At 39.7% G+C, this 54,836-nt stretch overlaps 1 protein-coding gene across 1 annotated transcript; it reads left to right on the forward strand.

The window, feature by feature from the left end:
• Positions 1-29,802: 29,802 nt before the first annotated feature.
• Positions 29,803-32,232, forward strand: LOC122800416 (protocadherin gamma-C5-like). Its single transcript, XM_044069863.1, has one exon. It carries the CDS (start codon positions 29,803-29,805, stop codon positions 32,230-32,232), a length of 2,430 nt encoding a protein of 809 aa, XP_043925798.1.
• Positions 32,233-54,836: the final 22,604 nt, after the last annotated feature.

Genomic DNA, 54,836 nt, shown 5'->3' on the forward strand with positions numbered 1-54,836 from the left:
TGCTTGATATTTGTTTTATAACATTCATTTCTGTTCAGATTTCCAAAAAGCCTCACAGTGCAGGTAGTTTCATTGGCTGAAGCTGTGTGGCGCCATCTACCAATAAAAAGCTAAAATCTTTGTTGCGATCCACTTCCCTTTTTACAGGCGGAAAACGTTGCAGTTCTTCTTGGAGGAGCACATTTAGCTAATTTCAGTGAAAAAGCAAGTCAAAATCTCACCCGTTGTTTTATTTTCAGTATTTAGACGGAATCAATCAAATTTAGGTCACGCCATGGACTATAATGGGCTGCGACTGTCGGTTAAACAACAAATATTCTCTTTGTTGTTCATGTTTTGCATCTGGAAAAGAATTTATGGACAAATGCATTATGTCATTTCTGAGGAACTGAAAACGGGTTCTGCAGTTGGAAACATAGCTAAAGATCTGGGATTACAACTACAAAGTATTTCTAGTCGAAACATACGGATTATTTCTCAATCCAGTAAGCAGTACTTCAAATTAAATTCCAAGGACGGGATTTTAGTTGTGGATGGCAAATTGGACAGAGAGCAGCTCTGTGGTCACAGCTTGTCTTGTTTTCTGCATCTCCAGCTTATAATGGACAATCCATTGGATAGCCGCACCTTGAGTGTGGAGATACTGGATATAAATGACAACTCACCGCAATTCTCTAGCGAAAATATCACTCTGGAAATAACAGAAGCAGCTATTGTGGGTACAAGCTTTAGATTAGATGTGGCACAGGATCCCGACATTGGGCCGAATTCTTTATCGACCTACAGGCTTACTAAAAATGAACATTTTGAACTAAGGGTAAAAACCCATGATGATGGGCTTAAAGAACCAGAAATTGTGCTGTTGAAGGGTCTGGACCGAGAACAACAAGCAGAACATCATTTGATATTAATAGCTGTTGACGGGGGAGATCCTGCCTTATCAGGTACGGTAAATGTGTTAGTTAAAGTCCTTGATGCGAACGATAATGCTCCAAGATTTAATAAATCATTATATAACGTGAGACTTCAAGAAAATATAACTGTAGGGACTGTTGTAATCCAAATGAAGGCTACTGACCCAGATGAAGGTGCCAGCGGGGAAATAGAATACTCATTAAAAAGGGATAAAACGTCTAGCAATGTAAATCAGGTATTTAGCATAGACTCACAGACGGGGGAGATCAGGACAAACAGTGCTTTGGACTTTGAGGAAACTAGACAATATACTATCCACGTAATAGCTAGAGACAGGGGGTCCCCAGCTGCTGAAGAATACTGTAGAGTCACTGTAGATCTCATCGATGTAAACGATAACGCCCCCGAAGTAATTATAAACTCTTTAACCAACCCCATCCAAGAAGATGCCACACCTGAAACTGTTGTGGCTTTATTACGTGTTACAGATAGAGATTTTGGAGAAAATGGGCGCGTCCGCCTTCATCTAGGGCCTAATATTCCGTTCAAACTCGTATCCTCATTTCAAGATCAATATTCGCTGGTGACAAAAGGTCCACTGGATCGTGAGGTCACACCACAGTATAATATCACAATAAGGGCCACTGATTCGGGGTCTCCCTCATTATCTACCCAAAGACTGATTTTTATTGAAATTTCTGATGTGAATGACAACCCTCCACATTTTCCGCAGAGCTCATATACCATCCAGATAAAAGAAAACAATCATCCAGGATTATTTCTTTGTTCTTTGATGGCTTATGATCGCGATAAAGATAAGAACGCAAAGCTTTCTTATTCACTTCGAGACAATACATATCAAAATATGCATATGTCTTCCTATTTTTATATAAATTCCGAAAACGGAACACTCTACAGTGCTCGGTCTTTTGACTACGAGGACATACAGGTTTTCCAAGTACAGATAGAGGTTGAGGACGGTGGTACTCCGCCACTGAGAGCCAATACAACAGTCCACGTATTCATTCTTGATGAAAACGACAATGCACCGAAAGTTATTTATCCAAAATCAGCACACGGTTCCTTGATCCAGCAAACGATCCCGCGCTCAGCACCAGTAGGTTACTTGGTGACCAAGGTTGTGGGAGTGGACGAGGACAGTGGTCATAATGCGTGGTTGTCATACAGTCTTCATCCACCACAAGACACAGACTTTATTGTATCATTATATTCTGGTGAAATCCGCACAGCTAAGAGCCTTCAAGACCTAGTGGAAACTATTAGAAAAGTTGTAGTTGAGGTGAAAGACAATGGAAAACCAGCCCTTTCTACAAATGTTACACTTATTTTATCTCTGGAAGAAAAAAGTTCCGAAGGATTGTCAAGCTCCAGGGAAATTCCATTTACAACTTCTGGTGCTTCAGATTTAACATTGTATCTAATAATCGCATTGATAGCAATTTCATTTATTTCATTTGTAACCTTCGCAGCTCTTACAGTTAACTGTTTGAGAAACAGAAAAGGTGGCACGTTCTGCTCTGCCGCTGTGTGCTGTTACAGGGATCCGGGTTTGGATCCAAAGTACACATATGACTACTCAGCAGGAAGTCTAAGGGTACAGCTGAACTCTGATGGCCCTCTTAAATATGTAGATGTGTGTCCAAGCGGGCTAATCTCTCGTCCACCAAACACAAGGTCAGGTTTTTATCCAGTGTCAGTTGAGGATGACTTTCTCTATATGGGATCTAGCAGTGCTACAGTTCCTAGGACCCATGGTGATCCTATTTCTTTAACTACAGAACATCATATGGATCCAACTAGCATGGTAAGGCATCTCAGTAATTTCTTCAACCTTTCTTTACAAGTAGCATGGCTATTTTTTAACAAGAAACATCTGTATTAAATTATCATGTATGACAAAGGCAATGTTACATAGCTGAGAAAAGTAGAAGTTGCACCTTAAAGTGAAAAGGTACTCTGCACTACATGAGTCAGGTGTAATCTGTAAGTAGGAAGGACATGCTGTAGATGTACTAATAAACATACTCTTAAAACTGTTTGGCACATTTTGATATATGGATTACAGTGCATATTTCCCTAATCTGTGCAGATAAGACATTCCTGTTACTCTAGGAGTAAACTCACTGAATCTAGGTTTATATTTTAAAATGTGCATCTTCCTACAGGTATTTAAACTTGCTTTCTGCTATACCTTTCTTACACAAAGGTACTGTGAGTGTTGGAACAAGGTGATGACTGAATGGGTAATTCAGCTACTGGACTTTGTTTTAACTAAATGTAGATTTGGAAAGATGTACTGCATATAACAGATGATATACATCACAATACTTGTTGGTAAAGTAAGAAGTGACTGTAGAAAGTATTACTCTAATGCCAACACTGTGTGGCAGAAGTTCATTATTAGGGTTACATTTTACTTTTGTGTTACATTTAGTAATATGCATTGTTTTTAAAGTTTTTTGTAAATATAAATGTATTCATTTTGAAAATGTGAATTCTTTGATGTTGTAGGGCGAATCAGATTACACCTATAAAGCATGCCTCTCAACTGTCCAGATTTTCACAGAATGTTGAGATTTTTACCTTATATTTTTTATTTGCTTCTCATAATTTCTTTTCTGGCAAATACCTGAGGATTGAAGTCACTAAATACTGACATACACTTTGAGTTTCAGACATCATAACCTTCAGAGAGTGCATGCTAACAGAAATCCTATTATTCTAACAACTTTCTAAGTTTGTAAAATCGATGTTTAAAATCTGTCCCTATTTATGGGCCTTTGACCCCAATTATTTTAGGTTTCATCCAAATTTCCTGCTCTAAGCAGTTGAGAAAAATGCCTCAAAACTTAAAATATCATGGGATGTACTCAAACTAAATATGTTTAGTATTACAATGCTTCTCTTCTTTCTGTCTGGACTATGTTAAATCTGTACAATGAATTTAGTTGGATGATATCTGAAAATCATGCCTGTTAGTGTTGAGTTAAAATTCTCCATAACACAAATACAGTGAAGTACCAGAACTCATACTGTATGTCATAAGGTCTTGAGAATGTTAACAGTATTTAGACCAATTGGCTAACAAAGAACACTAATTCCATAATATAAGGCTCAGATTCAGTATCTCCTGCCTAAGCATCAGTATTTTTCTTATAAATAACTATTCAAAGAAGTTGACTGACAGATTTGTTTACTAATGCAGGGAGCTTCACATGTTCAGTACCTGTTTTGCATAATCTCATTCATAAGGTTACCCACCAATGAAATTGCACTTGCTGCACACCCAGAAACACCCAAGAGAAATGTTGCCTTCCACCAGGCAGAGTCTGAAGTTGTTATGGCTTTCAGTTTACATTCATAACATTTTGCTTAGCTGCTGGTTGTCATTGTGTTTGTGTACTCTAGTACAGATGTGTTTATTCATAACATTTCAATGTGTAACTGATGAGGTAAGGAGAAGACTGCTCTAGTAATTGATTCTATTATAAAACTAAAATGATGCTCCTGTTTCACTTGGCGGTTGACATCTTGTTCATCTCCCTTGTTAAAACACAAAATCCATCCCCACACATAGTTCATATAAGACACTGACATACCTGCAAATTGCAGTAGTAGTACAATACATTATACTCTACAGGGTTTTCCATTCTTTCCTATCAGGTTCAATCATTACAGGAAAAATTATTTTATTTTCAAGTTTATCATTTACTGCCACAATTACCACCAACATTTGCCATGTTGTTCAAAATATGTGTTTCCACATAAGAAACTGCATACCCACAACTACACAGCTATATGAAATAGTATTGCCAGGCATACTCTTTGTAATCAAGTGAGTACATCTTTGTTTCTAAACATCTCTCAGAAACCGTATGAATTACACAAGCAACAAGAATCCACAAATGTCTAAAAAATGCCTACAATATAAGGTTCTAAACAACTTGCTTAGACATATGAATAATCTCATGAACATTTCTTGAATTTTGTAGAAAGCATATGTGAGATTGATGCATACATTTCTTGTGTGTAGGAGGTGGTGTTTAGAGAAACGTGCATTTTAAACATGGGGTAGAGCAGCTGGGGCATCACTATGAGACTCTGGCTACAAAACAGAAATCTCCAGTTACACTCCTAGCTGTGTGACTACAAAATGGAAATCTCATGTTACAATACTAGCTGTGTTACTACAAAATGGACATTTCTGGTAACACTCCTAGATGTGTGACTACAGAATGGAAATCTCTAGTTACACTCCTAGCTGGTTACACTCCTAGCTGTGTATATGTTTTTGAAATACATTTAGATAAAGTTTAACCATAAATGTAGCATTAGGACTATTGTTTTCAAATATAAATTGCATTTTAAAGTGGCTTCATACTTGCTTATAATGGAGCCTGTCTATCTGTAAATGGATAAATTGCATCTTAAAGTGTCTGCTTATTTATTTATAGTGGTGCCTGTCTATCTGTAAATGGATAAATTGCATTTTAAAGTGTCCTCTTACTTGGTTATAATTGTGCTGGTCTATCCATAAATGGATAAATTGCATTTTGAAATGTCTTCTTATTTGGTTGCACTTGTGCCTGTCCATCCATAAATGGATAAACTGACTTTTAAAGTGTCTTCTTACATGGTTATAATTGTGCCTGTCTAAACATAAATGGATAAATTACATTTTAAAGTGTTTTTTACTTGGTTATAATTGTGCCTGTCTATCCATACATGGATAATTTGCATTTTAAATTGTCTTCTTACTTGGTTGTAATTGTGCCTGTCTAAACATAAATGGATAAGTTGCATTTTAAAGTGTCTTCTTACTTGGGTATAATTGTGCTTGTCTATCCATAAATGGAAAAGCAGACATTTTTTGCATAGTGCAGAGGACAATTTGTGGAGCACCCAATATAGCCAAGAGACAGCAAAAGAAGTCAGACACTTAGTAACTCTGTCTAAAAATATCTACTTATTGCATTAAAAAGAAATAGGGCCTGAAATGAGATGTAGTAATAGTAATGAATAACAGCAACAAGTCATTATAAATTAAAGATAATTACAGTGGGGTACAAAGATTTATAACGCACAAAATATAAGTAAATCAGCATCAAAATGAAGCACTAACAATCGTAATGTATTGTGTCAGATTGTTATGCATCTGATTGTTTATGGCATAGACTAAATCCAGAGGTTACACTACATGTGCTAATTCATGTAGGAGAGATATATTTGGAAAGAAATTATCTGTATTGCACTTTGTGTCCCAAATGTTGTAGAATGTATACATATACCAAAATGCATATCTGAAATGTAAACATCTTTGCTGTAACTGGCATCTAGGACTCTTTAGACAAATTGTTCATTTTTTTCTAATTAGCAAGTGCAGAAAACAAAAGTGATCTTATAACTACATCTATATGGTGTACACTAAGAGGTGCACAATACAAGGTTTGAAAGGCATCATGGAGAACTTTTACAGTAATAGAATACTGTCCATATTAAAAAGTTTCATTAAAATGAAATGAAAAACAGAATCAAAAATTACAGAAGCCAAAGATGCAAGCCAGGTTTTTATATCTAACTTTTTTCTTGCAAAGAAATGGCAAAGGCTGCATACATCAAAGATTTATCCAACACGAATTCTAATCACTACAACAAAAAATAATAGTTCAGCATATCTCAGAAAAGTTAAATGGCATTTCTTTAAATAAATCTTGCTTACATGTGTGTCAGGGCACATGACATTTGGCTGTTGTGCATGTAGCCACAGCACAGATACAGAATAATGATAATACTTTCAGAAGATTTTTGGCCTTTTGCCTCCATTTGCTGACAGCAAGTAATACAGCAGGAGACAAATAACTGGCTAACAAGTAAAATGGCTGTGACTAACTGATTGCTAGTTTGTAAAGTTATGTTCTGTTTTGATCGCTTAGAGCAATGATCAATAGGTGACTGTCTTTGTTTTTGTCTTAGTAGGAAGGTGTTTTTGTCACTCAGATGTTCAGCTAAGCAGTTAACCAATTTTTTCTTAGTTTTGAAGCAACAAAGAATATTAGACTGAGTCATATTATTTATAGAAGGATATAGTAATGGCAGGCTCAATAAAAGGTAAGTGACCTAAAACAAGTGACGAGGTATTGTGTTTCATAAACAGGATGCTTAAATTGTGTGTTCTTATCTAATTACTTGGATGGCAGATTATTGAGGAACTGCATAAATGCAATAGAAAAAAAATCTTGTAGGTAAACTTAACATTTGTACAAAATTTGTGTTGAGTTTCCTCTATTCTATAAGGAGAGCACTAGCCTTTGTACTGCTTATACCTGAGATTATGCTGTGACAATTTTAAGTGTTTTTTAGTATACCTCTGAACCATGTCTCATTAGCACAGAGTTTATTAGCCAGTCCAGTCTACCACTGTCTTTATGACACACTATACTGTCTTCAGATATACAGTACGCCCCTTTTGCCCCCAAAAGGCCCAAGTAATTACTTTGTATGTGGCTATCAGTATTATGGATGGTTTTGTAGCAAACATCTGCTATGCTGATAAATTTTATTTTTGATTTCTAGTGACTGTGCTAACATACTGTAGTGGTAGGTGCATCATATTTGTAATAATAACAAAATGAGTCCGTTATATATGTTATCTGGGGTCTATGACAACCGATCAAAAGGTAATTTCTGTGAACGGCATACAAATGCCATTAATCGAAATCGGTCCCACCCCTCGCTAAATATATACTCCAACTCTGAGATCGCATTACAGTGAGGAAAGGGCACATTTTCCAATCTTCACTGTACCGCGATCTCACAGCACCACTTTCGAATAACGGCATTTTTGCTCTATATGCCGTTCACGGAAATTACCTTTCGATTGGCTGTCATAGACCCTTTATCTGTATGCCCATTTATTGACTTATTCTCTGATTACAGAGAATATCTTTATAAGTCAAAGCATCTTTTAATTTGAGGCCTAGATAGAAAACATCCACTGAAAATTGGGTCAGTATAACATCTGATAACAACGTGAATCAAATTGTATAGTACTGATATTGTCAGTCTGTATTGGAACACTGAGATACAGTGCACCTATGTACATGCTAGCTTCATTACACATTGCCCCAGGTAGAGGATTAATACAAAACATGTGACAATAGTAAAATGTGGGTATAAAGTTAATTCCATGATGTGATTTCAGAAGGACTGCACATAAATAGTCAATCAGTAAGAAACTTTACATGGATGGGTGACCAAGGAAAAGTACGAAATGCTAAAAAGAAAAAAAAAACAGAGTGATATTGGGGAAAAAAGGGAAGGGAATATAAAATTTAAAAAAAAATGAAGGAATGGCAAAAGCTGGACTGTGAACTCCATCCATAGTAGGGGTTGAAGTGCTTACTTGGAAGGAGTGGTGGAACAACAAAACAGAAAATAGAGTATGGGAGGAACCATTGCTTGTTCAGAAGCCAACAAGGTTAAATGATTTACAAACACTTGAAGGTAGTATAGTGTATTATTACAGTACAAAGCTGTTATGGTAGATAGGGTAAGGTAATTAGTCAAAAATCACAGTTTGGCATTTATGTATGCTTGTATGGGATTCCTGTTGATCAATTGATGAACTCTTTCCTTGAGTGCTGATCAATTAAAAAAATGTCTACAACTTTTGGTGAATCTCATAGGTAATTTTTATTTATTTATTTATTTTATTTTTACAGGGTGACTTTGTCCCATGTATCATCCATGTGGGGGAACGACTCCATATCCATGAATATTTTATATATACACATACATATACATATACATATACATATTTGTACAACTCCTGTAAGGTTCCACAACAGTGAAAAAAAACAGAAAACTTTGCTGTTGGCAAAAGTTGTTTCTGCATACATTTCTTTCATTGCTTAGCACTCACTGAATGGGTTGTTATTCAACTGGCACATTTCTGTATGTATATGTGGTTTTGCTGCACATGATCGACATTTCAAAAAGCCAAACACCATATGGCCGGGGGCCATATGATCGACTTTTGAAATGTTGATCATGTAAAAAAAAAAAAGAAAAAGACACAACAATCACTAACCTTCATATTGTTAGCAGGGGGGCAAGCCCCCCCTGCACACCCCATGGGGGGGTCTACACCCCCCACACTCCCCGGAACTTAAATATACCAAATCCAAGATCGCACTACAGTGCAGAAGATGCAAATCTTTGCATTCCACACTGTATAGTGATGCTTGTTCCGTATGGTTGATATTTCAAAAGTCAATCATATGGTCTCGGCCATATGGTCTTCGGCTTTGTGAAATATCGACCATGTGAGGGGGACTCAAGTATGTATGTATCTTTGTATTTAGAAGAGTTGGGCAACAAGGCTCCATTGCACATCAATGAAGAAAAAAGAAAACGCTGCTGTTGACGAAAATTGTTTATGCATACATTTCTTTCATTGCTTACCACTCACTGAAAGGGTTGTTATTCAACTGAAGCATTTCTGTATGTATATGTATGTATCTTTGTATTTAGGAGAGTTGGGCCACAAAGATCCATTTCAGCCATAATTTAATGGCTTTCCTGAGATGTTAAAACTGCAGAATTGGAAAGGATCTTATGTAAATGTATAGCATATTCCATTCATTTCTGAGGTTTGTGATGAAAAGGAAGAGTGCTCTATTTTGGCTATGTGTACAAGGGATGTTAAGTTTAATTTTTTGTTGAGTGAAGATTTCTGTTTGCAATGGACAACACCATTTTACTTGATTGATTAGGCAATTTTTCTTAATCTTATGCAGGATTTAGTATTAGTTTTAGCTATGAAACTTTATAGTGGTTATTAACAGAAAATTAAATTAAGTGAATTGAGTTGTGCAGTAGTGAGTCCAGTGACAATACCCAGATTTTATCTCGTGATGCTGTGATAGGTGTAGCTGAAAGCAGATGAATCCCTGTGGGATGAAGTTTTTGAAACAGTTGGATGCACTGTACTTCTGTGTCAGATTGTGGATTTTGTTGTGTAAACAAGCAAACTGTGCACTCATCAAATAACACCATTTGTGGACTTGCTGGTTTCACTATGGTTATATGACCATGAAGCTAGTGTATACAAATAAAGAGAATATGAATAGTAAAGGCACTCCAAAGTGGTATGTGCAGTGGACTTGCAAAAGCACTAGGTGAAATAATTATGAAATTATTTTTTATATACTGCCCACTTTTTTGTGTGTATTGGATTTCTTTCAAGTTTTATTGTATTGCTTTTGATAAAGCTCAGAGGGGGTTAAGACTGGTTTGTTTTGTTTAACATGGCATGAATTATGTGGTGTAACCTTCAAATCAATTACATAAATCCATTGTAAGAAGTACTAAGGTCAGTAAAAGGACTGAACTGGGCATACATCCTCTAATTTGTTCTATGAAAATAATGTGGTCATCAAACTGAGAGTCAGAATGTGTTCCCTTTAGTCTGAGATGGCAAATGCTACAACTAGACTTTTTGTGACTCTATTGGCTTAGTAGAAAGTCCAAAAGGCAGGCCATTACATTGAAATTAGGAGTTCTTAATTCAATCTACTAGAAATCTGCAGTGGTCATTCAAAAGTGAACAGATATGAATATTTGCATCTTGCATGACCAGAGCCATCAGAAAGGCATCTTGTTGCAGGGTGGTAAGAGGATCTGTGTGGTCAGCATCTTGAACTTTTTTACTGAACATCACATTTCAAATGTATGATGGATTTTCACTTATTCTGCTTCTTTGGAACTAGGAAGAAGCTTGAATAAAATACTGTATTTCTCATTCTGAAACAAGTAAATGTGTCTGAATTCCCAGAAGATGTTTCACAACTTTAATCATGAGGATTAGCTGATATTTTGAATTAGAAGGGTTGTGGATTTGGAAGCCTATGAAGTTCCTTTTGATGGTACCTCACTGACCCAGTGGTATGAGGATGTTATGTTCTTTTAATGAATTTTGTAAACCAAAATCTGCCTCTAATCCACTGTGTGGAGAAGAGGAAAGGACAGGTAATGGTGGATGTGCACCCCTAAATAAGTGGAAAAGGATCTGCTGTATTTCAGAGGGTCTCCTTGATGCTGACCCCTCCCCCCAGCCTACCGCTTTTGTCAACATTGCTTGTTTAAAAACTACTGCTGTCTCATCCATTTCATATACAATTCTAACATGTTATTCCACTCATTTCTCTTACATTGTGGACATGAAGTAAAGAACATTTTTAATGTTCTGTGTGTTTTTTCTCTTTTCTTCTAACATTATGAATAGTTGTGACAGTACAAGAAAGCATTCTTAGGAAAATAAATAAAAGCTTAAGTTTTATATAATCAGGGAAAGGCTCAATTTCTAAGCTATGCCTGCTTTCTTATTAGTGAACCAAAGTCAGCAGCAGCTCAAAAGCAGACTACTCACTGCACTTCATTTATATTTTACTATGTCTGAGCCTACTTATTTATTTACTAGTAATTTTGAAGATATTCAGTATTTCCTTATGTACATTATTATTTCCAATACTAAATGATTTACTAACTATTGCAAGGCTAGATGATGTAAAGGAAAACTTTCATTGATATTTGCATTGAAAATTGTATCTCTTGGGAGATATCCAATGTTATTTGTCTTGGTGGTTATATAAATAAGTATATACTTTTATATTCATGTAAATATATCAATAAACAAGCATTTATAAAGTAATTTATTGTTGTGTGAAGGTTTAAGTCTGGCTTAACAAAAGTGCCATGATACAATATATCTGTACTGTACAGTTGCCAAGATATGAAAAATTGTTTATGAAACTTTAGAGAAAAATATAATTCTGGGTTTGTGTATATTGTAATGTATAGTATTGGTATAAAGACTATGAATTCCCTGCTTATTATCACTACAAAGACTTTAATAATATTTTTGTTTGTACATTTTAGTAACATTTATTTGCTTGACTTATGCTTTTTTACTTAATTTTTCAAAAAAAATGTTGTGGAATGTAAGGATGTGAGTAGGCTGCTGTAGGTGTGACATTCCACATATCATAGGTGTTAGTAGGTAACCTTAGATAGCTTCCCTCTTAGACATCCATCTGAAATGTATGAGTTAATTAGCTTCCTTCTATGGGGTAAATCTGAAATGTCTCTACTGAGATCATAAATTTGATCCAGGATATTTGGTTGGTACTGTGCCACATGGGTCTGGTAGCTAATAGCTCTGGGACACAAAGTGGCTGCAATATGAACCTCTTTCCTATATCTTTCAGGTACTTTCCTTTCTTTGTCCGATGTAAAATTTATAGATTTCAGTTCTGTATTGTAAGTTGTGGCCTTCAGACCTATGTATAAATGGCTATACTTAACTTAATTCTTTCTTTCTTATGAGTTGCAACCATTTCCTAGAGTGATCCTGTAGATTGCCTTATAAACTCTGGATAGTGGTAGCTAAGGATGAAATGTTAGAAGGTTCAAAGTCCTTCTTCTGTGTCAAACACAGACACACAAGCATATGTGCACAACACACAGACACCCTGTGATGATAGGAGATACTGCTAGCCATGCCAGGAGAAATACGGCAGTGGATTTGTAATATATGCCAGCACAGCTAGTTGGCATTTTGTAAATAATTATATGTTATTTGTATATCAGTCTGATTTTTACAGATGCTTGTGCTGAAGATGTATTTGTTAAGTTTGCTTGTGTTAAAATCTATCAACAGTGCGCCTGCTGGAAGCAAAAGAGATGTACATACATTATTGTAACTGTTCAAATGTATGCATTGTAACAGCATATACTGGAAGTGAAGAGGCTAATTTTAATCCATCTGACTTTGCAAAATATTCTTGAAATTAAATTACTTTATGGGTTAAATCATAAAGATGTTATCCCACAGTTTTCAGTGGAGCCAGAGATACAATGTCCATGCTAGAGAATAGCTGCTAGCTCCTGTAGGAAGAGTGAAATGGTCTTATGGTTTTATGACTTCCAGGAGATCTGAGCAAAGCTTTAGCTGTGTGTATGGTAACACATAGGTGCTAAACCCCTGTCAGCTTCTAGTGTTGGTGATAGCATGGGAAACCGAGCCAGATGACCAGGTGTGTGTGATGTTATTCTGTAAGAAAAAAATAATATTTAGATATTAGTTGGAGTTTGCTGTCAGCATTCTGTATTCTGTCTTGGATCTGACAACAAGGACTACTCACCCACAGTAACTTGCCATGCAGTAGTAAGTAACTTAATTAGGGAACAGTAGTTCTCTTTAGAATAGTCAGCGAGTATAGTGAGATTACAAGTACTGTTTTTCTGTAACTGTGTGACTCTTTTCAGCTGTGTTATTTTCAGTATTCCTGTGCCTGAAACTCTGGTGTTTACTGTAAATAGATATTTAGTATTTTCTTGTTTTATCATTATTAAATATATTTAAACTTTTCATTGTGGCTGGTCATTTTTTAGAAAATATTTAAGCTGCTTTAAGCACATATTTATTTGGTGATAACTCTGACCACTCCTAAAGCCTGGCTGCTTGATCAATGTTACCATTTGTATTAATATTAATTTCACTCAGCATAATTGGTTATTCTTTTTAGAGCCTTATAGTAACTGACTGATTGGCAGTAAATCTGCCTTGTAGTCTGGGCAAAGTTGTTAGAGCGGGTGATCTGTGTCAGCCTTTCTAAGGTGTGTGTGTGTGTGTGTGTGTGTGTGTGTGTGTGTGTGTGTGTGTGTGTGTGTGTGTGTGTGTGTGTGTGTGTGTGTGTGTGTGTGTGTGAGAAAATTAAATCTCAAAGAGTGTGTGTGCCAGCTACTTGGGGCAGGGACATGAAACACTGGATTCTCAGAGAGGGTGTGGGAGGACATAACTGGATTCTCAGAGAGGGTGTGGGAGGACATAACTTGGAACCCCAGCTAAGGAATCAACTCTAAGCTGTGCTAGTAGGAGATCTTATTAGGGGTCTGGAAAAAAGAGAGGATCCAGCTCCCAGACTGAGCATGTTCCCTGGGTGTTCTTAAGAGAAATTGTGCTTGACACAGAGGGGTCTGCATCTGTAAGTACTGAGGGTATCCATTTGTATTCTAAGGGAACATCCTTCTCCAGTGTCAGTGGTGAGGAATGAGGTTCCTTGATTACTGGGAATGACACACACACACACACACACACACACACACACACACACACACACACACACACCTACCTACAGACAATTTAAAATCCCCAATCCAACAACTGCATGTTTTTAGAATGTGGGAAGAGAATGAAACACCTAGAGGAAATCCACATGCATACAAGGGAAACATGCAGCCTCTGTATAGAAGGCACCCCAAATTAGAACCAGTCTTGAGAACCTCTTCTGTGTGGTGAAAATGCTACCTATTGCACCACAGTGATACCTAGAATGTTATAAAATCTTTTTTGGGGGGAGAGGGGGGCAGGTAGCATAGAATCCATCTTTAATATGTGCCATAATATAAGTCATTCAACTATGGAACTGCTAGAGGTTCAGACAGATCAATTTTCAGGTCTTTAACATATGCCTGCATAGGTTTGAAATTTTGTGAATAAAACCATTAAAAGACACATTGAGTGTAGTAGAATCTAAGGCTAAAGAACCATTATCATCATTATGGGCATTATAAATCGTAAAAAAGACGACTTCCAGTTAAGCTAATTTGTGATCCTTCTCCTCACATTCAGAGTTTCATGATGAAGATGTGGAATCCCTCTTACTCTTTTCTCAGAAGCTTTCCCTACAGTAGATGTCTTGGGTACAGTCCTAAAATGGATACACCCCTCTGCACAAGGTCAAACCGTTCTTGTGCTGTCTTTGTCTATTCACTAAATTTGGAGCCTCTGACATCTGAGGGACTGAGATTTGTATCTTGGGCATCTACACCACTGATTTCTGTAAATCTGACGCCTGCTTTCTTATAGAAAAATGGTTCTCTTTTAGATATCTTCACAACAGATATCAAGTACCATGAGGTCCTCACCATAAATGTAGAAGTTACGCTCACAAATTAAGTGGTACAAGTAGCTGAGGTATCTGTAGCCAAAGCAGTAACATATTACAGGCCTAAGGCAAGTGTCTGGCTAGTGGATTTTCTTTCTGCCAGACTATAAACTGTCTGAAATTTCTTCTATTCATCTGAGGCAGGTTTTCCCAAACCACTTCTCCTATAAAATTCTTAGGAAAAAAATAAGGATGGTCTAGTGAGCAAAGAAACTCAAAGGTATTTTATCTCAGGAAGTAGATGAAACTTTAACTCCAGTGTCTGGTGAAGTAATGGCAAAACTCAATCATACATGCTGAGGAGTACTTGTGGTCTGCTGCGTAATTATTAATTTATGTACATTTTTGTGAGGCCCCTCTACATTTCACTCCATACCTATGATTAGAATATTCAAATTTTTAAGAAAAAAGCATGGATGAAATGCAGGAGGAATAGCAAAGGAAACTGTCCTGCATGTGTCCCTGTTTGATAAAGGACGTACAATTTTATTTTTTATTTATTTTTTTTTAAAGGGAGGAGGCATTGCCATTCTATATAAATTACTACGGTTTTCTTTTTCCTGAACCCAGGCGGGAGCTTCCTAAAGTAGGGGATAGTTCTCTCTCATTCCCCTCGCGGACAAACTCCTACTCTTCTCCAGGCGCAAGGAAGGAAACCTAATCTATACTGCAAGCATAGTTAAGCTTGGGTAGTCCGCCGCAACTGAAATATAAAAGAGAACAAGAGTAACCTCTTTCAAGAAATTAGATACGCTCTTGAAAGGGATAGTCCTCTCTCATTCCCCTCGCGGACAAACTCCTACTCTTCTCCAGGCGCAAGGAAGGAAACCTAATCTATACTGCAAGCATAGTTAAGCTTGGGTAGTCCGCCGCAACTGAAATATAAAAGAGAACAAGAGTAACCTCTTTCAAGAAAGATACGTACAAACTTAAACTCTTCTAGCTTTTGTTCTTTTATAAAAAAATCCAGCACTAAGAAAACAATTTTATAGTGTTTTTTTTTTTTTTTTTCAAAAAGGTAGTATAAACAAGTATATTTAATGGGAAAAGTGTTAGCCAAAAATGTCAGTCATTAGCAATGTTCCCAGAGGGCATTACTGATCAAACAATGCACTTAAAGTCTAAAGTAGCGTACACTGTCACATTTAGATGAACTGCTAAGAGACAACATACATAATGATTCACTGATAATGTAAATCCAGTAGTGATGATGAGTTAGTTCATGTAGCAGAAAAAAATGAAACCTATGAAATGCTTTCCCTTATAGCTGGGCTACTCTCTAATAAGCTCTTCTCAATTCTAAAACAATGTGTACTGACTGCTGAAAATATCAGATTAAAAACTGATGTCTGCCTGTGGCTTGTTCGAATAAAGATGTAAATATCATGCAGCAATGATTATGATGTACAACTTTAGCAAGTTATCTGCCATTGCAGTATTGCATGGCATGCCTTATATTAGATTTACCATCCCACGATACTCATAATTGTTCTGTAGTCTCAAATATACAGTATACAAAAATATTTACCTACATTTCCATACTGGAAATAATGAAGTAAAAAGATTTCAGTGTATTGTTAAGGAATTTAATATGTGGTACAAGAATTACATAGCCTTATCTCCTTTAATTTATGCACCTTACACATAATTGAAAAAAAAATCTGAGATGGAAACACCACAGTTCATAAAAAGATTGCACTCTCATGGTACTGGCTGGGCAAACATGATCCTACTAAGTCTGGAAATCTTAGCGCCATGCCTTCTTTGCAGTAAGCTCTTCTGAATTCCCTTTTTTCTAGACTATTGGCTTGTGGAGTTTGACATCAGTTAGTCTTAATAAAATATGCGGGACCTTAATATCTCCTGTGAAAACAGATCATAGATTTACTGTAACAGTAATCTTCTCTTTTTAAGACACTAGAGTGTTTCATAATTTGGCTGACCCAAAGTACTAGACAAACGTGTGGAAGTTGTACCGTACATCAGTACCCCCCCCCTATATTCCCTGAACACTCCCATCTCATCTCCTATACTCCCAAATCACATACCTGCATCTACTTCCCACTCCAAATCTCCAAATAACAAGTTCTCAAGGCACTATCCAAGGCCAAGAACACTACTTCTATGTGGCCAGATAACATACTATGCTGATTACTGGTTAGCCTGAAACATGACTTGTCAGACCCCTTACAGAAGTTATTCAGTATTAGCCTCCAAATAGGCTTTGTGACGGATGAACAGAGGACAGCAATGTCATCCTCTTGCACAAAGGTGGGACATCAAGGGGTTCAAATAATTATAGACCCATAAGTCTGACTAGTCCCGCCTAAGGCTATGGAAAAAATTATTATGGAATTAATAAATAAGGACAGAGATTACCTGCAAACTCTTGATCCAAGCCAGTCTGGATTTGGCAAGTGCAGATTCTGCCTACTTAACCTGTTTGATTTCTTCAATAAGGTTATTGAAGCAATAGATGTGGGCAAATCAGTGCACACCACATACCTAGTCCTCACAAGGGCTTCTGATACTACCCCACACTCTGGTATCATAACACTCCCAACTAAATGTAAATTGCTGTGTAACTCATTGGATAACAAACTTGATCACACATAGAAACCAGGAAATTAGGTTGAGGGTTTCTACCTCCAAAAGGCCTATCACTAGTGGTGTACCCCAGGGTTCAGTTATTGGGCCATTGTTCTTTGGCATCTACTTCTCTTAGGTGAAAGAAAATGTTAAAGATTTTTGATTCAGTTTGCAGATGACTGTAAACTTCATGTCATCATAAGCTCCCCAGAGGACACCAAAATCCTCAAAGAGGGCCTTTCCCAATCCAGTACTGGTGTCAAAATCATGGACTAAAACTAAATGCCAAGGATTGTATAATTGTAAGAAGCCAAACCAAGAAGTACAATAACTTGTTGTTTTTTGGAATTCAATGTATAATTGTATCTTTCAGCAAGCATAACTTCCTTTACAATTAGGACATTGACAATACATCCATGAAAGTTGATTCCGTACTCAGGGATCTAGGAATCTATGTTGACAATGAAATGTCCTTGGATCACTGTGCATCTGTTATTGTCAGGATGTGCTTTCTCATCACACATCTTATATCTAAATGTACAGTGCCCAGGTCCAGGGATGGAATTATGCCCCTATACTCAGCTCTCATCAGGCCGATCATTAAATATACTGCCCCATTGATATGTACCTGTCCGAGCACATGTCACAACTGGGGCAACCTCAACTATTTCTCATTAATTAAAAAAAAAAAAAAAAAAAGGAGGGGGGCAAAATCTCAAAACATATGTAGACCGTCTCAAAGCCTTGTCCATCTACCTGGTATAATACAAGCTGCTAAAAGCCAACCTATGCCTCACATGTAGATAAAGCATTTTCTAGAACAAAATTGTATTACTCCAGTAAGGGACCATGTCATTTAGTGGTGGAATATTTTTTGTAGGGACAAAATGAATAATGAAATGTTGCATGCAGAAGGGAGGGTTGCCTACTATGAAAAAGAATAAGAAGTCAACAGGGAGCCATGGATGGACTAGACATTGGGTAACTAGATAGACATTGGGTAACTCAATTTTCCTGTGGATCTCATTGACACAGTTAATTTCTTTCTGGATAAACCAGAGGGAGATAACTTTGGGTTGGGTTATAATGTATGGTCTATGAACAATGCATATGTAATAAGGACAGGGGTTTTGCCCTAAAAAAATGTCACAGGTGGTGTCCTCAAGGCTTTATCCTTTGTCCCCCTCCTCTTTGGTATATACTTCTGTGACATAAAAGCTGATATCAAGTTACCATGGCTAATCTAGTTCGATAATGATTGTAAACTGAGGGTGGTTATCAAATCCAGTTCTGATACTCAAATTCTCCAGCACTGGCTGGACCAGACAAATACTTGGCATATTATTCACAGGCTTACCCTCAAGACTTAGAAATGGATTACAGTTGCCTTTGGTAAATTTAGTTTCAATGCTGTTTACCACTTAGATAACATTTAATGTACTAATCGAGGGACTTGAGTACATATGTTGATAACAGACTCTCCTTTGATCACTACATCTCTATGGTGGTTAGAAAATCTTTCTGCCTTGCACAGTATATTCTTCATGGTATCTTCCTCAAGGTCCAAAAAAGTTATAGTCCCACTTTATTCCTCCCTTATTAGACCCATCATTGAATATAATACTTTGGTATGTCCCTTGCTAAGCACCTAGACATGCTTCAGAAACCTTAATATTTCCTCACCAAATATATCTCAGATTTCAGTAGCCTTAGCTATTCTGAGAGAATAAAAACCCTCTACCTCTACTCACTGTCATGCAGACTCCTATGAGATGATCTCTTCTTAGCCTTCTGGGCTACAAATGACCCAGCACTCTTTGAACTTCTTCACCATATAGAACAAACTGCAAAGCAAATACCCCTTCTATAGACTTAGACCTACACTGTCACATAAACAATTCCAAATGGGGTGATAGATACCTAACACAACATATCTCCCATTTCTGGAATAGACTGCATTTACCTGTCAAGAAAAGTACTTTCCTATCAACATTTAAAATAAATCTGTATGACTGGATGAGTGATCACAGATTTTCACCAGGGATATGTGAAGAAAGTCAGCTTAATGAGGAGCACTGTTATTCTCCAACTGGTACTCTATGATACAACTGAGCTGCTGCATGGTCTCCTTTGCTGTATGTTTAGTAAGAACCTATGAGCGCATTAACATGTCTAAGTTAATTACCATGTTGAACAGGTTTACTGTAATAGTTCCCAGAGATATTATATATATTTATTTATATATATATATATATATATATATATATATATATATATATATATATATAGATATATATATATATATATATATAAATATATATATATATATATATATATATATATATATATATATATATATATATATATATATATATATATATATATATATATATATATATATATATATATATATATATATATATAATATATATATATATATATATATATATATATATATATATATATATATATATATATATATATATATATATATATATATATATATATATATATATATATATATATATATATATATATATATTCAATGTGTGTGTACAAATTCAATTTTTATGCATGACTAATTATAGGAAACTAATACAAAAATTCAAATAAAAAAAATCATCTCAATTGAAGCAGCCAGCTTAGATGGAGAAAGAATGGCATTTTCCAAACTGAAATACATTTCCTAAGTTCATAGAAGGTCCCATACAAGAGGCCTGAAAAGAAAGCTGCACCTAAGGAAGGCCTTGTTTACCTTATTTGGAGGCTGATGACTGACAATCTTGACTTTGATGCAGACTGGAAATAGCTGATAGATGTAACATTTTCAGAAAGATAACATAATACCAGAGACCTAAACAGAAAACAATTTCTATTTACCACTTTAATACTTCTTTGTAGAAGGGTTGGTGGGTGGAATACAAGACAGAAACTAGTTATCAAAAATAAAAAAAATTCAGCCTGAATATTAAGGGAATTTAAGCTGTTGTGTCATCAGTTTGAGAAGATGGAGTTGCAGATGATCTCTGTTGTAAGTGTGAGTCATAATGTAAGAGTGAAAAGGAAGTCAGAAATGACTGGCAATTAGAAAGTGATGACATAAAAATCAAGTCTGTCTAAGTCATAATAATATCCTTGACCTTGGGATCTTCTGCCTTGAGCAGAAATGTCATAATGAATGAAAACACAGAAAAGCGTAAATGAGTTCTTTGGGACATGGCCACGTCAGCACATCTTTACTTCTCTACTGGGATGCAGAAACAGGAGACATTTGACAAAGAAAGGGAATCCAAAAGGTTGCACATAGTGTGGCTGATCTCCAGAAGATCCTTGTGGTTGTGGAGAGACTCAAAGATAACTCTGTGAGTCATGACTATGTACCTGTTTGTTACCCACAAACTGTCATGCTTGTTTTAGGAGGTTTAGGCAGCAGTACCTGTGAGGACAGAAGAAGTTCTGTCATCTTCAGAATGCTGGTTTGTAACTTGGCATACTGACTTCAAAAAAGGCCTGCAGCTGTGTGCCCAAGCGGTGGCCATCCATCTTTCTTACTATTGGTTAATATGAGAGTGCCATATCACAGTTGCTTCAGCCTTACTGTTTGAGGGTGCATTTTCTCATTTATTGATATTCACTTTAGGAGTGAGTTGACCATACTCAACTGCAGTATCAGCTTTTACATTCCTACAATTACAGACTCCCAGAGAAAGATGAAGATCTTTTCACAGTCTCTTGAAGAATGGTATTCACCTAAGGTGCAGTGACCTCAAAGTAAGAATCTGAAAAAAAATGTTTCTTCTTTCTTTGTTTTTCCTTCATTTGTTCAAAAACTTAACACTCTTGAGCACTTTGCAGTGCATGTGTAGTTAGTGAGTTAGTGCTGTGCATTTGTGGAAGATGAGTTGAATAGTTTCAAGGACTGATAGTGGATCAGAAACCATGCCCCCCCCCAAGGATGATGTATATGTGGTCAGTGTCACAGCTGAAGGAGAAGGAGGAGGAACAAAGATACTGCCCACAAGTAAGTTAGTAGGATAGGTCTGCTGAAGCCAATGCTTCCTGCAAGCCTGAGAGATCCTGATCAGGTCATCTGAAGGATCCTTCTCTTTTAATCAATGCAATCATACCATCCATTGCAAAATGTTCATGTGCTGCCTGACATAAGAAACCATCATTATGAAGGCTGACATTGGGCCTAACGCTTGGAGGTGTGGATTTGCTGCTGGAACCGACCTGGCGAGAAGGAAATGCACTGTTAATATTACATCATGAAGTCCTTTAGTGACACGTGCCCAACAAATCCTGGTGTCTAGTAAGCAGCCCAGGAAGGCTAAGATCTGAGAGAGACAGGACTTAGCAAAGTTCATGATCATCTTCCAAGAAGAAGATGTAGAGGAAACTGTGGAACACATACTCCTGCCTGTTAAAACTGTTTTTCAGACATACATTAGGAGTCAATTATTCAAATATGGAAACACATCAGTTCTCTGTAGTCTTATGTTTGTGGCCATGATTGACCTTCATTTTGTGAAACCCTTGGGGCAGTAGTAAAGCTAACAGGCACAACATTAGTAGTGACTGTCCACTATTTAAAAGCCCAGGAATCCTTTGACTGCTTTGTTTATCTTTCTGTGTGAACATGGATTGTGAAGTTTCAGTCTTCTGTGGATTGATATGAGAAGAATGACTGTAGAATAACTAACTGTGCAAAAGGACTGCTTGGGAATGCAGATGAGGAGGCAACTTGAGTCTAGGATTCATGTCAATATATTCAACACAAAAAATAACGTCATAGAGCAATTGTTAATGGATGTTAATACCATTGCAAAAAATGCATTTTGCATGGCTATGTCTCCCATTTAAGCCATGTGGGGCTGCATCCACTACACCCCTGCAGCTCTGCTAAATTTTAGTGACAGAGGAATACTGCTTACTTCCAAATTAAAAAAAAAACTGTAATTGGAAGTGTGGCCATCTTCAATGTTACTGCACCTCAAACTTTTATTTTATTTCTTTGATGCTATGGCACACATTGAAACTAGCACCTAGTGACAAGAATGTCAAGATAGTTGCATGCTTTCTGGGTAGATTGGACTTGCATCCCTCATCATCTTTGGAGCTAAAAAGAATAAATAATATTATATTTGTCCTTACTGGTCAAGTTGGACTTAATGCATGACTATTGTGCTAGAGAGCATTTGCACATCCTTCTTTGTCTGGTCTCATCAAGGGAACAGATTTCACAAGGTCACTGAAGAGAATGAAGGGCAAAGGAAAATTGGGTGACAGCTATAGACAGTGATCTCCCTTATCTATCTTTATCTAGTGTTCTCTTTTTCAGTGCAAACCACTCTGAGGCATACAAGGAACATCAGATCCAACTAAATGCAGTCAGCTTGGATAACAGAATGTCTGTGGGTCTTTCTGAGGCTACAAGTGGAGACCATAAAATTGTTAAGGACTCTGGCCCACTAGTTGTTGCCTCTGCTAAAATCTAGATGAGGAAGGTTGCAGGAACATGACCATTTCCTGTTGTTGGGGCTGAAGGCTTTGATGGAACCAAAATCTCTAATGACCACAGAGCATCCTGTTATTTTTACATTATGGTTGGTGGAATTTCATACCTCTAATAGGTCAACATTTCCTCATACTCTTTAAAGAATAATCAGTCCACAGAGCAAGACCAGTTGTCCCATAAAGGGCAATAATCAATATATGCTCTAATATCCTCAGCACTGGGCACTAAAAGGATCCAGGACTGGTGTCATACTACAGATCTGGATAGTGGATGGTGACACCTTGGCAACCCCATATGTGGCAGTATAATCCATTCACATCATAAGTTTACCTGTACTGGTATTCATAGACTATTCAACCTTGAATATATCCTTTAAGAAATTAATTACAGACTGAAACATTGCATCAAAGTTGATTTGAAAACACAGCACATTTTTTCACTGTTTTTGAGGACATTGTAGAGGACATGAACACACTTTCCAAAGTGTTCCACAGGCCTGAACTCCTTTTTAAGGTCATAACAGCTAGGGCCTGAGGAGTGGTATTCTTGTTATGGGCTGTCACAGAAGCACTCACATTGAACTTAGATGTGTTCAGCTGTAGACATTTCTTTGAAGAGGCAGAGTATATAGTTAGCCTTCCTGGGGACTGAAGCCTCAGTGAAATGGTGATCCTATGTATAACTATATCTTCTTTCAGGATGACCTCTAAGGGAGGCTTTGTTGCCATATTAGACTTTTTTCAGGATCAACTTTCTTTTTTTTTTCTTGCATACAGTAAGGAATGTTCCAACTGAGAATCTTCCACTGGAGATGGAGGAAAGATCTCATCCTTATCTTCATCCACATTCTCAGAAAGAAAGTCAGGTTCCAAGAGAGGCTGCAAAATCCTTATCTTAGCTTCATGTTTTTAACTAGGATCAGGATAGCCTGAAACTGAGGATTTGAACCACTTGTTGGTATTTACTGCTTCTCTGCACCAAGAAACTGCAACTGGGGTGAAAGGAATTAGAACCAAAGAGTACCATGTTTGCACCAGGGTGAGAGAAGAAATATAATTTTGGGTTACAACATCAGCTAATAAAATGGATGCTTCCTTGACTAAAGGCATAGAGGAGCAATGTCCGGCTACTGTGTTGAAAGAAAGAGTGGTGCATGTAGGACAGGCACCTGTGAAGCAGATACCTGCTTCAAAGACTTTAGTGGTACTAAAATATGCAGTGCTGATGTTTGGAAAGCAAATGCCTGGTAGACGAACAGCACTGTAGACTTGTGTCAGGTAAACTAATTTAGGGGACATTTATACCAGGACTGGCACTGGGTGAGTATGTGCAGGGGGATCAGCAGCAGGAGTGCCCATGTTTCCTTGGTAGGCATAAAGGAGATGATCTCTAGTGACCAACATCAGGATGATGCAATGTGTTGGCAATTTTAAAGGAGTTATTGTCAATGCATATTGAATGGCATCAGTCAGTAAATCATAATCTATATGTCTGCCTAACATCAAGGACAAGAGATGATTGCAATGGGTGGAGAGTTTGTTATTTAAATAAAAAATGCTGTTGATTGTTAAGACCAGTGAACTGCATTATGTGAATTATATACCAGAACATTTACATGAACTGCATAATTGTACCTCGCTGCTTGGCAGTCTAATAAGGACGTGGAATGTGAAAGCAGTTACATTTATGCATTTTACAGTAATCATCCTTGTAACGTGAGCATATTTACAGTGTACCAGTGAGGTCAAAGAGAAACATATTTTTAATTAGTGGTAGTTTTCTATCTGTGTAACACTATTTGTAACAGGGACTTGTAACTACCTAACCCACTTATTAATAACTAGGTAGGAATTAAGGAGCACAAGCCTTCCCTTTACAAGCAGTATTACAGGAAATACACTTTGACGATATTGTTTGATGACATACTTGCATCAGGCTGCATCTGCTACTTTTACCTGCATCATGTTTGGTCATTCTAGTCTCACACAGTGTAAAGTAGATAAGAGTTTAATTGTCGGAGTTCATTTCCTCTGTGCTGAACTTCGTTTGTCTAGAATTTCTGCCAGTGTGGTTTCTATCTTTGTACCGGCTGTGATTCATTGGACATGGGCTTTTTTCTCTGGTGTCTTGCAGCCATGAAGTTAGTATATATAAGTAAGAGGAATAAGGACAAAGACCCCACATGGGTAGTGCAAGGGGGGGGGTGCCCTCCTTGAATTTTTTTTTTTTTATCAATCAGAAGCTTCAGTCAATGTGCTTCATCCTGTCATGGTGTGAAGGCTGCCAGCATAGCTAGACAGAATTGTGTAGATAATTCCATCCTTTGTAAATATCAATATAAGCCAGGGGCTTGTTCTCTTAAATGTAAGAAAATTGTGTTAAATGTTGAATATCAAAAATGCAACAACAGTTCACTCTGCTGGATGAACGCTGATAAGTCAAGCATTGTATGACTTTGATCTCAAACTTGGAGCCCTGGTGTCTGGACCAGCAGATTCTTTATATTCTTTTGATACCAGAGTTAATTGCTAGATTTTACATACATAATGTCTTTAATTGCTGTGGTTTCCTGACCAGGTGCAAGATCAAAGATATGTTAAACTCTAAGTTTCTGTTAGCCTGGGAGCCAGAGAAGAATGATGTAATCTAAAATGAGTCAGCGGTGATGTATCATCGATTTAAAACACTGTCTCAGAGAGAGAGAGCATTTTTGGATTTTGTCTAAAGCTGACAACAACTCACCAGTACTCTGCTTTGCTCTATATGTAAGTTTATTTAGAACTGTAATTGCTCTTAGGAAAAGATAGAAAATAGTAATTAATCGAGCTGTTTTCTGTACTTATGTCAGAGCTATTCTACAGTATTATTTTAAGCATTTTCCTGTGATATCCGAACACTTGACTAGCACTGTATAGTAAGAAGTATTGTCTTGTGTTTTTATTATTAAATAATTTTAAACATTTCAACTGTGGCTGTTTTGTGTAGAGATAATTTAAGCTCTAGAGTACATTGCATGCATATAGTGATACTGTACACAGCCACTCCAATAAGCCTTAAAAGTTCTGGTCACCCTTACTAACTGAATAATAATATTGCACAGTAATAATTAGACACCCTTTGGTAAGGGCCTTTTTAGTAGCTGATATTAGGGGTTCTGGTACAGTGGATTACTACCTTATAGCCTGGGTAGAAGGGGCATACCTAGTGAACCTGTGCGAGCCTTCCCCAGGAGTGTTGGGCAGGGACACGAAGCACTGGTTGGACAGAGGGAGTGCTGGGAGGACTTGGCTTAGATCCCTGGCTAAGGATTCCACTCTATAGCTGTGCCAGTTGGGAGTCTTATTGGGGATCTGGAGAGAAAGAGAGAAACTAGCCTCAGACTGACTGTGATCTCTGTATGCTCTTAAGGGAAATTGTACTTTACCATGTGTGAATTTGTTATCCTCCCCAATGTGGATGCCCCTCACTGGTGTTAGTGGTGAGGATTGAGGCTCCTTGATTAATGGGCCAGTGTGGGCATCACACATGGCACCCTGGATGTTAGCATCAATGAGGTGTGGCGGATCTATTTTTACTCACAATCCATAAGCATAGTATGTATGTTTACTTACCAACTGCCAAAATGAGACTTACTTAACAGAAACGGAAGAATCCCCCATGATTGTGGTGGGTTCCATACCAGTCAGAGCTGACAGTCTGATGCCAGGCTTGTGCTTCATTGCTTTTAACTTTATTCAAGTCATGGGGATACTGTGTTGAGATAAATTGCTTCCATAACACATCTTTCTCATATTTCTTTTTTACCCCCTTTGTGTACCCTCCAGCTCACCATCAGCTAGTCTGTAGGGCTGCTGTTGTAGCTCCTTTTACCTTAATGTTCTCAGTTGTATCCATCAGGGCTAGGACTGCACCCCTTGCAGGTCATGAAGGGATAATGGGTGGAGAGGAGCAGTTGTTAGCATCACATACACTCTCTTTTATGGCAGGGGATTTTTGATGGGATACTCTCAATAGGCAGAGCTACTGATATCATGCACATAACTACATGTAGTTTCAATTAGTTCCAGCCCCTGTTCAATGTCAAAATGGTAGTAGCACTCTACTTCACAATTTTGGTGATGTGCCAATCAGCAGGGATATGTCCAATTGTGGACAGACGCTCATATTTCCTGGAAGAGGCAAACTGTCAAAAAGCTGGTTCTTTCTGCTACTTTCTTGACTCCTTCAGCAACTGAGACAATGGTCGAACTTGGTTTGGCTAAATTGTAGTCAGGGCTTTCACCCCACTATGACATAGAGCCAGGGTTCTTTTTCAGTTACCTTATACATCCCCCAGTCAACTATACTCAAGGAAAAAAAGGCCAAGTATGGTTGTCACCCTTGAGGCTCCTGTTTCAGTCATAGCAGGTCTTGTAACATGAAATAGTTTGCAAGGATGTTACACCTACAGTGATTAGGTGTATGTAATCTTTACACAAGTATAAGAGAAGACAGGTGTGGTACTGTGAACCAAGACAGGTTAAACAGATGGAACATTGATTAATATATTATGTTTTTCCACAAGCACACTTTATCATAATGGAAGCTTTGACTGTGTGGAAGGGCCTAAGCCCACCAAAACTTGAAAAAGTCTTAATTTGTAATTGTCATTGCAAAGCATAAAATCCTAACCCAAAACCTACATAGCAGTAAGAAGAACACCAAAGAAAATCAAAGAAAGATCTTACCTTACAATTAAAAATAGTGGAAAGATCGGTGGAATTTATCCCCAAAGCAATCTGGAGTTATTTCTTACACTAGAAACCTCTTTGTTGAACAAAGTGGAAAGGTGAAGAAGCCAGATATTGCAATATTGAGAAGGAGCAAGTTGCAGCCATGTCTGCCAAACAAACCTCCTACATGGAACATTCCTTATTTCTGGTCTTAAACGTGTCATTGTTTTTCTTCACTGAAAAGGTTTGTCACCCATTCATTGTGAATAGTTTCTTAACAAAAAATACTACAGCGAATAATACAGAATCATATTAATTCATCAAAATAATTTTATGTATGAAGAAAGGTTAGTAACCATGCTGTGAGTTCCTACCTGAAGTTATTAGTAAAGGCTCCACATTTCCCCAATTTCTTCCAAATCTTGAGAGGCAGTGTTTCATATTATGGAGATGGAAGGTTGAGAGCTATGGTTGCAGCTTATAAAAGATTTAAGACTCCACCATGTCCTAAGTTTTGAAGTTTAAGCCTTGTTAGTTCCTGTAGCCAGAACTTTAGATTATATCCGAAGATCTAACGCTAACATAGAAATTAGCTTGTTTTGCTAATAAAACGGAATTGATAAATAGGTTCATAGGTTGGTACTAGGCTATCGGCCCTAGGGCCTATACAAGCCTAGCAATAACAGTTCCCTGGCTATTTCTTCCCACGACCCCTAAATACAGTCTGTTTCCCAGCCACATGCAGAATGGTGTCTAAAACAACATAGTATCGGTAACAGGCTTTTGAAGTTTTGTAACAGAGCGCAAATATAGGAGTGAACCTCTCTTCTTGAATATATAGCTTGCTCAGTGCTGTTCTGTATTCTTATATATTTCAAGACTTTTTTAATGTATGCGATTGTAAGAGAACAAAAGGCAAAGCAATAACAAAAAGAAAGAAAGAACAGGAGCAAACAAAACAAGGTGTCTCTAAGCATACATCTGAAGTGTCCCTGATTTTGTAGAATTTTCTTGAAATTGCTTCACATATTTACGCTGACTTCTGTTGAATTAGTAATTTCTCGCAAATTGTTGAGGACTTCAGTCGTTAAGCAATACCAGGCATTAGGGTTTTAGGATTCCATTTCTTAAAATCATGCATGCTAATGTAAATGCAGTTATTCTGTTGCCTCGTATCTATCGATTATCTTTGATTTGGCCTCATATTGTTGTCTTGTCCCTCATAAAATTTTTGATTTTCTCAATCACGGAGGGTTGGAGTCAGTCAGTTGTGACTGACATTAGGGTTGTATATACCTTGTTGTTCAGAAAATGCATGTTGACAAAGAACACGTTGCTCTATTAACTGTTTTAAGTGAATTAAGCTAATATTTAAACATTTCCATGATGTTGCCCCCTCCCTTATTTTTGACATTGTCTTTGATTCTTGAGCAAAGAAGTTAAGAGCTATGTGTTATGTTTCTAAGTGAAATAGAGTAACATTTAAAAACGGATCCTGATTTTGGACTTTCCACATTATTTATGGCTCTGCCATATATATATATATATATATATATATATATATATATTTTTTTTACTTAATTAAGTGGTTGAGAAATGTGTATGCAACAGTAAAATACTAGGCTGTATTCCTGGACGGGTACCTCTTTATGCACCAGTCCGCCATTCCCACCACGCTTAGCTAAAAAAGAAAAAAAGCAGGCAAGTTATGACAGTTTCATTGGCTGAAGCTGTGTGGCGCTATCGGCCAATAAAATCCTGAAATCAGTTTAGAAATCGACTCCCCCCTTTCCGAAACGTACACTTTACTGGAGGCGCGCGTTTGCTGTGTTAGTGTCCGGTCTGCCTCACACTCCTTTGCATTTTCACCTGGCTTCTTTTTAAACTGTAATAAAGATACAATATATTTCGTTAATTGAATCTAGGAGATCATCAACATAGACTGCGGATGGAATACAAAAATCTGCGAGTGGGCATTGCAAAGCAAATGTTCTCTTTATTTTTCGTATTTTCCTTTTGGGAGATAATTTATGGGCAAATGCATTATATCATTTCAGAGGAATTAAATCGCAGTTCAATTGTCGGAAATGTCGCTAAAGATTTGGGATTACGCCTGCCAAATATTTCTGGTCGAAATCTAAGGGTAGTTTCTAAATCCAACAAACAGTATTTCAAAATAAATCCAAGCGACGGAGTTATACTTGTAGGAGAAGAGATAGACAGAGAACAGCTCTGCGGTCACGACGTTTCTTGCTTCCTGCAACTCCAGCTGGTATTGGAAAACCCACTGGAAATCCACAGTGTGAAAGTGGAAATACTGGATATAAATGACAATCCCCCCAGATTCCCAGCTGAAAACATCACTTTAGAAATAATCGAAGCAGTGAACGTGGGTACAACTTTTAGATTAGATGTTGCACAAGATCCAGACGATGGGCCAAATTCTTTATCAACCTATCGCCTAACTAAAAATGAACATTTTGGTCTAAGGGTAAAAACCGAGGATGATGGAGCTAAAGTGCCCGAAATTGTGTTGCAGAAGGCTTTAGACAGGGAACAACAATCGGAGCATCGCTTAATATTAACAGCTGTCGACGGTGGAGAGCCTTCTCTATCAGGTACAGTAAATATCACAATTAAGGTTCTTGATACAAATGATAACGTTCCCCGTTTTAATAAATCATTTTATAATGTGAGACTTCAGGAAGACGTGCCTGTAGGTACTGTTGTTATCCAGCTGAAAGCAACTGATCCAGATGAGGGTGTCAATGGAGAAATTGATTATTCATTCAGAAGGGGTCACACAGCTAGTAACATCTATCAAATATTTAGCATAGACACACAGACTGGAGAGGTCAGAACAAATTACCCTTTGGACTTTGAGGAAAACAGACAATATATCATCCATGTGATGGCAAGAGACCGGGGTTCCCCAGCTGCTGAAGAATACTGCAAAGTCATTGTAGAACTCGTTGATGTAAATGACAACGCCCCAGAAGTGATCATAAACTCATTAACCAGCCCGATCCCAGAAGATGCTCCCCCAGAAACTGTTGTTGCTTTAGTTGGTGTTAGGGACAACGATTCTGGTGAAAATGGGCGCGTAAGCCTCCAGATACCACCTAACATTCCGTTTAAACTCGTATTGTCATTCGAGGATCATTACTCGTTGGTAACAAAAGGTTTATTGGATCGAGAGACTACACCTTACTATAACATCACAGTAAAGGCTGCCGATAGAGGGTCGCCCTTGTTGTCTACCCAAAGACAGCTTTTAATAGAAATTTCGGATGTGAATGACAATTCACCAAATTTCCCACAGCTCTCATACACCACTCATGTAAAGGAAAACAATCACCCCGGGCTCTTCCTTTGCTCGGCGATGGCTTATGACTCTGATGAGGGTAAAAATGCAAAACTTTCCTATACAATTCTAGACCAGAAAATTCAAAATATGCACGCAGCCTCTTATTTTTATATTAATTCAGAAAATGGAACACTGTACAGTGCCCGTTCCTTTGACTATGAGGAGGTACAAGTGTTCCAAATACAAATTCAAGCTGAGGACGGTGGTAACCCGCCACTGAGGAGTAATGTGACCGTGCACATCTTCATTCTTGACCAAAATGACAATGCACCTAAAATTATCTATCCGAAATCTATTCACGGATCTCTCATTCAGCAAACAATCCCGCACTCGGCACCAGCGGGTTACTTGGTGACCAAGGTTGTAGGAGTTGATGAGGACAGTGGCCATAACGCATGGCTGTCCTACAGGCTTCAGCCTCCACAAGAAGAGTTCCTTATATCGCCCTATACAGGTGAAATCAGAACATCTAAGATTTTGCAGGATTTACTGGAAGCTAGTAAAAGGATTATAGTTGAGGTGAGAGACAACGGAAAGCCAAATCTCTCTACATCTGTTACAATCATAATATCATTGGAAGAAAAACAACAGGAGGGATTTTCATCTTTTAAGGACATTCCCGTTATAGCGTCTGGTACTTCAGATGTAACATTGTATCTAATAATCTCAATTGTAGCAGTTTCGTTTATTTCATTTGTAATGTTCGCAGTCCTTGCTATTAACTGTCTAAGAAAGCGAAAAGATGAGACCTCTGGATCTGCAGCTCTTTGCTGTTGTTATAGAGATCAGAGTATGGATCCCAAGTACCCATACGATTACTCTGCAGGAAGTCTTCGAATACAGCTAAATTCTGATGGCCCTCTCAAATACGTAGAAGTGCGTCCACGGGGGTTGCTAGCTCAACCTGAAAACGTAAGGGCTTGTTTTCCCCCACTCTTAGAAGGAGATGACCTCCTCTATGTCAAACCTAATAGTGCTTCAGATCACAACACTAATGTTGATACTACTTTGAGAGCCGATTATCCCATGGATACATCAAACATGGTAAGAGATCTCAAAACTTTTAGCATTTGCTCATACCTAGAACAACTGATTCAATGAAAAGAAATGTCAGTTTAAAGCGAGCAGATATGTTGCATCATTTGAATCTAATGCACAAATGTATAACCTTTGGGTTCGACTAATCCCCCAAATTTGTTACTCAGCCAGTTTTGAATGGTATGGGTGATCTAATAAATATATGCTTATCTATGGATAGATATATTAATTTATAGAGTTGCATTATGCACGTGGAAATAAGTGGAACTATATGCGTTATAGGTTTTATAAAACTGTACTGATTTTATTGTTTGAAATGCACCATATATTTTTTCCTTCTATATTCACATATGCCCAGTCAGATGTGTGTCTCTGTATCTCTTCCCCAAACCTACTATACTGTTGAAAGTGTTGCAAACTGCTCCAGGGCGAGACTCAGTATAACTCACTTCTTAAACAGAGAACATTTAGCCATGGGCCCCATGCTACAGCAATAAAATCTTTTAATGCATATCCTTTTGTAGTTCTCATCTTACTTAAAACAGGTCCCTGGTATGAGGCTATAAAGCAAAGTCTATTTGCACCCAAAATTCAAATTTAGGAGTATTAATGTGATAGTAAAGTTAAGTAAAGAACAATAATTATAAGTCCAATAAGAAGTAATATAAGTAAGCAGTACTTTGGTACAATAGTAGACATTTATTAAAATACAAGTTGTCCATCAATGTGAAAGTAGGGGACATCAAGTATAATACTCGGAGGCTCTAAATAAAAATCTGCAACAGAGACCTCCAAAGCAGACATCCAAGCAACCTCCACCCCCCAACACAAACCATGAAACACATACTTCACAAAACCAGTGTGCCACACAATCACAGCCCTTAAGGCAAGATAACATACCCAACACACTAGTAATAGGTGAGTCTACAGTCAGGCACACTGACGTCCCACTCACTAGGCTGAAGAAGGAGAGGGTTACTGTTAGCTGCCTGTTGGGTGCCAGGATCTGCCACATAACACAAGCACTCAGGTCACTCCAGAACAAGTACAAATATAACTCTGTCGTTGTCCATGTTGGTGTGAATGACCTGAGCCGTACCTCCCTGGACTACATGAAAAGAGAAATGGAGGAGCTCTCTGATCAAGTAGCCCAGGTCGGTATGACCTTGACTCTGAGTAGCATCCTGCCCTCACTAAGAATGATACCATGGTATAGAGAAAAAGTGATCAATTTCAACAATTGGTTAAGCTTCTGGTGTCATTCAAAGGGGATCCAGGGTCTGTCAGTCTGGGATGACATGCTCGACAAGCCATGCTGCTTCACTAGAGACGGCTTGCACCTGTCACCCTTAGGCTTTCGAATACTGGCCAAGGCTCTTGCTACCCTCATAGTGCCTTTTTTAGGCAAGGCTCAAAAGACAAACCCACCACCATAAATAGCACAAGTAACAAAAAACTGAGGGTAATTCATAGGTTCATAGGAGGGTACTAGGCTATTGACCCTAGGGCCTATATAAGCCTAGCCAAAAATGTACCCTGGCTTTCACCACCCAAGAAAATTATTTTCCTGTGCCCCTGTCGAGCAGAGCCACAGAAGTGATCCCCAGGGTGAATTTCCTATCTCCCATCCAATCAAATGCTACTCAATGCCAGAAGTCTAAACCTCAAAATGCATGCACTCGAGGCACTCCTCAGTATGAAGAAAATCTATATATGTGCAGTAACAGAAACCTGGTTTAAGGCTCCAGAGACCACCCCAGCACTACCAGGCTACAACTCATACCATGCATTTCGGCCAAAAAACCCGGACCAAAATACAAAAGGTGGGGGAGTATCCATATTCATCAAGGATACCCACACCTCCAGGCACAGCATGATGCTTCAGAGATCATCCACGTGCAACTAACAATGGGCAAAACTGCTATTCAAATTATAGCTTGCTACAGATCACCCACCATATCCCAGGAGCCCCACTCCGCATTCCTGGAAACACTGGGAAACATAAAGGTCATACCAAACACCCTGATAGCGGGTGATTTCAATTACCCAAACATTAACTGGGAGAACTACTCAAGTACAAACTCCCGTGCCCAACATTTCCTAGAATTTATAAACTCAAAGACCCTGGATCAACTGGTCAACACCCCCACCAGAGGTGACAACATATTGGACCTGGTCATCACCAACATGGGTGACCAGTGTTCCACACCAGAGGTCAACCCCTTGCTGGTTAGATCTGACCATAAACTAATCACTCTGGATATCTACATTCCACCACCACCCACGGTCATAGAAACCACCATGAAAAACTTTTCAAAAGCAAACTTCACGTTACTTAAGACCAAGGTGGGAAGTTTCAAAGGCCCCATGCTAAAGGATAACACTGCCAAGCTGCAAAATCCTTTACTAATGCACTCTACGGGCACCTACAAAAATGCATGGATCGTGCTATCCCAAACAAGAGCAGGACTCACTCCTGCAAGAAAAGGAAACCAGTGTGGTGGACCCCTGCCATAAACAAGCTATACAACAGAAGGAGGAAACTAGTACAGAAAAGAGTAAAATCCCAAGAAGGGAAGACATCCCTAATCATTATCAGCAAGAAACTACGTTCCCTCATAAAATCATCCAAGGCTAGCTTCGAATGAAAAATTGCCATGGACTCCAAATATAACCACAAGGCATTCTTTAGCTATGTCAAGAATCTAAGTGGCAATTCTCAGATCTGCTCGGAGTTAGTGCAGAATGGCACAAAATACACTGAACCAACCAATATAGCCAACATCCTGGCAGACAGGTTCAGTGCAAACTTCACCCTCCTCTCACCCCCCAAAAGGGCCCATAACTATACCAGAAGAATGTAGTGCCTCTGAAATCACAGACAGGTTAAAACAGCCCTCTCCAAAGCCAAAAACACAGCATCAATGGGACCAAATGGTGTCCCAGGCTGCGTCCTACATGAGCTCAAAGATTAACTAACCCCCTCACATAAGCACACTGTTTAAACTGAGCCTCTCCACAGGCTACATGGCCACAGAGTGGCACACAGCAATGGTTATTCCGCTCCACAAAGGTGGAGCCACAACGGACCCCAGGAACTATTGCCCTATAAGCCTGACTGGCTTGGTCTGCAAAGCTATGGAGCGCATCATCATGGATCTCATTAACAGAAACATTGGGAACCTCCAAACACTGGACCCTACCCAGTTTGGCTTTGTTAAGGGCAGATCATGCCTCCTAAACTTGGTGGACTTCTTTGAGACAGTTACCAAGGCTATAGACGAGGGAAAAGTGGTCCACACAGCCTACCTAGACCTCACAAAGGCCTTCAACACCATTCCCCACTCAGGTATTATAGACAAGCTCACAAGCCTGAACATAAACCCCTGCATCACGAGATGGGTTGCCAACTGGCTCACTTACAGAACCCACATGGTAAGAGTTGCGGAAGCTAGGTCTGACTTTAAACTGGTTACAAGTGGCATTCCCCTGGGCTCAGTCCTAGGATCCCTCCTGTTTGGCATATACTTCTCAGAAGTACAGGCAAGCACAGGAGGACTATGGCTGACCAAGTTCACAGATGACTGCAAACTAGAGGCTATAATTGACTCTCTGGCTGACACAGACATCCTCCAAAAGGGTCTTACTGAGACCGATACCTGGTGTCAAAACCATGGCCTCAAGATAAATGCCAAAAAGTGCATAGTCATCCCCTTTGGAAAAAACAAAGTACCCACAAACTACCACAACCATGGTAGACCCCTAAATATGGAAGACGTAATAAGGGATCTGGGGACTCAAGTAGATAGTAACCTCTCCTTTGATAATCACATTGCCAAAGTGGTTAGAAAATCGTTCTATGTGGCCCACTTAATCACAAAAGGGTTTGCATCCAGATCAAAAGAGGTCATTGGGCCCATCTAAGCATCACTCATCAGACCAATCATAGAGTACAATGCCCCATTTGGGATGCACCTTACAAGACACCTGCAACAACTGGAAAGACCACAGAAGTACCTCACCAAGAGGATCACTGGCCTCAAGCAGATGTCCTATGCAGCTCGAATGAAGAAACTCCAGCTGTACTCGGTTGCATACCGCCTACTCAGAGGTGATCTCTGCCTGACATACAAGGCCATGTCCAACCCAGAATTGATGGACATGCTCCACCTAAAGAAAACTATATCCCCTCGAGCCACATGTTCCAAGGATCTAAACTCATCACAACAATAAATAGGATGTGCTGGAGGGATAGATTCCTGTCCCGGAGACTTCCCATGCTCTGGAACAAGATTCCAGTCTACATTAGGCAGAGCTCCTCACTAACCCTCTTCAAGAGAAACCTTGACTAGTGGATGGGAATCAGAAAGTTTACCCCATGGATCACTTCGGTGGCTCTGCTGGACAGAGGCACAGGGAACTAATCTAAGGGGGCGGTGACAGCCAACACATTCTGGCTAGGCTTATAAATGCCTTCGGGCAAATAGCCTAGTACCTACCTATGAACCTATAAGTCATTTTAGTGAGCCTCTGAAAGCTGACCAAATTGTGCATTCTTTAAATGCATGAAAACAGAAAATTACAGGAGTGTAGGGCTTGGTAGCCAAATAATCTAATGGCAGAAGATTCAAATTGCACTCAGAGTCACTATCAGTTCTAAAGTGGCTGAGAAAAGTCCAGTGGACAGCTAAAAAGGAACCAGCAGCTGTTAGATGTAAGAGGGCTAAGTCATTTAGGACCACAATCCAGCAACAGAATATTGAAAGCAAGCAAATAAATATATACATACACAATGCATTCATACACACATACATTCATACTGTTTACTGCTGCTAGTACTAATTGTAATAGTCAGCTACTAAAACCCTGAAGCTCAACAGTAATAATATGTTAACAGAAATACCAGTAAATTAAACATTCAACAGATGTTTGTACCAGCTACAATTAATCAAGTTTAGTATTAGGTAAACCCAAGTAAAGGACATTGCAATGGCCATGATGCAAAGAGATCAAAGCAAGAACAATGACAGAAAGGTCCTCAACCAGAATAGTTGATACTGGGAGAGTTGCAAGTGGGCATATCCAAGGCTGATGATTGTCCTAAACAGTTAGCCTTTTACTGAAAATTACACAGATATGGTTTACTGTAGAAACAAGATTAAATATTTCACTCCTACAAAAGCAAGAAGGCTGAGGTGGAGCGTTAGAGTCCCTGGGAGTGTCACAAACAGTTAAGGTATCATTGTTCAATATGTGCTTCAACAGATTACCTTGTAGTTAAAGACAGATTATGAGTGTGACAGGCTTTTGGGGGAAAGAGATGTGTAGATGTGCATAATCCGACAGCAGTGATGGTACTCATCCCCCCCCCTCTAAGAAGATATAATAAAGGCAGCACTTACACATTAAATAGCAATGGACCCAAAATAGAACTCTGTGGGACCCCAAGTTCATTATCCATCTGGATGCCCGGAAAATTAGGGGGTAAACTAGTTGAGGATGGTAACAGATAGACCACAGTACAACTGAAGTCATTCCATCAGGTTGCCATGCTCTAGTATGTCAAGTGATATGAAGTGGTTAAGGAGGACCAAAACTAAATAAGAACTTCACCCTTTGCTAAAAGATCTAAAAGTGATCTCATTTACTATGAAAATTTCAAATTCCGAAATGAAAAGGATTATATATATATATATAATGACCTCTTAAAGGTTGTTGTGCGTAAAATAACTTTCTCAATAATTTTGCCATTGAAAGGCAAGTTAAGAATAAGGTGATAACTATCCTAACACTGTGAGGGTCCAAAAAAAAGAAGACCTCTAGTTAAAATGGGAGAGTTGCTAAGGACTCCTTAAAAAGTACTTATTAGTTATGACCACCACTCCTGGTATGATTGTAGGGCAATTTCCTGTGCTTTCTCCTGCTAACCTGGTGCACTTGGGCATTATGAGACAGTGTCGCAACTGTCTAATGTACACAGACAACCCTCTCCTCTTACCTCCCAAAACTCATACCTGTGAAAGATGCAATACACTTATATCACCAAACTGGAAGCAGTGCATGCTCCAACCAACACTGGACTAGCTGGTCAAGAGGAGAAGGTCAACACCTGCAACTCTCTACATATAACACACAGCCCACAAAAACACCAACCATCACAACCCACACATAGAAACACAAACCATACACCCACTTTCGTGGAGGCTTTCAATAAAAATTTACCCAAACAACAGAGACCCCTGAGACAGAAATGCACTCGACAACCACAACACACAAAAAACCCCAGAACACATAGCCCACCACCACAGTGTGCCCCTCAACCTAAGCCCTTAAGGCAAAACCTTTGCCCAATGCACTAATCATAGGAGACTCAATTGTGAGGCACACTGATGTCCCACTCACTAGGTTGAACAAGGAGAAGGTGACAGTCAGTTGTCTATCAGGTGCCAGTATCCACCACATAACACATGCACTCAGGTCACTCCACAACAAGTACAAATATGACTCAGTCATTGTCCATGTGGGTGTGAATGACCTGAGACGTACCTCCCTGGACTATATGGAAAGAGATGTGATGGAACTCTCGGATTATGTGGCCCAGGCAGGTATGTCCCTAGCCCTGAGCAGTATTCTACTGTCACCCAGAATGATACCACAGTACGAGCACAAAATGATTGATTTCAACAATTGGCTAAGTTTTTGGTGTCATTCTAAGGGGATCCAGTATCTGTCTGCCTGGGACGATATGATCAACAGACCTCAATGCTTTGCCAAAGATGGCCTGCATCTATCACCCCTGGGATTCCGGGTACTGGCTAAGGCTCTTTCTAGCCCTATAGTGACTTTTTTAGGCAGTGTTCCAAAGACCAAAATTCTACCATAACAACTACATACAAATGCAACCCAAGGGTCATGCTGCTGAATGCTAGAAGTCTAAATCTCAAGATACACTTGCTTGTCTCCTCAAAATGGAGAATGTCGACATCTGTGCTGATTTAAAGAGGTAGAAAGCATCCCTGCACTCTCAGGCTACAACTCGTTTCATACCTTTCAGCCCCAGAATATGTCTGGCAGTGGCCATATTCTTAAAGGATATGCACACCTCTAGGCTAGTAGCCCAGCATAATGCATCCGAGACACTTCAGGTAAAACTAACACTGGGTAAGATGGTGATACCAGTCATAGCCTGCTACAGAACCCCAAACATGTCCCTAGACTCTCACTCCAAGTTCCTATGCACCCTGGAATCCATCAAGGTCCAACCCAATACTATCATACTGGGTGGTTTCAACTACCCTTCCATCAACTGAGAAAACTATTCAAGTACCAATGTACAGGCCCAACCCTTTCTGGAATTTATCGATTCCAGTGCCTTGGACCAGCTCATTCTGACCCCCACTAGAGGAAGCAACATCCTTGACCTGGTTTTCGCCAACATGGGAGACCATTGCTCCACACCTATAGTCAATTCCTCCCTGGTTAAGTCTGACCACAAACTGATCACCATGGAAATCTCCATCTCACCTACAACCCCCGCTAAGGTGATTACCCTGAAAAAACTTCTCTAAAGCAGACTTTGGGCTCCTAAAACAGAAGTGGATAACTTCTTGGCACCCATGCCAATGGAAAATAGCTGTATGACTGCCGAATCATACACCGTGCACTGTATGAGCACGTACACAAATGCATGGACCTTGCCATACCAAATAGATGCTCTCCTCCAAAAAAGGAAGCCAATCTGGTGGTCCCCAGCCATCAATAAATTCTACAACAGAAGGAAGAAACTGTTGCAGAAAAAAATGAAACCAAAAGACTGGAAAACCTCCCTTATCAGTCTCAACAAAAAGCTGAGATCCCTTATCAAATCCTGTAAAGACAGCTATGAAGGCAGAATTGTGGCTGATACCAAAAACAATCACAAAGCCTTCTATAGCTATATTAAAATCCTCCAAGGCACTACCCAGATTTGCTCTGAGTTATTGCACAATGGAACCTCCTATACTTAGCCAACAGATATAGCCAACATAATGGGTGACAGATTCAGTGCCTACTTTACTCCTCTCTCCCCCTAAGGGCCCTATCACAATACCAGAAGAAAGCCTGGTACCCACCATTTCTGCAGCACAGGTAAAAGCTCCATTGTCCAAAGCCAAGAATACAGCATCCATGGGACCTGATAATATCCCTGGCTGAGTTCTACATGAGCTACAAAATGAACAGGCATCACATCTGTGTGCCCTATTCAATCACAGCCTTACCTTATGCTATGTCCCTAATGAATGGTGCACTGCTACAGTCATCCTGCTCCATAAAGGGGGAGCAACTTCTGACCCTGGGAACTATCTCCCCATTAGCCTGGTGAGTCTGTTATGCAAAGCTATGGAGCGCATCATCATGGACATGCTTAACAAAGATATAGGCAGTCTCCAAACTCTTGACTCCACACAGTTTGGCTTTGTCAAGATGAGATCCTGCCTGCTGAACCTTATTTATTTTATTTTTATTTTTATTTTACATTTGTTGACTGGGCTAGTCTAACTGGATATATGTCCATTTTCAGTAGAGGCCCAGGGAGAAAAGCTCCAAAGACATGTTTCAAAAGTATAATTACAAACAATACATAAACATCAGGTATTATAATAATAAAAAATAGCAATTATCATAGTAAAATAAAAGTCATTGACAATGGTACAGTGCAGTAAAAGCCTGGATGATTTTAAAAGGATGTACACTGAGGTTAGGAGTTAAAAAACAGTATGAGTAGAGTGTATGGAGACATAGTACAGGTTAGGTAGGAAATAGAGAAAAGGAAGTTGGATGTGTAGTGAAGATAGAATGGATTTACTTAAGAAAAGGTATGTAAATAGGATATAAATAATGTAGAAAAGGATAGATAAGAAAAGTATAGTCAGATGGAAGATGTAACAGAGGATAGTAAGGACTAGATAGGTAAGTTGAGTTTGTAGAGGTATAGGACTAGTCAGGTTTGGCACAGGGGCATAGCCAGTATGATCTGAGGTAAAGTTTGTCTGTTTTTAAAGAGAGATAAAGAGGTGAGTGAGGTGAGGTCATTAGGGAGACAATTCCAGGATTTACCTACAGTATTAGAGAAGAGAGAATCCCCAACCCTGTTATGAGGTTTAGAGGTGTATACAAGAAGTTTGTGTGACGAGTGTAAGGACGTCAGATTTTTATAGGGGGTAATTAGGTTTGTTAAACTTGGAGTGCTGGAAGGTTTATAGAGAATGTTGTGGGCAATGGCTAGTTGGTGAAATTTAATCAGGTGTTGAAGTTCTAACCATCCTATCTGGTTTAAGTTTATACAATGGTGGGTTTGAAATGGGTTGCCTGTAGCAAATCTAGCAATGTTATTATAGGACATTTCTAATTTGCTAAGATTATTCTTGGAGAAATTAGTAAAAATAGGTGAGGCATAAAGGAGAGTAGAGATCAAGTGAGTGTGGGCGATAGTTTTAGCAGTAGGGGAAAGGAAGCGTTTAATCCTATAGAGAGTGCCAATTTTTTTGTTGACAGTCTTTATAGTATTTTTGATGTTGATGTTAAAATTCAGGTTATTGTCGATGGTGACCCCTAGTAGTTTGGTGGTGAAGTCTGGAGGTATTATTGTGCCATTGGTAGATGTCACAGAGAAATATAGAGGAGAGGACTTTTGAGTAGGAGTGAAGAGGAGGAGTTTGGTTTTCTTTGTGTTCAAAAGAAGGCAATGTTGAGTGAACCATTGTTCAACTATGTTGATTATTTTTTGGGTGAGAGAGTGAAGGTCATGGGAGGATGTAGCGGAGCATAATAATGTGGAATCGTTAGCATATTGTGTGCAAGTGGCTTGTGGGATAGCTAGATGAAGGTCATTAATAAATATAGAGAAAAGAAGAGGTCCTAGTATGGACCCCTGAGGGACACCTAAGGTAACAGGTAGATGGGTGGATAAGGATTTATGCCAAAGTACTGCTTGCTGTCGTTTGTCAAGGTAGGATTGGAACCATTTTATGGAAAGTGGGTTTAATGACAGAGATTTAAGTATGTTAATCGGAATCTGGTGGTTTACCATGTCAAATGCTTTAGACAGGTCGATAAATAGAGTAGAAGAAAGATTATTCAGGTTTCGGTTCCTGTTAATGTAGTCAGTAAAGGAAAGGAGGGCAGTGGTAGTACTGTGTGAAGGTCTGAATCCATGTTGACAGTTAGAAAGTAGATTGCTTTCTATTAATTGGTGGAATAGTTGTTTATGGATACATTTTTCCATAATTTTAGCTAAAGGTGAAAGTAGGGCAATGGGGCAATGGTTTGATAGCTCAGTAGAATGTCCACCCTTATGTAGGGGGATAATATGGGAGGCTTTCCATAAGGTGAGGATGTAACCTTCAGTAATAGTACTGTTAATCAGTATGGAAATAGGATAGGCAACAGCCTTGGATGATATATGTAGATATTCGGAAGGCAGTAGGTCTGCAGAAGGGGAGCATGGTTTCAGTTTATTCAGTAGGGTTTGGATAAATGTGGTTGGGACAGGTTTGAAACCAAAACTGAGAGGTGGGGTAGAGGAGTATGAAGGTAATGTGGAGGTATTCTGTGATAGGTGACTAGCTAGTGTTTGGATAGCATCTGTAAAGAAGGTATTGAAGGTATTAGCTGCATGAATGGGATTTTTCCTATCTGTATGTTGAGGGTTAGGTGTAGTGGCTTGACCTGGGTGGAGTAACTGCTTAATGCTAGCCCAAAATTTCTATGTGTTGTGGTTAGGCTGTTGATATTGTAAGTAGTAGTTTTGTTTATCAGAGAGTATGGCCTTCTTTGTGTCATTTCTTAGCTGTTTAAAGGTTTGTTGGTCAGCGGGGTTTTTAGTCTTTCTCCATTTTGCCCAATGTTTATTTCTGAGATGAATTTTGTGTTTGGTTTCATAGGAAAGCTATGGGGCAGACTTGGCCTTAATTCTAATAGATCCGGATGGGGCGTGGTGATTAAGAATGGCTAGAAAGGTAGAATTAAAGAAATTAACAGCTTCATCTAATGGAAGTTGTTTTAAGGGAACCCAATTGTATGCTCTTAGTTCCATTTGGAACAGGTCAGGGTTAAATTTCTTTTTGGATCTAATTTGTTTGATAGAGATTGGAGTAGGGGTGTTTGCTTTTAGTCTGATGATGTAGGTAAGTGAGTGGTCACTTAAATCATCATGGAGGGTCCAGACTCATAGTAGTGAGTGGGGTTGTTTGTGAGAATCCAGTCTAATATACTTGCTTTCTTGTTAGCTTTATTTATTCTGGTGGGGGGGGGGGTAATGGTTTGAGAGAAACCATATAGGTTTATGTGGGTGGTAGGAAGAGTACTGTTATAGGAATTCCAGTCTAAATTTATATCACCTAGGACTATGGTTTCTTGAGGCAGGTGTTGGGATAGCCAGTAGAGGATATTTTCCAAGGTGGTTATGTTATTACCAGGGGGCAAATACATACAGATAATATAGACTGATTTAGCATTGTTAAGTTCAAGTTTAGAGATGAGAATTTCAGTATTGGAGTCTAGGGGTATATTACAGTTGTAAGTTGTTAATTGCAAGCCAGATTTAAATAGAATAGCAACCCCACCACCTTTCTTAGCTACTCTGTCAACTCTTAGGATATTATATCCAGGTGGGATAATTTCATTATCTTTGATGGCAGGTTTTAGCCATGTTTCTGTTAGGCAGATAATATCAAAGGAATATACTTCTAGGAGAGCATGGAGTTGTCACTTTGTTGTTGATACTATTTATATTAAGATGAGCTAGTAGGAGAGAGTTTGAAGGTTTGGTAAGGGGATAATTTCAAGATTAATTATGGTTGTGAAGGGAGATAGGGGTTGCTGTTGGGCCAGGGTTAGGATGAATATCACCGTCCTTTACTGTGAGGAGTTGTACTTGATAGCTTGGGTTAGGGAATTTGCTGTAAAGAGGTAACACTCTTTTGAGATATAGTGTATTATATTTAATATTTTATATGATACTTTGCATGTAGGTAGCGAGGTGAGCATGTTATGTTTGCATGGTCATGTAGGTGTGGTGAGGTTTGAGAGTTGGTTTGTTGATTGGGGTAGTTAGTATGTGGATATATTGGGTGTTCATATGACGAGAGTAGATAGGCACTGGTTAGAAGTGGTAGTGGTAAAATAGTAAAACAGAGTAGAATTAGAAGAGGGTTGGTTGGATTAGCCATTTATAAGGATTGGCTATTTGTTCTATATATGTGTAGATGTAAGTATGTAAGGTGGGAGTAAGTAAAGATAGGAGGGAGTGGAGATTATGGAGGGGAGTGGTTAGGGATAGGAGATGAAAGAGAAGATGTCCAATAGGAAGTGGAGAGGGGTAATGGGAAGAGGAAAGGGTGTGGTTAGATAGTATAAGAGTAGGACCTCTGGGGGAGGGTGAGAATTGGGGGCAGGGAGGGGAGCGGAGTGAGCCCGCAGGGCGAATTGAGCGGGTAGACACAGAGACTGGAGCAGTTGTAGAGGAAAAACAATCAGCAGGACTAAATATGTGAAGGTAAGCTTTCAAAGCCAGATGAGATAAAAGCCAGAGGGAGGTGTTCCTAGGAAAGGTAGTAGTAGACAATAAGTAGAACAAAGTGAGGTGGGAGAATAGGATAGCAAGTGCAGGTATAAAAGGAGAAATTGGGTAAGAAGCTAGGTAATAGAGAGGATGAGAAGGGAGTGAGGCTGGGTAAAGGGTGCCACCTAGTGGACAGGCCTAAAAAAGCAGGCAGATGTAGGAAGGAGTCAGATGGAGAAATCAGGGGAAAGGTGGGCGCTTAGTGCAAAAGGAAGGATTCTAAGGAGGATGGGAGAGAGAGAGAGTGATTTATGTATAGAATGGGGGGGGGGTTGCTGGATGCTGGCTGCCTTAGCTCAATACGTAAATTACCACCTGTAGCAGCGGTACACTAGTATAATGGCAATTCAGGCAGGAGTTGTTTAATACACATACTTTCTTGTATCCTTGTTATAGGGTTTGTAGGGCAGATAGGCTGAGAAGTGTGTCGCAGTTAGTTGCAGGGGTTCCTTTAGGTTCAAACTGATTAGTGCTGGAAGCACAAGTAGAGCAGGGAACTTAAGGAGGCAAGAGAGACAAGGAAGTTATTAGAAACATGAGTTAGCACATAGCAAGTTAAGAGTGGGTATATAATACTAAAACATTCACCTATAGTTATATGTAGATAGCAAATAAAACAGTACAGAGTATATTATACCTATACTTATATGTAGATAGCAATTAAACAGCGCAATATCCTTGTATATCAGATGGAACTAGTCATTCACAGAGGCAGATAAGTTAAAAAATAGCAGTTACACAATAACCTAACCCTGGTAGCAGCAGATGAAAAACATAGTCAAGCAATTATTTAAATGCTGCATGGCAATAAAACACTTTCAGTAAGATTTATATGTCCCTAGAATTAGTGGTAACAAGAAGGTACAAGTAAAAGTTATTCCTACCTATTTAATAGCAGCAATAGACAGTCATCAATTACACAAACACTACGGAGGACTGTGCTGGGTCAGGACAGGCTAGAAAGACCATGAAATTACACAGTAACAGCTAATCAGGAATAGAGTGAAAGAAAAAAACTAGGCTTCAGAGTAAGCGCTTAGGAGGTGCCGCTCAAGAGCAAATTACCAGTTATGGAAAAAAAACAAGGTGAATATGGTTATGCTCAGAGTAGGATCTGCCTGAGAATAGGGAATTACTAAATTTGCTATAGTCTGCTTGTTATAATGTCATAGGCAGTCGGTGCCCTTATCGGCTTGTTATACAAGCCAGGAATAGTAAAAGTGCTGTAATCGGCTTGTTTAAAAGGCCAGAGGCAGTCTGTGCCATTGTCGGCTTGTTACAGATGCCAGTGGCAGCCTTAATACCTATGAAACTTCCACTTTACCTTTTCGGCTTGTTCCACAAACCATAATTTATGAAATAGCCATAGTCGGCTTGTTAAGAAAAGGCAGAAGCTGTCTGTGCCATAGTCGGCTTGTTACGGAAGCCAGCGGCAGTCTCTAATACATGAGAATTCCCACTTTACTTTATTGGCTTGTTATACAAGCCAGGAAAAAATCAATTGCCAAGGTTGGTTTGTTAGAAAGCAAGAGGCAGTCTGTGCCGTTGTCGGCTTGTTACAGAGGCCAGCAGCAGTCTTTAATTCCTATGAATTTTCCACTATACTTTAATCGGCTTGTTACACAAGCCAGGATTAATAAAATTGCCGAAGATGGAGTGTTAAAAAGCCAGAGGCAGTCTGTGCCGTTGTCGGCTTGTTACAGAAGCCAGCGGCAGCCTTAAATACCTATGAATTTTTACTTTACAAGTAGTTGCTGCTAGATAGGTAAGCTTGCTCTTAGTTAGAACTAAAGGAAAAACATTATGAAGGTGGTGTATTACCAAGGGCAGTGGCCAGGCTAGGGAACAGTCGGTACCATAAAGGTCCATAGTGATCAAAATGATCTGGTGTACTAGTGACCAGAAAAACGCATATTTCAGCGAAGGACCCACAGTATAATTGCTTCATTTGTCAAGAAGCCACTAGACTAGCAAGTACAACTGGTTAAATTGCTAGGCTCAGGTTATCTTTAGTGAAACACCATGAGGTAGGCGTAGTGGGCCAAGCCATATCCAGGCTTGGGAACCAGTGATGTAGAAATGCTGTGGTGTAAAATTTGTAGCAGGGAAGATAGCTTACATAAATGCCGCTATCAGCTTAATATGCTACAGGCATTGGATAGAGAATTTTTCAATCTAGGGATGGCTTTGCATCAACAAGCGGTGATATAGCTACTATGGGTAGTATATAACAAGGAAATGCTACTAGCGGGTCAAGTGTGCAAGCAATCAATAGTTAGAGCATTTGCAGTCTAGGTAAGGCTTTACAAAGGGTGGGAAAGCAGTCACCATTAGAGTTGTACATGTAGCAAACGCTAAAAATAATCCTAAATAGTTTTCTTGCTAGAGTAGCACAATACAAGCACTCCAAAAAATACTTTATACTATGAATAAGCTTTGAGAGCTCAGACAGTCTATACAACTGCTTTACAAAATGACAGGAAACAAGTCGCTACAACATTTGTACAATAAAAGCACAGTTAGGTTAAGACATCAAGCAAAGGCCTGGACGGCTTGGAATATCTAAACCTACCAATAGATACTTATTAAACAAAAACCTGTGGTAAAAAGATCCACAATAAAAATACATACAATAACTACATACCACAGGGGTTAGATGTCAGCAGAGAGAACAGACAGCAGCCAGGGCAAATCCCTAATCTTAAAGATGGTGGCCCACTTAGTGCAGGGTATTTATGGGAGTTTGAGGAATAAAGGTAGTGAGGGGAGGGGAATAAGGGGAAGTGCAGGTGCAGGTGGGAGGGGCAAGGGAGCAGGTAAAATCAAAGAAGGCAATTGGACATCATGCAGTGCAGGTAAAATGTAGCAAGTAAGAAGGTTTAGATAAGCGTGGGCTAAGACCAATGGGAAAAAAATAAAAACGGAGTGTTAAGAGAGCGACAGGCAGTGGTGTGCTGATATAGACTAAGGACTACAGCAGGAGACAGAGACTGGAGCAGTTGTAGAGGAAAAACAATCAGCAGGGCTAAATATGTGAAGGTAAGCTTTCAAAGCCAGATGAGATAAAAGCCAGAGGGAGGTGTTCCTAGGAAAGGTAGTAGTAGACAATAAGTAGAACAAAGTGAGGTGGGAGAATAGGATAGCAAGTGCAGGTATAAAAGGAGAAATTGGGTAAGAAGCTAGGTAATAGAGAGGATGAGAAGGGAGTGAGGCTGGGTAAAGGGTGCCACCTAGTGGACAGGCCTAAAAAAGCAGGCAGATGTAGGAAGGAGTCAGATGGAGAAATCAGGGGAAAGGTGGGCACTTAGTGCAAAAGGAAGGATTCTAAGGAGGATGGGAGAGAGAGTGATTTATGTATAGAATGTGGGGGGGGGGGGCTGCTGGCTGCCTTAAGTCAATACGTAAATTACCACCTGTAGCAGCGGTACACTAGTATAATGGCAATTCAGGCAGGAGTTGTTTAATACACATACTTTCTTGTATCCTTGTTATAGGGTTTGTAGGGCAGATAGGCTAAGACATGTGTCGCAGCTAGTTGCAGAGGTTCCTTTAGGTTCAAACTGATTAGTGCTGGAAGCACAAGTAGAGCAGGGAACACAGGGGTTAGACGTCAGCAGAGGGAACAGACAGCAGCCAGGGCAAATCCGTAATCCTAAAAAAAAACCTGGCTGACTTTTTTGAGGCAGTCACCAAGGCTGTGGATGAGGGTAAGGCAGTGCATACAGCCTACCTCGACCTGGCCAATGCCTTTGATAACATTCCCCACTCAGGTATCATTGATAAACTCATCAAATTAAGCATCAATCCTTGCATCACTAGATGGGTTGCAAATTGGCTCACAGACAGGACCCACAGATTGAAAGTTGCGGATTCCATATCGGACTGTCAAGCAGTTATGAGTGGAGTCCCACAGGGCTTTTTCCTGGGCCCTCTCCTGTTTGACATCTATTTCTCAGAAGTCCGGGCCAACACAGAAGGACTCTGGCTGACCAAGTTCGCTGATGGCTGCAAGCTAAGAGTCATTATCAACTCCCCAAGTGATGCAGACATCCTACAAAAGGGCCTCTCTGAGACCAATGATTGGTGTCAGAACCATGGCCTGAAGCTTAATGCCAAAAAATGTGTTATCATTCCCTTTGGAAAAAAACTCAGTTCCCATGAATTACCACATTGATGACAGCCCACTGGACACTGAAGGGGGCCATAAGAGATCTGGGCAACCAGGTCGACAGCCACCTCACCTTCAACAACCACATTGCCACTGTGGTCAGAAAATCCTTCTACTTGGCACATCTTATAACCAAAAGTTTCAAATCCAGGAAGAAAGAGAACATCATCCTCTCTACTCATCCCTCACTAGACCAATCATTGAATATAATGCCCCATTTAGCATGTACCTGACCAGACACCTACAACAGCTGGAGCAGCCACAAAAGTACCTCACAAAAAGGATCATAGGCCTTAAATACATGTCCTACACAGACAGACTCAAGAAACTTCAGCTGTTCTCACTCTCTTGTTGTCTACTTAGAGGAGATCTCTCTTTGACTTACAAAGCCATGTCTGACCCAGCCCTACTTGAAATGCTACACCTAAAGAAATCCCAATCCCCCATGCCACACGCTCCAGAGATCACAACCTCATTACCACAATTAACAGAACATGCTGGAGGGACAGGTTTATATCCCAAAGACTGCCCATACTCTGGAATAAGCTTCCCATTTATGTCAAGCAGAGCACCTCACTGGCCCTCTTCAAGAAATATCTTGACAAGTGGATGAGTAACAGAAAGTTCACCCCAGGGATCACTCCAGTTTCCCTACTGGATAGGGGCACTGTGAACTAACATTGGGTGGAACGGTACCTGGGCAATTTTTTGGGGCTAGACTTGTAAAGGCTCCAGGGCCATTAGCCTAGTACATACCTATGAACCTAATGAAAGTTCCCTGCACCTCAGGCACCTCAGGGGAGAAGTAGTTCCTCCAGACAAGCTAAACCAATATGAAAATATGTATCATTTCTGTATGATATAGTCAACAAAGTCAGGAACATGAACTACAAATAATCAAGTACTTGAAAATCTCCCAATGACAGGAAGCTGTATTACTATATCAAGAACACAGCAATGTCCCTAGACACAGTAGGAATAACGTCAGACTTAATGGAGGAAATTAGGTACCCGATTGTTACTCAGCTATTAGTTTTTATGTATTTAAGACATGTAAATCTGTATTTATGTACTACTAATCTGCTATTTTGTATTATGTGGAGCTTTTCTCCTTGGGCCTCTGCTGAAAATGGACTATTTTGTCAAGATGGACTTTCCCGATAAACAAATCTAAAACAAATTAAATAAAGAATTAATTCAGGTATTTATTTGTATATATATATATATATATATATATATATATATATATATATAGGTTCATAGGTTCATAGGTTTATACTAGGCTATCTGCCCTAAGGCATTTATAAGCCTAGCCCAAATTTTTGTGGCTTACCCCTTATATGAAAAAATACTGTGCCCATTAGTTTGTTGTGCCTCTGTCCAGCAGTGACACAGAGATGATTCAGGGTAAACCTCGATCTCCCATCCACGGGTCAAGATTTCTCTTGAACAGAGCCAGCGAGGTGCTCTGCCTCACATGGACCGGGATTTTATTCCACAGCATAGGTCTCTGAGTGATAAATCTATCCCTCCAGCACATCCTATTTATATCCGTGCTAAGGTTTAAGTCGCTTGCTCTAGTGGTTTTGGTGGATTTGGATTTTTTGAGGTGGAGCATGTCCATTAATTCCGGGTTGGACATGGCCTTGTATGTCAGGCACATGTCACCTCTGAGCAGACGGTATGCGACTGAATAGAGCTGGAGTTTCTTCAATCTGGCAGCATATGACAGATTTTGGAGTCCCTTTATCCTTTTGGTGAGGAACTTTTGGGGTCTCTCCAATTGCTGCAGATGGCGGGTGAGATACATCCCGAATGGGGCATTGTACTCGATCATTGGTCTGATAAGTGAAGAGTACAGGGGAACAATGACCATACTAGATCTGGATGTGAATCCCTTCATGATCAGGTGGGCAATGTAGAAGGTCTTTCTAACCACTTTAGCAACGTGAGTGTCAAAGAAAGGCCACTGTCAACCTGGGTCCCCAGGTCCTGATAACCGCTTCCGTGCTTAGTGGATTGCCACCTATATGGTAGCTTGGGGTTACCTTGTTTTTCCCGAAGGGTATGGCTATACATTTTTTGGCGTTTAACTTCAGGCCATGGCTCTGGCACCAGCTATCTGTTTCCGTGAGTCCCTTCTGAAGGATATCCATGTCCGATGCATTTTCCACTATGGCCCAGTTTGCAGTCGTCTGCAAACTTTGTCAATAAAGTCCTCCCATGTTGGCCTGTACTTCTGAGAAGTAGATGCCAAACAATAGGGGGCCAAGGACCGAGCCCTGTGGGACACCACTTGTGACTGGCTTGGAGTCTGACACAGCGCCAGCAACTCTAACCCTGTGGGTTCTGTCCTTAAGCCAGTTTGCAACCCATCTTGTGACATATGGGTTTACATTTAAGCTGGTAAGTTTTTCTACAATATCCGAGTCGGGTCTTGTGTCGAAAGCTTCTGCAAGGTCAAGGTAGGCTGTATGGACTGCCTTTCCCTCATCAATGGCCTTGGTGACTGTTTCAAAGAAGTTGACCAAGTTCAAAAGGCATGATCTTCCCTTGACAAAGCCAAACTGGGTGGTCCAATGTCTGCAAGTCCCTATATCTTTGTTTATGAGCTCCATTATGATCCTCTCCATAGCTTTGCAGACTAGACTTGTTAAGCTTATGGGGCGGTAATTACCAGGGTCCGTAGAGGCGCCGCCTTTGTGGAGTGGGACCACAGTTGCCGCCGCACTCCTTAGGCACGTATCCTGTGGTAAGGCTGAGATTAAACAGCTGCCTTATGCTCGGGTTTAATTCCTCATTTAGCTCATGTAGCACACAGCCGGGGACACCATACGGTCCCATTGATGCTGTGTTTTAGCTTTAGAGAGCAGCTTTCACCTGCGCATTTGAGATGTCCGGGAGGCTACACTCGGCTGGGATAGTTATCTCTCCTTTAGGGGAGAGGGGTGAAGTTTGCACTGAACCTGTCTGCCAGTATGTTGGCAATGTATGTGGGTTCAGTGATTTTGTATCATTTTGGACTAATTCTGAGCATATCTGGGAGTTTCCACCCAGGTTCCTAACATAGCTGAAAAAGGCCTTATGATTGTCCTTTGAATCCATGGCAATTTTCTCTCAAAATTAGCCTTAGTTGATTTTATGAGTGCTCGTATTTTTTACTAATAATGATCAGGGGTGACTTCCCTTTTATGGATTTTGTTCTATCATGTAATAGCTTTCTCCTCTTATTGTAAAAGTTTGTTAATGGCTGGGGTCCACCAGACTGGGCGTTTGCCCTTTGTGGAAAGAGTCTTGGTTTTATTTGGGATTGCCTGATCCATGCAGTCCTGGAGGTGTTCATAGAAGGCATTTGTAAGGGCTTCCAGCTTGGGTTGTGGTTTCCACTGGCTCAGGGCCTTGAAGGATACCACACCAGTCTTGAGTAGTGTGAAGTTTGCTTTAGAAGTTCTTCACTATGGTCTTTGTTTGGGGTGGGGCGGGATGTGGATTTCCAGTGAGATTAGTTTATGATCAGATCTCACCAATGAGGGATATACTTCGGTGTGGAGCATTTGTCCCCATGTTTGTGACAATGAGATCTAGTATATTTTCTCCTCTCATGGGAACAGTGACTAGCTGTTTCATGGCATTTGAATTTATGAACTCCAGGAACCGTTGGGCTAGAAAGTTAGGGCTTGAGTAATGTTCCCAGTCTATATTCGGGTAGTTGAAGTCACCCAATATGATGGTGTTTGGAGATACATTTATACCCTCCAGTGTCTTCAGGAAGGCTGTGTGGGGTTCCTGAGTTTGAGAGGGTGGCCTGTAGCATGCTACAATTTGTAGAAGTTTTGCCTATGGTTAGTTGCACCTGGATGGTTTCGAAGCTTATGCGTTGCCACCAACCGGTGTGGGTATCCTTTATGAATATGGATACACCCCTCCTTTTGTGGTGTGGTCCGGGTTTTGGGGCGGAGCATGATATGAGGTAAAACCTAATAGTGCGGGGTGCTCTCAGGAGCCTTGAACCAGGTTTCAGTTACAGCACAGACATCGATGTTCTCCATACTGAGAAGGGCCTCGAGTCGTGCATTTTGAGATTTAGACTTCTGGCATTGAGCAGCATTACCCTCAGGATGCATTTTCCACTATGGCCCAGTTTGCACTGCAAACTTTGTCAGCCAAAGTCCTCCCATGTTGGCCTGTACTTCTGAGAAGTAGATGCCAAACAATAGGGGGCCAAGGACCGAGCCCTGTGGGACACCACTTGTGACTGGCTTGGAGTCTGACACAGCGCCAGCAACTCTAACCCTGTGGGTTCTGTCCTTAAGCCAGTTTGCAACCCATCTTGTGACATATGGGTTTACATTTAAGCTGGTAAGTTTTTCTACAATACCGAGTGGGTATTGTGTTGAAAGCCTTTGCAAGGTCAAGGTAGGCTGTATGGACTGCCTTTCCCTCATCAATGGCCTTGGTGACTGTTTCAAAGAAGTTGACCAAGTTCAAAAGGCATGATCTTCCCTTGACAAAGCCAAACTGGGTCGGGTCCAATGTCTGCAAGTCCCCTATATCTTTGTTTATGAGCTCCATTATGATCCTCTCCATAGCTTTGCAGACTAGACTTGTTAAGCTTATGGGGCGGTAATTACCAGGGTCCGTAGAGGCGCCTTTGTGGAGTGGGACCACAGTTGCCGTCGCCACTCCTTGGGCACGTATCCTGTGGTAAGGCTGAGATTAAACAGCTGCCTTATGTGCGGGTTTAATTCCTCATTTAGCTCATGTGGGGACACCATCCGTCCCATTGATGCTGTGTTTTAGCTTTAGAGAGCAGCTTTCACCTGCGCATTTGAGATGTCCGGGAGGCTACACTCGGCTGGGATAGTTATCTCTCCTTTAGGGGAGAGGGGTGAAGTTTGCACTGAACCTGTCTGCCAGTATGTTGGCAATGTCTGTGGGTTCAGTGATTTTTGTATCATTTTGGACTAATTCTGAGCATATCTGGGAGTTTCCACCCAGGTTCCTAACATAGCTGAAAAGGCCTTATGATTGTCCTTGAATCCATGGCAATTTTCTCTCAAAATTGGCCTTAGTTGATTTTATGAGTGCTCGTATTTTTTACTAATAATGATCAGGGTGACTTCCCTTTTATGGATTTTGTTCTATCATGTAATAGCTTTCTCCTCTTATTGTAAAGTTTGTTAATGGCTGGGGTCCACCAGACTGGACGTTTGCCCTTTGTGGAAAGAGTCTTGGTTTTATTTGGGATTGCCTGATCCATGCAGTCCTGGAGGTGTTCATAGAAGGCATTTGTAAGGGCTTCGCAGCTTGGGTTGTGGTTTCCACTGGCTCAGGGGCCTTGAAGGATACCACACCAGTCTTGAGTAGTGTGAAGTTTGCTTTAGAAGTTCTTCACTATGGTCTTTTTGTTTGGGGTGTGGATTTCCAGTGAGATTAGTTTATGATCAGATCTCACCAATGAGGATATACTTCGGTGTGGAGCATTTTGTCCCCATGTTTGTGACAATGAGATCTAGTATATTTTCTCCTCTCATGGGAACAGTGACTAGCTGTTTCATGGCATTTGAATTTATGAACTCCAGGAACCGTTGGGCTAGAAAGTTAGGGCTTGAGTAATGTTCCCAGTCTATATTCGGTAGTTGAAGTCACCCAATATGATGGTGTTTGGAGATACATTTATACCCTCCAGTGTCTTCAGGAAGGCTGTGTGGGGTTCCTGAGTTTGAGAGGGTGGCCTGTAGCATGCTACAATTTGTAGAGAAGTTTTGCCTATGGTTAGTTGCACCTGGATGGTTTCCAAGCTTAGCGTTGCCACCAACCCGGAGGTGTGGGTATCCTTTATGAATATGGATACACCCCTCCTTTTGTGGTGTGGTCCGGGTTTTGGGGAACGCATGA

The sequence above is a fragment of the Protopterus annectens genome, chromosome 4.part0, assembly GCF_019279795.1.
Source record: "Protopterus annectens isolate FY-2018-M chromosome 4.part0, PAN1.0, whole genome shotgun sequence".
Classification (NCBI taxonomy): Eukaryota; Metazoa; Chordata; order Ceratodontiformes; family Protopteridae; genus Protopterus; species Protopterus annectens.

Bases quoted from the DNA above. Each gene is read 5' to 3' on its own strand.
- LOC122800416 (XM_044069863.1), top strand. From the start codon at position 29,803: ATGCATTATATCATTTCAGAGGAATTAAATCGCAGTTCAATTGTCGGA.